Source organism: Hibiscus syriacus, unplaced genomic scaffold, assembly GCF_006381635.1.
Source record: "Hibiscus syriacus cultivar Baekdansim isolate YM2019G1 unplaced genomic scaffold, ASM638163v2 tig00111635_pilon, whole genome shotgun sequence".
In the NCBI taxonomy this organism is placed as follows: Eukaryota; Viridiplantae; Streptophyta; class Magnoliopsida; order Malvales; family Malvaceae; genus Hibiscus; species Hibiscus syriacus.
In genome coordinates this window covers 205,358-277,446 of record NW_024063141.1, presented here as the reverse complement: position 1 = coordinate 277,446, position 72,089 = coordinate 205,358, and the positions used below count along the sequence as shown (strand labels likewise).

The 72,089-nt window shown below is 34.3% G+C and overlaps 1 long non-coding RNA gene and 1 pseudogene across 1 annotated transcript; both read left to right on the top strand.

Moving 5' to 3' along the window:
• Nucleotides 1–21,403: 21,403 nt before the first annotated feature.
• On the top strand, nt 21,404–24,005 carry LOC120166340. The gene is made up of 3 exons (XR_005519922.1): nt 21,404–22,843; nt 23,173–23,278; nt 23,370–24,005. It is a non-coding gene; the product is annotated as an uncharacterized LOC120166340 (long non-coding RNA).
• Nucleotides 24,006–25,051: 1,046 nt separating this feature from the next.
• On the top strand, nt 25,052–65,280 carry LOC120166349 (annotated as a pseudogene).
• Nucleotides 65,281–72,089: the final 6,809 nt, after the last annotated feature.

Genomic DNA, 72,089 nt, shown 5'->3' with positions numbered 1-72,089 from the left:
ACCTTAATTAGGCCTTTGACAAGTCAACTATGTCTTTAGAATCTAATTACTAACCAAATTTCATTTATTCACTTAAAAACTCATTTTACGAATTCACCAATAATTTCTTAATCACTTAGTTTCATCATCATTTATAAGCTTCCTTAATCTTCTACACCAATCATTAACCAAAAACCAACTCTCTAAAAGAACTCACTTTGGCAATCGAGTTTTATTGTGGAAGAGAAGAAGAAGAGAAGTTAACCAAACCTTCCAGATTTTTCTTTCCCTTTCTCTAATCCTCACATGTTAAATATCCTTAAAATGAGTTTTAAATTCATTTCATGGTAAAAGAACTCTTTGCCCTTTCATTCTTTAATATTTGATAACAAGCCCTAGACAAAATTCCCTGAATCAATCCTTGAACTTTTCAATTTATTCAAATTAAACCACTAAATTTTAAATTCTCACACTTTAGTCATTAACCCGACATTTAGGGTATTACAATTCTTCCCCTTAAATATTTCGTCCTTTAATTTTCACTGTACAAAGAGAATAGGAAGCTATCTTCTCATGTCCTCTTCACGTTCCCATGTTGCCTCTTCCACTTTGTGATTTCTCCAAAGAACTTTAACTAACGAAATCGTCTTGTTTCTTAATTGTTTGACTTCATATGTTAAAATATGCACTGGTTCTTCCTCATAAGTCAGATCAGATTGAACTTCCATTTATTTCAGTGCTAAGATGTGCGAAGGATCTGATCGATATCTTATGAGCATTGAAACGTGAAAGACATTGTGGATCTTTTCCATTTCTGGTGGCAATGCTAACTGATATGCCATTGGTTCAACTCTTTTTAAGATCTCATAGGGTCTAATGAATCTATGACTAAGTTTTCCTTTGCGTCCAAAACGGAGAATCTTCTTCCAAGGCGATACTTTGAGAAACACTTTATCACCCACTTGGAATTCAATTTCCTTTCTCTTTAAATCAGTGTAGGACTTTTTTCGATCAGAAAACATCTTAAAGTTATCTTGAATAATCTTCACTTTTTCTTCAACTTCTTTGATCAGATCTGGCCCCACTAAGTCTCGATCTTTTAATTAAAACCAATTTAATGGTGTTCGACACTTTATTCTATATAAAGTTCATAGGGTGCCATCTTGATACTCGTTTGATAATTATAATTATAAGCAATCTCTGCAAGCGGCAAATACTTTTCCCACGATCCATAGAAATCAATCACACATGCCCTTAACATATCTTCCAGAACCTGAATTATCCGCTCCGATTAACCATCTATTTGTGGGTGAAAAGTCATGCTAAAATTCAATCGAGTACCCAAATCTCCATGTAAATATTTCCAAAACCTCAAAATGAACTTTGGATCTCTAACAGATACTATTGAAACTAGTACTCCATGAAGTCGAAATATCTCCTTGAGGTATAATTCCACATACTTATCCATTAAAAAATTAGTTCGAACAGGAATGAAGTGTTCGATCTTTTCCAATCTATCGACAATTACCCAGATTGAATCATTTTTATTTGATGTCAAAGGTAAACCATTACGAAATCATCATAACTCTTTCCCATTTCCATTGAGGAATAGAGATAAGTTGTAAAAGTCTCAATGGCACTTGATGTTCAACTTTCACTTGTTAGCAGGTTGGACACTTTGCAACAAAATCTGTAATAGCTCTTTTCATGTATGGCCACCAGTATCGACCTTTTAAATCTTGATACATCTTATTTCCTTATGTCAACAAACTAGATTGCGCTTCAAAAAGTATATCTCTCTCAAACTCTTCATCTTTTAAAATACAAACTCGGTCTCTGTAGTATAAACATCCATTTGATTTTACTCCAAAGTCTTTGATTTCACTTTTTTCTACTTGTTCTATTCTTGCTAAGCATTTATCATCATTTCTTTGTGACTTATTTATTCGCTCCAATAATAGCGGTTTTAGCTTTAATTCAACCATCAGAGCACCATTGTCCTTTAACACAAGTCAAGCATCTAACATACGTAAAGCTGGAAAAGTATTTCGGTTGAGTGCATCAGCTACCCCATTAGCCTTCCTAAGGTAATAGTCTATGATTACATCGTAGTCTTTAAGAAGCTCAATCCATCTCCTTTGTCTCAAATTTAGATCTTTTAGAGTCAGAAAATACTCAAACTTTTGATCTATGAAAATGTAACAATGCTCACCATATAAATAGTGGCGCCAAATCTTTAGTGCAAACACCACCGCTGCTAACTCAAGATCACGAGTAGGATAATTCTTCTCATGTGGCTTAAGTTTCCTTGAAGCATAGGCTACTACTTTTCCATCTTACATTAAAACACATCCCAAACCATTATGGGAAGTGTCACTATAAATTGTATAGTCATTGCCCGATTCTGGTTGCACTAGCACTAGAGCTTCCGTTAGCACATTCTTTAAAGATTCAAAACTCTCTTGACATTTATCCATCCAATTTAATGACACATATTTCTTTAACAACTTTGTTAATGGTGAGGAAATCATCGAAAAGTCCTTAACAAACCTTCGATAATATCGAGCCAATCCTAAGACACTCCGTACTTCAGAAATATTTCTTGGAACTTCCCAATCTAATATAACTTTAATTTTCTGAGGATCTATCTGAACCCCTCTGTAAAAACCACATGTCCAAGGAATGTCACTTCAGGTAACCAAAATTTACACTTAGACAATTTAGCATAAAGCTTTCTGTCTCGAAGTGTTTAAAGAATCACTCGAAGATGAGTGTAATGTTCCTCATTTGTCTTTGAATACACCAAGATATCATCAATGAAGACAACAATAAATTGATCGATATATGGTTGAAATATCCTATTCAATAGGTCCATAAATGTTGCAGGTGCATTGGTTAATCCAAACGATATTACTACAAACTCATAATGGCCATACCGAGTCCTAAAAGTTTTTTTTGGAATATCTTTTTCTTGTATCTTCAACTGATGATAGCAAGAGCGAAAATCAATTTTGGAAAACACCGCAATTCCCTTGAGTTTATCAAATAAATCATCGATTATGGGGAGAGGATACTTATTATTTATTGTCACCTTGTTAAGCTGTCGATAATAAAAATAGGGACGCATCGAACCATCTTTCTTCTTTACAAAAAGCACTAGTGCACCCCAAAGTGACACACTAGGTCTGATGAATCCTTTAATCAAAAGCTCTTGTAACTGAGCCTTTAACTCGCTTAATTTTTTTGGGGCCATTCTATAACGAGCCATCGAAATTAGTGACGTTCAGTCATAACTTTAATTTGAAACTCAACCTCTCTATCTGGAGGTAATCCTGGTAACTCAGCTAAAAATATGTCTGGAAATTCTCAGACTGTTGGAATGTCCTCTATTCTTCTCTTATTGGGTCGAGTATTGATCACATTGGCGATGAAAGCTTGACATCCTTGTAATATTAGCTTCTTGGTCAACATTACCGATATCACATTAGTTAATGGATTAAATCTTTCACTGATTACAGTTACTTCTGATCCATTAGAACTTCTCAATATTACTCGCTTCAATCGACAGTTTACAATGGCATGGTAACGATACAACAAATCTATTCCCAAAATAACCTCGAACTCGTCAAAGGGTAATTCCATCAGATTAGTATGAAATTCAATTTCCTGAATCCTTATGAAACACCCTCGATATAATTCATTCACCCAAGCACTATGCCCTAACGGGTTAGTCACGATCACATCATTACTTATAGTTTCTAACTGGATTTTCAATTCTCTCACCAATTTACTACTAATATAAGAATAAGTTGATCCCGGGTCAATCAAAACCAAAACAAGTTTATCTACTAACTGGAAAGTACCTTCAATGATTTTCGGATCTTCACGATGTTCATTAGTCTTACGGTTATAGACCCAAGTAGTCGAGTGCACTTCAGGTTGAGTGGCCGACTTAGATTGATTTCTTCCTATACCTTGTCCTCTATCTCTCCGAGGTACAATAGTAGATCTCTCAGACTGTGCAGGCTCTCCAGTCATCAATGGGTAATCCCGGATAAAATGTCTAGTGTCCTCACATCTGAAACATGCTCCAAAGACCATTCGATATACACCACTATGATTTTTTCCACAATGCTGACATTGACTTGGTATTCTAGCTCATGATTCAGTAGATTGAGTATTCTTAACTTTCAACAGGTTTGATCCTCTACTTGAAGATGCATCTGTTTCAAATCTAGACTTGAAAACCCTGAATCCTTATAGGACACCCTCGACATAATTCATTCACCCGAGCACTATGCCCTAACGACTTAGTCACGATCACATCACTGCTTATAGCTTCTAATTGGAGTTTTAATTCTTTCACCAATTTACTACTAATATAAGAATAAGTTGATCCGGGGTCGATCAAAACCAAAACAAATTTATCTACTAACTGTAAAGTACATGCAATGATTTCCGGATCATCATAATGTTCATTAGTCTTACAATTGTAGACCCAAGTAGTCGAGCGCACTTTAGGTTGAGTGGACGACTCAGATTAATTTCTTCATCTGCCTTGTCCTCTACCTCTCTAAGGTACATTAGCAGATCTCTCGGACTGTGCAGGCTCTCCAGTCATCAATGGGTAATCCCGGATAAAATGTCCAGTGTCCTTACATCTGAAACAAGCTTCAAAGACCATTCGACATATGCCACTATGATTTTTGCCACAATGTTGACATTCACTTGGTATTTTAGCTCTTGATTCAATAGATTAAATCTGCTTAACTTTCAATGGGTTTGATCCTCTACTTGAGGACGTATCTGTTTCAGATCTAGACTGAGGTCGAAAACCTAAATCTCGACTTTCTTCGATTGTGATGCACTCGATGAGGCACCCACTCTTTTAGTTAATTAGGTCTTGTGCTCCCCATATCTTTCATTTTGAGCTCACTCTAAGGCTTTAGCTCGATTTACCACCTATTGGAATGTAAAAGGTTCAGCGCTAACAACATCTCCCTCAATCTGGGGTGTAAACCCTCTACGAACCAATCGTATGAGTTTTTTTTTCTATCGGGACCAATTCTGTAACATTCCAAGTATCGAGTTAGTGACTAAATTATAAAATTTTTGAATTCAGTGATTAGATTAGATAAATTAAAAAGTTTAAGGACTTAAGTGAAATATATTATGTAAGATTAGATAACAAAGAAGGATGAATGAAAGGGCAAAATGGTCATTTGACCAATAAAAGAAATGTTTTTGTTATGGTGATATTTTGGACCACGTGGAGAATGAGGAAAAGGGAAAAAGAGATATTCCAGAGATATCTTCATTCTTATTCCTTCTCTCAGCGTGAAAACTATAAGCTAAGGTGAGTTTGATTTTCAATTGGTTAATTCTTGAAATTCATGAGTGGTTTTGATGGATGAAGCATTAGGAAAGATTTTGGAAACTTAAAGGGATGTAGAAACTCAAAGAATTGTAAGTTATGAATGATTAAATATAAGGGGGTTATAAGTGAAATTGTGAATAAGAGGAAATAAATGAATTTGGAAGTTGGAATTGACTTGTCATTAGTGAGAATAAGAAGTAATAAGTGTTAGAAATGAGTTTGGAAAATGTTGAAAAGTTAGTAAGATTCTTAGTTTAAAGAATTATGGTGAGAAATTGAAGTTGGTGAGGTGTTAGAATGATAAACGATAGTTAAAGTGAATATAGTTAAGTTTGATGATAAGAGAGGAACTCTAAAAGTATAATTTAGGTGAAGTGGTGATAATTTTCGGGTGAAAAGAGTATGTTCTGGGTTGATGGTATCAGTACTGGATGAGTAAGTACCGATACTATCAAGCTTTAGTAGGTGATATTAGTGTGTATGTATTGATACTGCATGAACAATATCGATACCGTAAGGCCAACATTGACAACTTCTTCATGAGGTATCGATACTGAAAGAGAAGTATCGATACCAAGGGTATCGTTACCATAAGGTAGGTATCGATACCATTTTGGAAATAGAATTCTAGAATTGAGAAAAGGAATCGATACTCAAGCATAGTATAGATACCATCATAAAGGAAGTATCGGTACTATACCTTGGGTACAGATACTACTTAAAAGGAAAATGTGAATTATGTCCTTCAGATAGCTTAAGTTATTAAAAATCGAATCATAATGTTTAGGATTCTGATTATTGTCTTGAAATTACATTTATGTAGATACTGAGCTTAAACAAGTTCTGGAACAGTTGAAGAGTAAGATCGATTGAGGGAATAAAAAGAGATATAGGTGTGTTGCTTGGATTAGTGAGACCAAGGTGAGTGTATACTTGTAGAATATATATATAGTGCAATATGGAAATTAGACTTGTGACAAGTTTATTTACAACATATTTAATACACGATTGCATAAGTATAAGCATAATCATGAATAGTATGGTGTAATATATCTTAATTGCATTACATGATATTATATGTGACATGAACTCATATGATATGCATTATAAGACAACGATCTAAGTTAATATATGGGAATGTTACAGGAACTATGTGATAAAAGTTACGAACGTATCTATCTATATGATATAAATTATGTGAATTGTGATAAAGCCCATGTTATGTAGAATGAGAGTTATAGGTATCATTGACATGCCAAGAGTTGATGGTTCTACGTGGTCCTTCGGGACATATATGTGATCCTTTGGAACATATATGAGGTCATTCTTGGACATATATTTGGTCATTTGGAACATATATGTGGTCATACGAGACAATTCTATGTAGTCCTAAGGGACATATATGTGGTCATTTGCGACAATTTATATGGCACTTCGGTGCATTTCTACGCTGTACTTCGGTGCATTTTATACGAGCTATGGTGATAACATTTGTGCACAACCTCAATTCATTCACATACCTTAAGTTCTTGGTACTGTACCATAAGCTAATGAAAAATATAATATGAAATAACATCGAATTCTGTGATAGGTTACTATGTGTGAAATGCATGTCTATGTATGTTGCATTATAGGAATATATGATTATATGTTATAAAATTTCATTATAGTATCATTATATATTATGCCTCACTAAGTCGATGACTGATCAAGTTATATGATTCTGTTTTTTTAGATGTCTGATCGAAAGAGCTCCTGAAGTGAAGCGGGAGATGATATGCGTGAGGGTAGTAGCAGTTCACCTGCACTGGCTAGGCAAGGTGAAGAACATGCACCTCAAGGAGTGCCTGTGCAAGACCAGGATATGTTCTTCAGGACGTTGGACGTTATTTTGACGTATTTCCAACCTCCTGCTCCATCAACTCAAATAATGAATGTGGTGAGGAGTTGAAAGGATTGGGAGCTCCCGAATTTAAAGGTGAAGTCGAGGAAGGTCCTGTTATAGTGAACTTCTGACTTAATGATTAGAAGATTATGTTAGATAGTCTCTACTGCTCAGAAGTGGAGAAGTTAGATGGAGCAATTTCTTTGCTAAGGAGGCAAGCTAGGATATGGTGGACGAATGTCACCATGAGGTTAACAAGTGATCAAGTGACATGGTCTTTGTTTTCGGAAGAGTTTAAGAACAAGTATATTGGAGATCAATTTATCAGGCAAATGAAGTAGGAGTTTATGAATTTAAAGTAATTGAATCTCACTATATATGAATATGAGTGCGAGTTTAATAAGTTGAGTCGATTTGCTACTGAGCTTATTCTAACGGAAAAAGATGCTTGTGAATGATTTATGGAGGACTTGCGCTCTAGATTGAAGGAGATGTTGATTGTATTAAATTTGTCCTCATTCTAGTAGGTGGTTAATCGTGCAAAAGCTCTTGAGAGAGCTCAAAATAAAAGGTTTGGGGAATAAAGAGTTCAAACATCTAAGAGAGTTGATGCTTCTTCAAGCTTAGCACCATCAAAAAGATGTAGAGATTTTGGATTTCGATCTCAGGTGAGGTCTGAGTTAGTTGCATTATCTACTTAAGGATCAAGTCAGATGAGAACCAGACAGACGCAATCAATGGGATCTGGTGTTGGGAGATTAAATCAGGGTCAATCAAGATAGCGTCAACATTATGGGAAGAATCATTCTGGAGTGTGTCGAATAGTCTCCGAAGCATGTTTCCGATGTGGGGACACTGGACATTTCATCCGGGATTGTCTATTAATGGCTGGTGAACCTACACAATCCGAGAGAATCGTTTCTGCATCTCAAAGAGGACGAGGAAGAGGTAGAGGGAGAAACCAGTCTTAATCCTCTACACAACAAGAAGTGTGTTTGATTGCACGAGTGTATAATATAAAGACAAATGAAGACCGTGATGATCCAAAGATTATAGCAGGTATTTTTCAGTTATATGATAAGTTGGTGTTAGTATTGATTGACCCGGGTTCCACTTATTCGTATATTAGTAGTAATTTAGTGAATGAGTTTAGAATTTTATTATAAGCAACAAGTAGTGAGGTGATAGTAACTATTCCTTTAGGACATAGTGATCGGGGAATTGAATTCCCTGCTAATCTGATGGAATTACCCTTTGATGGGTTTAAAGTAACTTTGGGGATGGATTGGTTGTACCATTATCATGCAAATGTCGATTGTAGACTGAAAAGGTTTACCCTGATTAGTTAAGAGGGAATAGAAGTTAATGTGATCATTGAAAATTGAATCCATTAGCAAATGTAGTATCAGTGATGTCGGCAAAGAAGTTATTGCTATAAGGATGTTAGGGTTTCCTTGCGAATGTGATAGATACAAGAGCTAAGGATGAATGATTAGAAGAGATTCCTATAGTCAGAGAGTTCCCCAATGTTTTTCCTGCAGAGTTACTAGGACTACCTCCAGATAGAGAGGTGGAATTTCAAATTGAAGTGATGCCTGGAACAACGCCTATTGCAATGACACCTTATAGAATGACTCAAAAAGAATTGCAAGAGTTAAAGATGCAGTTGCAAGAATTATTAGATAAGGGATTTATAAGACCAATTGTATCACCTTGGGGAGCTCCAGTATTGTTTGTTAAGAAAAAAGCTGGCTCGATGCGTCTTTGCATTGATTATTGGCAGCTCAACAATGTGACCATAAAGAACAAGTATCCATTCCCAAGAATTGATGACTTGTTTGATCAGTTAAAGGGAGCTTCGGGTATTCTCGAAGATCAACTTATGTTATGGTTATCATCAAGTGAAGATTCAGGAGAAATATATTTCGAAGACAACTTTCAAAACGAGATATGATCACTATGAGTTCATTGTGATGCCATTCGGGGTAACAAATGCACCTACTGCTTTTATGGATCTCATGAATAGAATATTTTAACCTTATCTGGACCAGTTTGTAAATGTTTTTATTGATGATATATTGGTGTACTCGAAGTCTAATGAAGAGCATAGTGCACATATGAGGGTAGTTTTACAAATTCTATGAGATAAGAAGCTTTATGCCAAATTGTCTAAATGTGAGGTTTAGCTAAATGAAGTGGTTTTCCTTGGGCATATGATTTCTGTAGAAGGGATTTGGGTGGATCCTCAAAAGATAAAAGCCATTTTAGAATGGGAAGTTACAAAAAATGTGTCTAAAGTTCAGAGTTTTCTTGGGTTTGCTGGTTATTATTGAAGATTTGTTAATTTTTTGAAGATAGTTATACCCTTGACCAAATTGATGAGGAAAAATGTACCCTTTGGTTGGACTCCCGAGTGTTAAGAAATTTTTGAAGTATTAAAGAGAATTTTGATAGAAGCTCCAGTGTTTGTCCAACCCGAATATGACAAGAATTATGTGATTTACAGTGACGCGTCACATAATGGATTGGGATGTGTACTGATGCAAGAAGGGAAAGTGGTAGCATATGCGTCTAGACAATTAAAACCACAAGAGAAGAACTATCCAACGCATGATTTGGAATTGGCTACAGTAGTGTTTGCTCTCTAGATTTGACGTAACTTTTTATATGGAGAATGTTGTTATCTTTATACATATCATAAGAGCTTGACGTATCTGATGAATCAGAAAGAATTAAACTTGAGGCAGAGAATATGAGTTAAGTTTCTAAAGGACTATGATATAATAATCGATTTCCATCCTAGAAAAGCGAATGCCTTAAGTCGAAAAATGTTTGCAGCCTTACGAGCTTTAGATGTCAGGTTATCATTAAATGAAGATGGTGGCTTATATGTTGAATTAAAGCTTAAACCAACATGGTTGGATCAAATTATGGAATTTCAAAACAAAGATGAAAAGTGTTTGAAGAGATTGGAACAAGTAAAGAATGAAGAGAATAAAGATTTCGAGATTAAGTCTGATAGGAATTTGTATTATTGAGGAAGAGTAGTGATTCTAGATGACGAGGAATTAAAGAATGATCTATTGATAAAGGCTCAATGTAGTCCTTTGATGATGCACCGGGGTGGAAACAAGATATATATGGTTCTTAAGAGTCAGTATTGGTGGCCAGGAATGAAAAGAAGTATCATCGAATTTGCGTCTAAATGTTTGACATGTCAATAAGTCAAAGCCGAGCATCAAGTTCCTTCAAGTTTGTTGCAACCACTCTACATTCCTCAGTGGAAATGGGAGAATATGACAATGGACTTTGTTACGAGGTTACCTCTAACTCTAAATAAAAGAGATTCGATTTGGGTAATCGTTAATCGTTAATCGTTTGACCAAGGTAGGTATCGATTCCATTTTGGAAATAGAATTCCAGAATCGAGAAAAGGTATCGATACTCAAACATAATATCAATACCATCATAAAGGAAGTATCAATACTATACCTTGGGTACCGATACTACTTAAAAGGAAAATGTGAATTATGTCCTTTAGATAGCTTAAGTTATTGAAAATCGATTCATAATGTTTAGGATTCTGATTATTGTCTTGAAATTACATTTATGTAGATACTGAGCTTAAACAAGTTCTGGAACAGTTGAAGAGTAAGATCGATCAAGGGAATAAAAAGAGATATAGGTATGTTGCTTGAATTAGTGATGCTAAGGTGAGTGCATACTTGTAGAATATATATATAGTGCAATATGGAAATTAGACTTGTGGCAAGTCTATTTCCAACATATTTAATACATGACTGCATAAGTAGAATCATAATCATGAATGGTATGGTGTAAATATATCTTGATTGTATTACATGATATTATATGTGACATGAACTCATATGATATGTATTATAAGACAATGATCTAAGTGAATATATGAGAATGTTACAGGAACTATGTGATAAAAGTTATGAACGTATATGTCTATGTGATATAAATTATGTGAATTGTGATAAAGCCCATGTTATGTAGAATGAGAGCTATAGGTATAATTGACATGCCAAGAGTCGAGGGTTCTACGTGGTTCTTTGGGACATATATGTGATCCTTTGGAATATATATGAGGTCATTCTTGGACATATATTTGGTCCTTTGTAGCATATATGTGGTCCTACGTGACAATTCTATGTAGTCCTAAGGGACATATATGTGGTTATTCGGGACAATTTATATGACACTTCGGTGCCTTTCTACGTGGCACTTCGGTGTATTTTATATGATCTGTGGTGATAGTATTTGTGTACAACCTCAATGCACTCACATACCTTAAGTTCTTGGTACTGTACCATGGGCTAATGAAAGATATAATATGAAATAACATCAAATACTGTGATAGATTACTATGTGTGAAATGCATGTCTATGTATGTTGCATTGTAGGAATATATGATTGTATGTTACAAAATTTCATTATAGTATCATTATATATTATGCCTCACTAAGTCGATGACTTAGAGTGTGAATGTTTCACACGTAGGATCAAGGAAGTCAAACGAGCAAGGATAGGTAGCTGAGATAGCATCATTCTTTCAGATATCATATCCGAAGCAACTTAAACAGTAGGTTCTTTTGTTATAGTAATCAGTGTTGACATGTAAGTAAAGGATTAAGTTGTATATGCTCTGATCCGTTTTTAAACTTTTGTATTGAATTTATGTAAATTATTCAGTTTATTTAATATAAGTTTAAATTTCCACTATTTTATATAAGTGCGTTGATTTGAAAAGTCAATGTGACACCTCGGACTTATATCCGGGTCGGGTACGGGTTAGGGGTGTTACAAATTCAGTTGCAAATCTGCTCAACTTATTAAACTCGCACTCGTACTCATATACAGTGTGATTCATTTTCTTCAAATTAATGAATTCTTTTTTCACTTGTCTAATGAACTGATCACCAATATACTTGTTCTTGAACTCTTCAAGAAAGAACAACCATGTCACTTAGTCCTTAGGAGCTCTCACTGTCACGTTAGTCCACCATATATGTGCTTGTCCTCGTAGCAATGAGACTACTCCATCCAACTTCTCCATTTCAGAATAATAGAGACCATCTAGCATAATCTTCACGTTGTTTAACCATAGATCCACAGCAACGGGACCTTCCTCAGCCTCTCCTCTAAACTCCAGTGCTCCTAGACTTTTAAGCTCATTTTTCACATTCATCATAGGAGCTGAGGGAGCAGACGGTTGGAAACGCGTCAGAATCGCATCCAACATCCTGAAAAAGACTCCCTGATCTTGTACAGGCACTCTTTGAGGCGCCTGTTCTTCACCTTGCCTAACTGGGGCAAGTGAATTACTACTTCCCTCGTGTTCATCTCCCGCTTCACTACGGGAGCCCTCGTAGTCTGACATTTATTAAGATATAATCACTAACTCTACTAGCAATGATAACATACTAATTACCCTATCATATCAAATTTTTTTAACATTTCGTTGGCATGTACGCTTTTTAAAACACAATTTGCTTTACTTTGAACTTAAAATCAGTTAAACCATAGCTCTGATACCAATAAATGTAACACCCCCAACCTCTACCCAAATCGTATACGAATCACATTGACTTTTCAAAACTTTGACTCTCTGAAAATTCATTGTAATATAAATTTTTTATTTTTCTTTTATTGATAAACCCTTATACAAAAAATAATAATGAAAATTCATATTTCAAAATGAAAATAAATACTTGATAATTTACATAAATATAAAATAATATGATTACAAACTGATCAGAGCTTTACAACTTAAAACTTTATAATACATGCCAACAAAATCACAAAATAATAAGAAACCTACAGTTCAAATTGTTCTGATACGATATTCTTCAGGTGTATGATGTCATCTCCTAGCTTTAACCCTCAGATCTCTTTGAAGCTACGTGTGAAACACTCACACACTAAGTCTTTGACTTAGTGAGACAATAATGAGTATAATAAAACATTTAGAAACATTTGCTTATTTATTTCATAGAAAACATTGCATACTGAAACCAAGATACACTTCTAGAAATAACATATAGTGTTACGCATTATTCAATTTATATCACTTTGTTATAATAACCCAATGCATATTAATGAGAACTCAAGGTATCTGAGTACATTAAGGTTGTCCACTATAATTGTAGTCACCACTGCTCATATAATTTGCACCATAGTGCCACGTAGAATTATGCACCAAAGTGCCACATAGATTTGTCCCGAAGGACCATATAGAATTTGTTCCGAAGGACCATGAAGAAATTTGTCCCGAAACACCGCGTACAACCCTCGACTCTTGGCATGTCAACTATACCTCTAATTCTCATACATATACTTTGGGCTTTAGCTTTATAATTAATTTTCATTACTTTATTCAAGTGTCTTTTATCCACATAGAATACTTTCACATAGAGCATTTTCACGTAGAATACATTCACGTAAATCACTTTCACATAGAACACATTCATATGTTGATAAAATCAAACAATATTTTGGAAATTCAATTTATATAAAATATCATAAAAATACTGCATAAAATAAAATAAATAAAAATGTTTTCGATCGAAAACCTTTGAGGTTGGATTATCGCAAGTCGTCCTCATATCTACTATAAAATAATAAATTGTACTCACCTTTCCCTCACGTAAGTCATAAACGAAATCTTTTTCTTTCGTTCAATCTCGTACAATATCGATTCTTTCGGTACGCTTTTGACCAAAATCTACACATAGACATGTCCAATATCAATACTAAATTTCCATTAACGGGTAACCAATTATCACTTACATAAACAAAACTAAAACTACTAATTTAAATTTCAGACTGAATAGTATCGATACCCCTCCTATATTACCGATACTTCTTTTCTTTGGTACCGATACCCACTTCAGTATCGATACTATTTTGGCATATGGAATTTCATTTTTACTTACAGTATCGATACCTTACCTTGGTTCGATACCTTCACATCAGTACTGATACTATTTCAATCAGTATCGATAATGTTCATATAATTCAAATAATTTATTTCAATTTAACCTTATAGTATCGGTATTGTTCTTCCAGTACCAATACCCTTACCCATATTTCACTTATTTCATTTTGAATTTTACTCCAAACTCACATAAATCTCATACCTCTAACTCCATTCAAGCCCTTAAACTCAATAACATTTATCCCACATAACTTATATTCATTAATCCCCTTTTAACATCCAAAATTCTCCATGGAACACTTAAACTAAAAATCATACCAAATATTAAAACATGTTCTCAATCATTTCTAAGACTTCAAATACCTTAATTAGGCATTTGACAAGTCAAATATGCCTATAGAATCTAATTACTAACCAAATTTTATCCATTTACTTAAAAACACATTTTACTAATTCTCTAATAATTCCTTAATTACTTAGTTTCATCATCATTTATAAGCTTCCTTAATCTTCTATACCAACCATGAAACAAAAACCAACTCAAAATGAAAGGAGTAACAAACTCTAAAAGAACTCACATTGGCAATGGAGTTTTACAGTGGAAGAGAAGAAGAGAAGTTAACTAAAGCTTCCAGATTTTTCTTTCCCTTTCTATAATCCTCACATATTAAATATCCTTAAAATGAGTTTTAAATTCATTTCATGCTAAAAGACTTCTTTGCCCTTCCATTCTTCAATCTTTTATACCAAGTCCTAGACAAAATTCCCAAAATCTCCTTGAACTTTTCAATTTATTCAAATTAAACCACCAAATTTTAAATTCTTACACTTTAGTCACTGACTCGACGTTTGGGGTATTACAAGAATCTTCATTGATGGCCATAAGGCATAGGTTGGCTACTTTGTTTTCATCTTTGGAGTCATATTCATCACTTCAATCTACCACAAATATCTTCTTCTTACTTGATCATTTATTCTTTAGGAGGGGGCAATCATACTTGACATGCCCCGTTCTTTGACATTTCAAGCACACTGGGGGATCCTTCTTTTTGCTTGATTCATACTTCACTTCTTTGGAAGTCATGAACCTCTTTAATCTTTTAAAGAGCTTGGACATCTCTTCTTCTTTATCATCTTCTTCATCGAAATATTCGTTGTATATTGATTGCTCTCATTGGTGGATTTGAAGGCAATGCCTACCTCATTCTTCTTGATCCTTTCTTCATCATCTTCTTATTCCTTTACCATCAACTCATGAGTGAGAAGAGAACCGATGAGCTCATCAAGAGTGAGTGACTTGAGGTTTTTAGCTTCGATAATCACCGTCTTCTTTGATTGCCAAGACTTTGGAAGAAAGTAGATTATCTTCCTCACAAGCTTCTCATTAGGGATTACTTCTCCAAATCCCTTGAGACCATTGACAATCACAAAAAATCTATCATTCATAAATTTGATGTCTTCATCCAATTTCATCTTGAAATTCTCATAGCTATGATTGAGAAGACTAATCTTAGTTTTCCTCACTTCATTGGCTCTTTCATGAATTACTTGGAGCTTGTCCCAAATCTCCTTGGCAATTGAACAAGAGGATACTCTTCCATATTCATCCAGGCCTAATGCACAAAATAGAATATGCATTACCTTTGCATTGAGTTGGAACTTCTTATTCTCTCCATCACTCCAATCGTCCATCTCGCCAGTTGGAATGGAGTATCATTTCATGATTGAGTTCCAAGCTTCTAGATTGTTGGCTTTAATGAAGAGCATCATCATATTCTTCCAATAGGATAATTTGCTCCATTAAAATAGGGTGGCTCGTTGACCGGTTGAGAATCTTTAATATAGTAAGAGCTGGAGGTCGAAGCTATCTACTTGATTGCGTCAGGAATTAGTAGAACTTCTTCTAGGATCGTCTCAAGGTTGTTAAACCTTCCAATGAGTCAAACTCTGATTCCAATTGTTAGCATTTATGAAGCTCAAATTGGACAATCGAAGATATTGTCAAGAGAAGGTGAATTGGCTTTTTGATAATTTTAGGGGTAAGAAGTAAAACAAGGATAAAAGATCGTTGCACAATGATTTATAGTGGTTTGACTTTCTCAACCAAAGTCTACATCCACTACCTAAGCTCCTCACTTAGGATTTTCCAACAAATCCACTAATTCGTTCTTTCTTTTTCAAGGACAAAGAGATAACTTTTACAACTCCATATCTTTTCAGTTGGCTAAGATAGAACCAAAACCCTATACAAAGGAAAATAGAAGTAAACGAAGAAACCTCTACAAGGTAAGGTGTTTATAAAGATTAAGCACAAAAACACAAATATTTACAAGAGAAAGGAAATAAAGAGTGAAAAGTTTTTCTCTTGTGTTTGATTGCTTGGATAAGTGTTTTAACCCCTCCTCAAGTGTCCCCAACTTGTATTTATATATTAGAATGTGTTTGTGGCCGTTTCTAGCCGTTGGGATGAAATTTTGTACAAAATAAAATTGCCCAGAACAGAGGGTATCGATAATCCTATAGGGAGTATCAATAATATCTTTGTAATATTTAAATAAAAATAGTCATTACTAGTCGTTGGGCCTGACGATATCGATATTAAGCCCATGGTATCGATACTACAATGTAAAGTAGTATCGGTACCCCTTCGGGTATTAGTACATATTTTGCATTATGGAATTTGAGCAAACTGATAGTATCAATACTACCTAGAGAGTATTGATACTTCTCTTACCTTTGGTATTGGTACTACATGAACAATATCGGTATTGTTCATATAGTATCGATACTGTAAGAACAATATCGATACTACGTACGTGAAAAACTGTTTTTGCTCAAATTCTAGTTTATTAGACTTTGAATTATTTTTGAAAACTTTGAATAAATTCAATCAAGTCCAAAAACATTTTGTCTTAATTTGTTATATCAAAATATTATAAAACATGGTTCAACAAAAAATCAATGCCCCCTTAACAAATGCATTTCAAAAACAAATTTTGGTTAAAAAATTTTGACACTTCAAAGAATACTGAATTTCAATAAAATAAGAGAGAAGCACATTAGTAGCACATGAAATTCACTAAATTCAAGTCTAAACTACTTTATGTAGTATTAATATCAGACATTAAAGTTCATATGCATAAAGCTATCCAAAAGTGTTACGCGTTTGAAAAAATTGATATCAATTGTTAGAGAGATGTCATTTACAATAAAATCACATGCATAAACATTCAAATTTAAGGTCAAAAACAAGAAAAAAATATTTTAAAACAACATGAAAAACAAATTTGACCAAGAATCATTATGATGAACAAGAAATTTATGAAAAATCATAAAAAGATTTAAGATGTTCACCATAACACATTTTAACATACATGAGATTGAAAAAATAACAAATGATCATTTATGTTCAAAAACTCATACATAGATAAAACAAATTGGCAACCAATAATGTAAAATCAAAAACATTAAGTTTAAAGGTTACCGATTCCTCATCTTGTGTGGCTAGAACATTTAAATTTCTTCACTTTTGTCACCATTGCTCCCACAAACCTACAAGAGATATTTATTTGGATTTTGGTATCCAAATTACTTTTGATCCTTGATTGTTAGTGCTAATGTCCTTTGTTCCCTTAGGAAACCATATTTGCCTAATTTTAAAATGTTTTCCAAGTTTTAAAGGACATGTAAGTTCTATGTGACCATGAAAATGACAATGTGAGCATTTTGCCATTTTTAAGCGTGATGAATTGTTTTGAGAAATTAATTCTTTTTCTTTTGTTAAGCTTTCAAGTTTAACTTTCAAATCAAAGTTTTTTTTAAATCATTGATTTTGATTTTTGAAAGCTCAAAATCATTTTTCAAAATTTCATTTTGTTTTTCAAAGTCAAATCATTTTCAACTTTAAATTTTGAAATTAATTTCTTATATTTGGAATTCATGGTCTCAAATTCCAAATACAAGTAATCATAGGCATCTTGTAACTCTTTAAATGAATAAAAATTTAAATCACAAGAGTTAGAAGTTACCATGAAATATTTTTCGATGGCCATGAGGTATATATTGACTACTTCATCATCATTAGAGTTGTCTTTATCGTTAAAGCCGCCACAAATGCATTCCTTTTACTAGATCCCTTCTTCTTTAAGAGATGACATTCATACTTGACATGTTCATCCTTTGGCACTAAAAGCACACCGGGGGCATTTCTTCTTACTTGATTCATGTTTCACTTCTTTTCCTTTGGAAGACATGAATTTTGTGAATCTTTTGAAGAGATTGTCTATCTTTTCTTCTTCATCCTTTTCTTCACTTGAGGTGCTTTCATTTTGAGTAGAGGATTTCAAGGTAACGCCTTTTTCTTTATTTTATTCTTTCTTCTCTTCTTCTTGTTCTTCCTCATTTTCCATCATTTCATGAGTGAGAAGGGAGCCAATAAGTTCATCAAGCGATAGAGACTTTAAGTTCTTCACTTCAATGATCGTCTTCTTCTTCGATTGCCAAAATTTTGGAAGATAATATATCATCTTCCTAACAAGCTTCTCAATAGGGATGATATCTCCATATCCCTTGAGACCATTGACAATAAAAAAATCTATTCGTCATAGTTTTGATGTCTTCATCCGGTTTCATCATAAAATTCTCATAGCTATGGTTGAGAAGACCGATTTTTGTCTCCTTCACTTTATTGGTTCCTTCATGAGTGACTTAGAGCTTGTCCCAAATCTCCTTCGCATTTGAACAAGATGAGACTCCTTCATATTTATCCGGGCCTAATGTACAAAACAAAATATGCATGGCCTTAGCATTGAGTTTGAACTCTTTCTTCTCTATTTCACTCAATTCCGCCATATCTCTAGTTGGAGTAGAATGACCCATTAGAAAAGATTTCCAAGCATCTAGATTGGTGGCTTGAATGAAGAACATCATCCTATTCTTCCAATATGCATAATTTGCTCTATTGAAATAGGTGACTTGTTGATCGGTTGAGAATCTTCGATGTAGTAAGCACCGAAGGAAAAAACCATCTTCTCGGTTGAGTCAGAAATTGATAGATATTTTCTAGGATCTTCACAATGTTGTTAAACCATCAATTGTGACCCGATCTGATACCAATTGTTGGGCTCGATCGATCAACTGAAAATCGCCAAGAGGGGGTGAATTGTCATTTAAAAATCTTTGGTATGGAAACAATAAACGACAAGGATTTGATACAAGATTTATAGTGGCTAGACTTTCTCAATCAAAGTCTACATCCACCACCTTAGCTCCACACTAAGGATTTCAACAAATTCTTTCTTTTTCTAGGCTCAAGAGTAACCTTTACAACTCTCTAGTTTTTCAAGGTTAATCTATAACCACTCATCTTTTACAAATGATAAGAAATGTAAACAAAAAATATCACAAGGTAGGTGTTTACAAAGATTTAAGCTCACACGAATAAAAACAAAAGATATTCAATTAAGCTCTATACACTTATGTACAAGAGAAAAATGAAGGAAATAGGAATAAAAACTCTTTTCTCTTGATGTCTAAGTTTGGATAGGTGTAGTAACCTTCCTCAAGTGTTCTTGGAGTGTTTTTATTATGTGGAATGAGTTACTAGCCGTTTATGACCGTTGGAGATGAGTTATAGCCGTTGAGAAGCTTTAAAAGCATGCAATAAATGCCACCTGCACATGCATTTTCGAAACTTTATGAAAGTATCAAAACTTTTAAACACATTGTTCTTGAAAGTTTCGAAACTTTTATGAAAGTTTCGTTGAAAAAAATCAAACCGTTAAAACAATTTATGGGTGAAAAGTTTCGAAACAAAATGCATTTAAAATGTTGTTTTATATATATATATATATATATATATATCATAAACATAAGCATTTGATTAAAATAAATTGGTTGCATTACGCATTTAATATCTAAATTATCAGTTTTGATCTATTTAGTATATATTTTTTTTAATTTTTTTCAAAATCATACATAAAGTTTAGTTTTTGTTTCATTTTAATACCTTCACTGTTAAAAACTTTAGTTTTTGATTCATTTTAGTACTCAGTTCAAAATTTAACGTTAAGTTTTGAAAAATGAAAGTTTAGGTGCTAAAACGGATCAAAACTAATAGTTTATGTATTAAACGCGTTAAGTTTTTAACGGTTTGGTACTAAAATGAAATAAAAACTAAACATTATGTATGGTTTTGAAAAAATTGAAAGTTTAAGTATTAAAACGGACCAAAACTGATATGTTAAGTACTAAATGAATAGTTTACCCAAATAAATTAACATATTCTTAATAATTTTTTTACAATCTTTTTGTTACTAAGAATGAGTTGATATTCCTCAAAGAATAAGAAGAATTAGTTGATTTTGAGATTATTATAAGATTAATAATTGATAATCTTAAATTTTCCATTTTTTTAAATCTCATTAGAATATGTCAAAATCAATTAGTGGTTTGTTCGTAAAATTCTGAAGGCTTTTAATTTGTCAGTGACTCTTTCGGAACTATGCACCGTCAGGCAAGCAAATCCCATTAACAAAACAATTTATGCTGAAGAAAATAGGGATGTCAAATGGGTATAATTTTGTGGATTTCGTACCGTACTTGCTTCAATTGGGACGGAGATAGGTATAATTTTAGTGGATAGTGGGCTGGTGTGGATTTAGAAAATGGTACCCGTCGCGGGTAGTTGGCGGGTGATGGGTTTGAGACCTTACCTTTCCCGCATCTGCCCGCACACTAAATACCTATTAAATTTTGGAATATTATAAATTTATGTTTCTAGGCTTTAATTATGTCTTTTATTATGGTGTTTTATGTACTTTAAAATCTATGTTAACACTTAACTCAGATAATCATTGGTTTATTTTATTATATTTCTTAATTGACATATTTATTTTATATTTATTGTTTATGTATAACTTAAGGTTACAGTCAAACGAATCTAATCGAATATGTCTTCAATTGATTAGTAGATGTGAAGATGAATTTAAAAATATAACGCGTAGATAAATGTGAATTTAAATTTTTTTACCTATTATAGATGATGAGCGAGGAATAAATTTAAAAATATTAAATGCGTAGGAAGATAGAGAGGAATTATCCTCACCGCCCGTTTGCCACCCCTCGAAACAAACCTATTCCTTTTATTTTCGAAAGTTGAAAATCCTTTTTATGCGATCTCAGGTTATTCATCTGAATTACGAAATCCTTCACTTTTTTTTAATTATATTTTCATCGTAAGGCCAATAGGCTTCCATGGATGTTGCTTGTACGGATTTCTATCTTCTTCCCTTGTTAGACTACCGTCTTTGATATCTCTTCCTTTTTTCGCTCCTATCCCGTGAAGCGATTACGTTCTTATATAGCTTTATCCTATAGTGCCGGAGTTGGTGACGATGAAGACGACTGTGATAGGTGTCCAACTCTAGAAGAATCGATTTTGATGGGCGTACTTGTAAAAGGGATTTCATGGGGTTACAGTTAAATCAGATTCTCCTGTTCCCATTTACAAAATTTAGGAGGAAGAAACGAACAAAAACCAGAGCAAACCCGCCTTCTTCTTCTTCTTCTTCTTCTTCTTCTTCTTCAGGTAAAAGGGTTGTTTCCAGTGGTGGCTTTTGCGGCGGCTTTTGTTGCACGCGACCGCGTACTTTGGAATCAGCTGATGAGTCCAAACCCAACGACCCCAATGATCCAGCCTTCACTCATCAGATGGTTAGAACCTTGATTGAGAAGAATCATTTCTACTCCGAAGAATGCAATCCCCATTCAGATTAGTATCCGATACATCATTGATTTGAGATTCTTTCTGTTTTTGTCACTTGCTGTGTGATTTTGGTTATGGGCATGATTTCCGCAAGGGTACTCATGTTTCTGATTAATTGCAAGTTTTCCTTGGATTCGATCATTATGTTCTTGCAATTGCAAATAATAATCAGCCGATAATTTGGCACTTTGATCGCATTTTAATTTCTGGAAATACAACAAATTTAGCTTCCCTTCTCTTGCTAGTTATGTCTGAGTACACGAGTCGCTTAAATTTTGAGCCATTGCATATGTGACAAATTAACCTAGCTGCATTTTGAGTCACCTTACTGCCTTTACCAATTAAGCATTGCGAACAGGTTTAGGATATTTGAAATGATTTGTTTCACATTGTTCTATTGGTAAAGTGACGATGAACAGAAATAGAAAGGGTGCCCGAGTAATCGATGATGCAAGGTTTATGACAGAGACCTTTATGGTGATAGGTTAGACTTCAGCAGGTTCTTAGCTATTTTCTTGTTGATACCATGTGGTTTTACCTCAAGAATGTGGAGAATATACTCACAGCAATTTAAGAATATCGTTTCACATTTTTTATCGAGTTCATCGGTAATGAACTAGTATATGCACATATATATGTTTGTATTGTATCCATTCCTTTGTTTAAGGCGCAAGTGAACTCTTATGAAGCTAAAAGTAAGGGTCATTTCTTACATATCTGGGATCAGGATAAGGCTTGAAGGTGGTGGGGTACCTGAGGCATTGCTGAACTAAATGTTTGGAAATGATTTAGATGTATAAGAGGATGTATCAACTTTCATCATGGTTGTTGCACTTGCTGCACAAATACGCCCGTTCTTCCATGGCTGCGATTGAGGTATTTCAATAAGTTTCTCGAACTAATTGATGACTCTTGCATTCAGAAGTTTAGCATTTGTTTTCACTTATATATAGTAAGGGATTCAATGTGCAGATACTGTGAAGTTTAGATATGTGAAATTGTAAAATGTGATTGTTTATATATTTGATAGTTTGGTATTCCTTGTTGGTGAACAAGGAAACTAGTCACGGATTGAATATGTTTTTCGGATGGATTTCTTATTTCTCAAGCTATTGAAAAAAAACACAAAATCAAAAGTATGCAAACAACACAAAGAATACAAGTAGGCTGCCCCTCTTCAGCTGAAGTGGATCTTTCTAGTGCAGCTGAACTTTGGTCATGAACAAGTGCTTATCTTCACATATGGCCTCTATAAAGCATCACTAAGAGCTGATGGGTGGTAACGCATATTTGCACAATATGTCATGCGAGGTAATGCTGAAAGAAAGGATGGATGACATTGAATCAAAATTTAGGAATAACAGTGTGAGGAGAATTTTAAAGTTTTTCTTTTCTTTTGAAGGACTTTATTGTATTAGCCAAAAATGCATTGACCGTGCGGCTGACATAATGGATTCGGATGTGGGTGTTGTCATCCAGCAGCCGTTTTGCTTCTACCAGGTAGATCAAGGCGACGATGCACTAAGTAGTGCACAAGATTAATAGAATCAATTCTGACAATTACTCGAGGAGCTCATTCGATTCGACTGCTAATTGAATACCTGCTGTAAGAGCTTGTGCCTCAGTGATACTTGCATCACCCCACCCAGCAAGTGGCAGCCGTTTTTGGCTCTGAGAGGGTCTCACAATGCTGCCTTCATGGGAAGTTAGGCATGGAACCCACAATGCTGCCTTCATGGGAAGTTAGGCATGGAACCCAAAACAACCTCTTGATGGATCAAATATGATATGGGGGAATGCAGAAGGTACAGTTTATGAGTTTAGTCAAATTGAATGTGGTCTATATGCTTTCTTGTAAGCGGAAGCTGCTCTAGTTTTGTGCAAAATGTCGAGGTCGATGATTCATGAATGAGATCATCGCTATTTTCCAACTGTTCAAGGGATCGACTCGGGAGTAGGTTCAGAACTAGATATTTAGTTGGGGTTGATTATCGAAAGTATTTTAATAATAATTATATGTTATGTAATTTCATGAAATAAATGTGCATCTATGACATGTGTTTTTTTTCAAAAAATCTTTTACTTAAATTTTCATGGGATGAAGTTATAGTAAAAAATAGGGTAAATTATACACTTAGTACCTGAACTATCAATTTTGGCCTATTTTAATACATAAATTTTCATTTTTTTTAAATCATACCTAAAATTTAATTTTTGTTTCATTTTAGTACATTGCTGTTAAAAATTTATTTTTACGTTTTATTTTGAAACCCATTCAAAATTTAACATTAAGTTTTGAATTTTTTTTGAAAGTTTAGGTACTAAAATATACCAAAACTTGTAGTTTAGTCACTAATTTTAATGGCGAGTACTAAAATTAGATGAAAATTAAATATTATGTATGATTTTAATTTTTTTTGAAAGTTTAGGTGTTAGAACAAACTAAAATCGATAATTTAGGTACTAAATACATAATTTATCCTAAAAATTAATGACAATTAGTTTGTCGGAAAAAATTTAAAATGTTTAATAAATTAAAAGAAAATTATTTTTTATTTTAGAATTAAATAAGGATTTAGAAGTGTTTAAAATATTAGTTGATATTATTAAAAATCTTCAAATTTTCAATCTAAAATATTTAGTTTATACTAAAAATTTGATTTTTTTTAATAAAAATATACTTCAAATTAAAATATTTTACTTTAAACAATAAAGTTCAAATCCTTTTATATATATATATATATATATATATATAAATCTATGTTAAGATATTCACTTATTAAAATTAGATATATAATTTGAGTCAATCCGCATTACTAAAACGAAATTTGAGGACAGGAAGGACAATTAAAAAAGACATTTTGTTTTAGAAATTTAATACAATACAAAAAATCCAAATTTGGCAGTCTCGTAAATCCGTCATATCATAGGGTACTGCTTTTCCCATTTCATTGTTTCTCCCCTTTTCTAAATTACTTTTCCCGCCCAAATTTTAATTTTCCCCTTTCTTTATTCCCCTATCATAAAAATCCAGGGTTTTCATTTTCTTGAACTTTTTTTTTAAAATATTCTTTTTACTGAAAGATGCCGGACCTTGGATATCTTTCTCAGTCTTCATCTCTCTCTCTCTATCTCATTGCCCTAACTTGAGGCCTCTTTCTGTTGACTCTACCGATTCTCTCGATGCTTTTGACGCTGCCACTCTCAAAACCGTAGCTGTAAACGGCAAGTGGGACCAGAGTTTGGTCCAAAAACGCGTGGCCTGCAATTGTAATGGAATTAAAGTTTTGAAGAAAGTGAAGAAGGGGCCTAATGGTAAGGTACTGGAGGATTATTTGAGAGATTGGGTTCAGAGGAAGATGGAATCTGGTCTCCCCCAGTCTTGTTATTTTCTTCCATTTCTTCTAGGGGCTAAGAGATTGGTACGGATCTTTCTTCTTTGTTGATTCTTTATTTTCCTTGACAATCAATCAGCTGGTGTATTGGAATTGGCAGTTCAAATGTATTAAGGTACATGAATCAATTAATAAAAAAATTTGCTCATCCTACTCTCGGGGGTAAGGGAGGTAGGGTAGTAGGCCCGTGGAAGACTTCCACAATTATGAATAGCCCACCGTGGGATTCGATCCACGAGCTCTATCAACTGAGCTGGATCGACAATAAGTTGTTCTTGTATTTACATTTTATTGCTTGGAGAAATCGGCAGTTCAATTACACAGGTCACGTTCATTTCTTAAAAAATTGTGTAGTGTGGGATTTGTTTGTTTATGTTTTTTTTAATTTAATTAGATAATTGTTATATAAAATCTAGTTTAAGATATCGCTACAATTCTAAGTGTCTGTCTTAACCATTCACCCCCACATTTTCACAAATGATGATTGTGCTTTAATGTGTACATATGTTTTCATATTGTGAATCTAATATCCTCAAGATTATAAGCTTGTTGATATTTGACTATTTGTTTACTTTTTTTTCATTTTGAAATTTAATCTCAGGTTGAATGTCTCGATTGCCATAAGCATATCTATCCAGGGGAGGAGGTCCTATGTACAGTTCGTGTTTGTCAAGGAGTTTATCACAAAACATGTGCTGAAGAAAGTCTTAGGATGTCCAATAAAAAAAAAAACAGTGTCCACAGCATGTAATATCTGAATCTACTAATTTACTTTTTGCATTCTTGCTCTTGTTCTTTGGTTGGTCATTTGCATAGTAGAGAGGGGAAAAGGGTGGTGGGTAGATATTCCTAGATATGCACATGCATAGGTTTGCGCATTTGCAAATTATAGTTTTTTTTTTGCCAGGATGGGAGTACTGGTACAACTTTTTTTTTTCATGGTTTAGGTTTTGGTTCTGTGCATTTACCTTTACATCTGTCTTAGTACTTAATCTATGTTATTGTTGTTTGATAAAAGTCCGCCTGTTTCTTTTTCCCCTAGTGATGATTACCAAGATGTGTCGATTTCTTTTGAATGAGTACTTTCCTTCCTAAAATCTAGATTTTATGATGTTAAAATCAATATTTTCAAAAATTGGGCTGGAGGTCAAATCAATGAACTGATCTAACTAAAATGTTTATTCAAATTTTACATATGCAATTTTAATAATAAGTATTAAATAACAGATATTTAATAAAAATCTGTATTTACTAAAATGGTATCAATTTTAATATAGGTTAAAGGATTAAATGTCCAAATCTCATCAGATACAACAATCTTTTCACTAAAAGAAATTTAAAAAATAAGTTAAAAAGTGATTTTCCGGTTTTTACTTAAATTTTGCCAGTTGAACTGGTTCTTAGCCGGTTTGAAGGTTTTTGGTTGGATGGTATATTCTGGACCAGATGGTCTACTTGTTCTCATTTCAACTGGCTGGTCTAGTTCTGTTCTTACAACACTGGTTAAAATAATCTTATGCTATAATAAGTTGGGCTTATTGCTCAAATGTCTTGGTAAAGATATAATTTGAGATGTCCTTTGCAGAAATTTAAGTCACCTTGTATTAGGTTTGACTTGGTATCCAAAAAGTTTCAAGTTCTGACCCCTCATTTTTGTTATTATTTCTTGGTAATGATTGTGATATATGTGATGATTGTGATATATGTGAAGATTGCAGATGTCTTTTCTGAAACATGCTCATGATTATTACTTTCAGTTTGCTTATCTACTTGGCTTTTTCAATGGATAGGTATGCTTCGTTTGCAGACAGAGATTACAATGGCGATGTTTATGTTGTAGATGGCATCCCATGATAAATGCTCCCCATGGTCGGATGCAGTGATTCATTTGAAGGACAAACCAGGGAAAGCAATTTGTTGGAGGCACCCAACTAACTGGCGACTAGATAAGAAGGTCAATTTATTCTTTCCTTCATCAGATATGTCCTATTTCTGGCTTTTAGCATTAGATTTTCTTTTTCCTACCTATGGTAATGTTGCCTACAAGTACCTTTGATAAGGCCTTTAGCCCTTTAGCAGGTGGATTAGCATGCTGGTGGTTGATATCTCAACATATTTGTTTTAATTGCATTCTGTTTATTTTCTTTTACGAGGTGAATGGTAGGACCTGTTGAATTTCTTTTGCAAGTGTACTACTTTTTTAATATGTACTATGCAATCTCTAAGTCTGATGGGTCGTTCTGCGGTGCGGCGCCTAAAAAACGGTTAATATACGGCGTGACCGGTTAAACAAGTGACCGGTTAAAATTTAGACCGGTTATGTTATATTATTTAACCGGAAATATTATAAAGTACAATAACATACTAGGTAGCGCTTATATAATGTAATAGGTAGCGCTTATATTTACCTATTTTATAAGTAAACCGGTATATTTATACCGATAGCATTGCAAATTTACCTATTACATTATATTATATTGAAAGTGTCCATACTTTTTATAAAAAGGATCGATACTTTAACAGTGTTTCATGTTTTCCACCTACAATATTGATTTAATAATTTCATTTGCACAAAAAATTATTTGATTGTTTTGATATTTTATAAAATATTATTTAGAATTTTTAATTTAATAATAATATATACCGTAACGTAAAAAATAAATCATTAGACGCCTATAATTACTAAATTAATATCTTAAAACTCACTCAAAAGATAACCTTAAATTAATGTTTTCCACAGTGAAAAAAGTATGGACACTTTTATAAAAAGGATAGACACTTTACAATATAACCACTACCTATTGCTTGGCATCATATGAGATTTGGATTTTGATTTCCTTTTGCTTGGCACCATATGAGCTTTGGATTTTGATGAGCATCGGAAGTATTTCAGACTTATGATTTGGGTGGTACTCAACTTATGATTTTAGTTGCTATTTGTTACATTTCTTGTATACCACCCAGATCATACGCCCGAAACGTTTCTGACGCTTTAAAGTTGACCAAAAAATAAAATGGTCGGGATTTCCCTCGCGTTTATACGTTGGAAAAAAAATAATGGAAATTAGGAATAATCAATGATAACATGCATATTGGCTTGGGCTAATATTTATAGTGGAGCCGAAATATATATTGAAATTCAAACTCAAATTGAAATTTAAATTCAAACTCCAATTACATATGAAATGAATTTGAAATGCAGTGTTAAATTGAACATGAAAATTGCATAATTGATTCATACTGTTCAAGTAACATGCTTTATGAACCATCAAGCTAAAAGACAATATTGATTGAGTTCAAAGCTGAGTTGTGAGTTGATGGAGTTGTCACACTTGTCACATGGTTGGAATAAAGTACTCACATGCGAGATAGATACCTATTACATTATATAAACGATACCTATTACATTATATAAGGGCTACCTATTACATCATATGTTTACCTATTATATTGAAAGTGTCCATACTTTTTATAAAAAGGATCGATACTTTTTTTAAACTTATGTAATTTATGTTTCAATTTTTTAACAGTGTTTCATGTTTTCCACCTACAATATTGATTTAATAATTTCATTTGCACAAAAAATTATTTGATTGTTTTTATATTTTATAAAATATTATTTAGAATTTTTAATTTAATAATAATATATACCGTAACGTAAAAATAAATCATTAGACGCCTATAATTACTAAATTAATATCTTAAAACTCACTCAAAAGATAACCTTAAATTAATGTTTTACACAGTGAAAAAAGTATGGACACTTTTATAAAAAGGATAGACACTTTACAATATAACCATTACCTATTACATTATATAAACGATACCTATTACATTATATAAGGGCTACCTATTACATCATATGTTTACCTATTATATTGAAAGTGTCCATACTTTTTATAAAAAGGATCGATACTTTTTTTAAAACTTATGTAATTTATGTTTCAATTTTTTTAACAGTGTTTCATGTTTTCCACCTACAATATTGATTTAATAATTTCATTTGCACAAAAAATTATTTGATTGTTTTTATATTTTATAAAATATTATTTAGAATTTTTAATTTAATAATATATACCGTAACGTAAAAAATAAATCATTAGACGCCTATAATTACTAAATTAATATCTTAAAACTCACTCAAAAGATAACCTTAAATTAATGTTTTCCACAGTGAAAAAAGTATGGACACTTTTATAAAAAGGATAGACACTTTACAATATAACCACTACCTATTACATTATATAAACGATACCTATTACATTATATAAGGGCTACCTATTACATCATATGTTTACCTATTTTATTGAAAGTGTCCATACTTTTTATAAAAAGGATCGATACTTTTTTTAAAACTTATGTAATTTATGTTTCAATTTTTTTAACAGTGTACTGCGAATTTAAAATGATAATATACTTGTAGTTATTGTACATACCTAAATATGTACTGCGAATTTAATGTTGTACCCACCCTTTAACTACAGAAACATGTTCAAAATGAACCTTCGTTTACATATCCATCAACTCCTGGAGCACTGAACTTGCACAACAAAATTTTTGCCATGGATAATACTGATGTAGACAATGTTAAGCCAACCGAGGAATGCCATGAAGTACATAATGTTGATGAATCTGACAGATTGGTTGGTCAGCTCTTCTGTTCACGTGATCAAGCTTGGCACTTTTACAAGGGATTCGCACGGGAACATGGGTTTAGTGCACGTAAGGGAACAACACGGCTTGACGTGGAAGGGAATGTGAAGACACAAGAATTTTGTTGTTCCAAAGAAGGGTTTCGAGTATCAAAAGTCAATACTGTTGATCGTCAACGTGCTCATACGCCAGTCACAAGAACAGGATGTAAGGCTAGAGTCGTAGTTACAGCAACAAATACAAACGATCAGTGGGTTATAAGTAAGTCTGATCAGAAACATAATCATGCATTGTGCACATCTGCTATGACACCATTTATGCGTTCTAATCGAGCTGTAAGTAAGGCTGATATCGATGAGGCAACAATATTGAAAGAGGTCGGTGTTGGCACGTCACAAGTAATGAACTATTTAACGCAGCAGGCAGGGGGCTATCATAATGTTGGATTTACACATAAAGACCTCTACAATGCACTTCAAAGAGGTAAAGCAAAGGAAATCGTCGATGGGGATGTGAATGCGCTTATTGCCTACTTTGATTATAAGAAACATGATGATCCCGGGTTTTTTATGACATACTCGGTAGACGAATCGGGGGCATTGTATAATCTTATTTGGTCGGATTCTACATCGAGATCGGATTACACATGCTTCGGTGATGTAATTGCGTTCGACACAACGTACAAAGATAATTTGTATGGTCGACCAATTATGCCTATTGTTGGTGTCAATCATCACCATAACACAATTGTGTTTGCCACTGCCATAATCGCTGACGAAACGTCTCAATCTTTCGAGTGGGTGCTACAGAATTTTTTAGAAGCCATGATGAATAAATCACCTATTTCTGTTGTAACCGATGGGGATAGGGCAATGCAGAGGGCTATCAAATCTGTTATCCCTTATGCTAAGCACAGATTATGTTCTTGGCATCTTTCTCGCAATGCACAAGCTAACATTGGTGACCCAAAGTTTACAGCAGCATTCTCAAAATGCATGGCTTCCTGGTGGACAACCAAGGAATTTGATATTCAATGGCGTTCGATTGTTTCAGAATTCAACGTCCAAAAGCATCCATGGGTGATTGAGAAGGGAAATACACGACACTTATGGGCACAAGCATATCTAACCGGTCATTTCTTTGCCAATATTCGCTCAACACAAAGGTGCGAGTCTATGAATGCTTCACTAGCTATTGCACTGAAACACAAGAAGACATATTTAGATGTTGTTCGTGCAATTGAAGATGGAATTAGTAGAATGCGTATGAACGAGTTGAAAGCGGATTACTTAAGTTCCCATACGAAGCCCTTCCAGATCACAAAACTGGTCGACCTTGAAAGCCATGCCGCTGCGATTTTTACCCGCGAATCTTTTCGTGTGTTCCAAGATGAACTTACACGGGAGACATTGTACCGGATTGAGGCAGAGATTAAGTCCTTATCAGATGAATGTCAACATTATATTTTGTCAAAGTACGCAGAAAAAAATAGGAAATTTGAAATTAGTTTTGATTCTCGTACGAAAACTCTAATTTGCTCCTGCAAAAAATTCGAGACCGTTGGACTTCCGTGTCGCCATCAACTTCACATTTTGAAGCAATTGGACTACACATATTTGCCCGGGACTTTGATTCAAAGTAGGTGGACTAATGATGCGAAGGCTTCTGCACCCAGCTATGTTGATTTGAATGTGTCTCCAGAAGTGATGCAAATGGCAAGGTTCGCTGCTCTACGTTCAACGTCAAGTAGGTTATGCTACATTGCATCAAAGACAGACGAGTCTTTCAAAACCGCAAGAGATGAGATGAAAAAACTAATAGAAGAATTAGAAAACTCGTTTGGTTTGAATCATTCAGTCAACCAGAGCATTGTAGTAAACAATGTTCGTGACCCTCAACGAAAACAACGCAAGCGAAAAGAAGTGCCGAAGAACAAGGTCGAGAAGCAAATTAGGCGATGTGGGTACTGCAACGGTGAGGGGCATAACAAACTAACATGTCCTCAAGTCAAGCTTAGTTTGAGTACAAGCACACAGCCTACATCAACTGATTTTTTCGAAGACGGAATGGAATGACAACGATCTCCATATAATATATCGTAAGTATCAACATCACTCCTATTGTATGTACATATAAATATTTTGAATGAAGGAAGAAAAACCGCGTTACTTCAAATTACCGACACTTTTTTAAATGGTATGGACATAAAGTACCGACACAATATTATAAAGTGTCGATATAGGTTGTAGACCTATTCGCTCATAAAACCGGTATATTTATACCGGTTATATTACAAAATTATCTATTACATTATAATTATGGGTTCCGATGTGTAAAATGTCGACACTTTTTTAAATCGTATCGACACATTTTTCTTCCAATATGGACATAAAGTACCGACACAATATTAAAAAGTGTCGATATAGGTTGTAGACCTATTCGCGCATAAGACCGGTATATTTATACCGGTTATATTACAAAATTATCTATTACATTATAATTATGGGTTCCGATGTGTAAAATGTCGACACTTTTTTAAATTGTATCGACACATTTTTCTTCCAATATGGACATAAAGTACCGACACAATATTAAAAAGTGTCGATATAGGTTGTAGACCTATTGGCTCATAAAACCGGTATATTTATACCGGTTATATTACAAAATTATCTATTACATTATAATTATGGGTTCCGATGTGTAAAATGTCGACACTTTTTTAAATCGTATCGACACATTTTTCTTCCAATATGGACATAAAGTACCGACACAATATTAAAAAGTGTCGATATAGGTTGTAGACCTATTCGCGCATAAGACCGGTATATTTATACCGGTTATATTACAAAATTATCTATTTTATTATAATATGTTGAAAGTGTCCATACTTTTTATAAAAAGGATCGATACTTTTTTTAAAGATATGTAATTTATGTTTCAATATTTTTTAAGTATGTTTCATGTTTTCCACCTACAATATTAATTTAATAATTTCATTTGCACAAAAATTAGTTGATTGTGTTGATATTTTATAAAATAATATTAAGAATTTTTAATTTAACAATAATATATACCGTAACGTAAAAAATTAATCATTAGACGCCTATAATTACTAAATTAATATCTTAAACTCACTCAAAAGATAACCTTAAATTAATGTTTTCCACAGTGAAAAAAGTATAGACACTTTTATAAAAAGGATAGATACTTACAATATATTAAAAAAGTATAGACACTCAAATGTATATGTACACATAGAAGCAAATATGGAATAATTAATGAAAATATACATACAATATAATCACACCAAAATTTAAATACACAAGAATGTTCAAATAATGTACCGACAAACAAAATTAATCCGATGAAAAAGGGTTGTTTCTAACGAAGTCCGGAACATTAGAGGCCTTCAACAAATTTTCCAAATACTCTCGTATGTTTCCGCCTTTTTCTGAGGACATACATAAATAATTTCAATTATCAAACTAATGAGGTGCAATTTTACTAACAATAAATTAAATTCGCATAAGCATGAATAAATTTGTGTCATACCTAGAGCTTTGTCGTTCGAATGGGAAGCAGCGTCAAAGGTATGTGGACATATGTAATTGTATTTCTATATAAACACATAAGTTGTTAAAATAATCAATGTCTGAACACCTGTTCAACTGATCAGAAACATATTGCATAAATGCAACCTACCGGATTATAAATCATTTTTTCCGCTGAATCATCGACCAAAAGTGTATTTAGCTCGTTAAAATCTGGACACGCGTTTCAAACATCATTGAGATCTTTACAGTAGGTAACAGAATCGTATGTTTTGCATTTTTTTTGATCCTGTTCACAAACAGTCGAACATAAATATGTAGGAATCATAGACAAGGAAAAGTCAGCAAACTGTAATGACATTAATCTTACCCACACGAATAGAAAATGCTCGGAAAATACAGGTAGTTTCTCAAGTACACGGTCGACGTTATGCCTGAGATTGTAATCAAGTTTGAATGTTAACATTCAAATGTATATTAACGATTTTGACTACAGTAATTCAATTGCCTCAAACATGTTCTAACCTCATCTTTGAAGACCAAAGGGCAACAACAAAATTGTCGACACAAAATTGCATAAATTCAAATAATCCTCTTCTGAGGACAACATCTACAACATGAAGAAAATGAGATTAAAGTTCTACGCTTATATGTTAAAATAATGGATACAAAAGAATAGAATTAAAACCTGCCGGCAGTCTTGGGATGTAGGCAAGGACACCATTGAGATCAAAAATTAAAAGTTTTCTTGAAGGCGGCGTTGCAGACACGATATACTTGTTTGGATCATCATCTTCATCATCATCATCATCATCGTCATCATCTTCATCGCCAGCTTCATCGTCATCATCATCATCATCGTCATCTTCATCGTCAGCTTCATCTTCTGCGACCGATTGGTTGTCCACATCTGTTAAAAGAAAATAAAATAAAGTTCAGAACGTGTAAATGTTAAGAAACATAGATAATGAATTACCTAACTCGTTTGATGTCGTTGACGTAATTCGTTACGCAACATGGAGACTTCACGTTGCAATGATGAAATATCGGATCGCATTCCACTCACAAGGGAATCAATATGCTCCCGAAAATTGACCATGTATTCCATCACGGTCTTAATTGTGACATCCTCTGCAACTGTTGCTTCTTCCATCATTGCGTCTCCACTTGGTTGCTCTTCTTCATGGCCAACGGGGTCCATTTCCTCCCTCTCTTGATCTAATCCGACCTCCTTGACACGCTTCCAACCGAGTTTTTCAACAAAATCATATCCCGCTTTTTTAATAAATACCATGTCAATCTTGCGGGTTAATCGAACAGGGGCGTCATGCGAAAAATCAACTTCCTTCTTCTTCAACAGATGGGTGATGACACATCCATATGGTAGTGTAGTTGAAATTGTTGCTCCCTTTGTGACCATATATACAATTGTATTAAATATGAGTTTTGCAATGTTTGGAGCCGTTTTGGATTTATACTTTGCTATCCACCAATAATCGCTGTCTCGAAGCGTTGAATGTTTTCCCCCACTAGGCCGGATATACCATGTGAGCATTTTGTGAAACACTCTCGACTCTACATCGAGGTGAATTGGGCTATTTCTAGTAACCCGTTTAATTGTAGACCAATCTACACCATTTTCATCTGAATCCCCTGTTTTCGCTACACCTAAACCCTCCGCAATAGTTTCTGGAGATATATATATCCTTCCCCATGACATGTGTATTAATTCCTATTATATTAGTCTTATTAGGCTCGTGCTGTAAGGAAGCATTGTTGTAGAAGACTCTAACTAGGTTGGGATAATATCTTGGTTCTACACCAAGGAATTCAAGCCAACCCCAAGATGTAAATGTGGATTTAAAACTAAATGCATATTTATCATCAAACAAGAAACCCAGGTCAATGACACGTTCGGGACGAATCTTCCTTACTTTAAAACTCGTCTGCCATCTTTGTTTCTCCATGTCGGATCTAAAGTTCAGAGTTTCGAAGGACCTGATTTCCTCAGAAGAATCGTTTGTTACAGAAGGAGGTGGTTGAGAAGAACTGGGTTGAGAAGAGCTTTGAGAAAGACCTCGCTTCTGACGCTGACGTTTTGGAGCCATTTTGGTTGGATGCTACCCCTATTACAATGGAACACAAACACATTCAGGATAAAAACTCCAATATAGAAATCAATCAAACCCATAAAATATCGATAAATTTACCTGAATATCTGATCGTCACTTATGATAACGGTAGAAGGAAGAAAGAGGAAGATCTGCCTGCTTGCATTTATGTTTAGGGTTTCTCGATTAAGAGTACTATATAAACGGTGGAAAACACTTGATATTTAAATTAGTATCGACACAAAATATATTAGTGTCGACACATTATTTAGACATATTCTCTCATAAAACCGGTATAATTGTACCGGTTAGATTGAAAAATTACATATTACATTATACTTTTGGGTTCGATGATTTTGGGATCGACACTTTTTATATATGGATCGACACTTTATTGGTGCACCTTGTTTTTAATTCATTCTGGGAAAAAAATATCGAAACAAACTATATTAGTGTCGACACATTATTTAGACATATTCTCTCATAAAACCGGTATTATTATACCGGTTAGATTGAAAAATTACATATTACATTATACTTTTGGGTTCGATGATTTTGGGATCGACACTTTTTATATATGGATCGACACTTTATTGGTGCACCTTGTTTTTAATTCATTCTGGGAAAAAAATATCGACACAAACTATATTAGTGTCGACACATTATTTAGACATATTCTCTCATAAAACCGGTATAATTGTACCGGTTAGATTGAAAAATTACATATTACATTATACTTTTGGGTTCGATGATTTTGGGATCGACACTTTATTGGTGCACCTTGTTTTTAATTCATTCTGGAAAAAAAATATCGACACAAACTATATTAGTGTCGACACATTATTTAGACTTATTCTCTCATAAAACCGGTATAATTGTACCGGTTAGATTAAAAAATTACATATTACATTATACTTTTGGGTTCGATGATTTTGGGATCGACACTTTTTTATATATGGATCGACACTTTATGGGTGCACCTTGTTTTTAATTCATTCTGGGAAAAAAATATCGACACAAACTATATTAGTGTCGACACATTATTTAGACTTATTCTCTCATAAAACCGGTATAATTGTACCGGTTAGATTGAAAAATTACAGATTACATTATACTTTTGGGTTCGATGATTTTGGGATCGACACTTTTTATATATGGATCGACACTTTATTGATGCACCTTGTTTTTAATTCATTCTGGAAAAAAAATATCGACACAAACTATATTAGTGTCGACACATTATTTAGACTTATTCTCTCATAAAACCGGTATAATTGTACCGGTTAGATTGAAAATTACAGATTACATTATACTTTTGGGTTCGATGATTTTGGGATCGACACTTTTTATATATGGATCGAGACTTTATTGATGCACCTTGTTTTTAATTCATTCTGGAAAAAAAAATATCGACACAAACTATATTAGTGTCGACACATTATTAGACTTATTCTCTCATAAAACCGGTATAATTGTACCGGTTAGATTAAAAAATTACATATTACATTATACTTTTGGGTTCGATGATTTTGGGATCGACACTTTTTTATATATGGATCGACACTTTATGGGTGCACCTTGTTTTTAATTCATTCTGGAAAAAAAATATCGACACAAACTATATTAGTGTCGACACATTATTTAGACTTATTCTCTCATAAAACCGGTATAATTGTACCGGTTAGATTGAAAAATTACAGATTACATTATACTTTTGGGTTCGATGATTTTGGGATCGACACTTTTTATATATGGATCGACACTTTATTGATGCACCTTGTTTTTAATTCATTCTGGAAAAAAATATCGACACAAACTATATTAGTGTCGACACATTATTTAGACTTATTCTCTCATAAAACCGGTATAATTGTACCGGTTAGATTAAAAATTACATATTACATTATACTTTTGGGTTCGATGATTTTGGGATCGACACTTTTTTATATATGGATCGACACTTTATGGGTGCACCTTGTTTTTAATTCATTCTGGAAAAAAAATATCGACACAAACTATATTAGTATCGACATGACCCTTAATGTGTATAAGAAACATGTACAACAACATATTGCTAACTTTTCTCATCTCATTCATAATTATATTCACATAAAAAAATATAAATCGTATACAAAATTATAAATCTTATACAAAATTAACTCGACATTTACATCATTGCATCCTTTTGTTATTCCTATGTAATATTGCAGCTTTTGTTATCTCCTGTCTTCGTTCATTTTGATTGTGGCTTACGAGATCGTTTAATACTCGCGATCGATCCCAGTCTCCAACAACCTATATTCAAATTGTCAGAACGTTAAGTATTGTCAACTACAGCATTCAATCTACGACTTTTAACAATTTTACCACAAACAATTTTTTCTATCCACTTACAAAATCACCAGTTGCCCCTGTAGAACCGATCGATTCCATCCACATCATCACATACATGCCGCAATCATATCTGTTACAAAATTTGAAAACCACACATGTCAATATGATGAATACTGCATAAATTAAGCTTTCTATTTGTGATAACATCTCATACCCATTCAATTGCTTATTCTTCTTATGCTCCACAAATTTGAAATTTTTCAAGGGATACTTTCCTAGAGATCCACATGACTCAACCCAAATGCGTTTCTTATTATAAGAATCTAATATTTTAATCTGCATTAAAATAGAAGAAGTTATGCACCAAAAAATTATGCATTATAATTTACATAATGTCCTTTCATACATACATACATACCAATCTCTTAGCATCCTTCACTCTCTGTTTAGCTGCTTCAGTTGTAAACATACTATCATATATTGTTACAACATGATCTACCATATCCAACACCAACAGATACCAATGTGAATTATGGTAGTTTATTGTGATCATTATCTGCAACAAATTTCACACCCAATTTGACAAAATTCAACATTCTATATCCGAAAACATCATTTGCAATTGGTATGGTGTCTTACCTTCTCACAGTCGGTCAATTTCACATAGTTATCCAATATGACACCCCAGAAGGTAGAAATACCCTCAACACTTTCTTTGTTGTTGCCTTCCAACGCCTGTTGCTGTAATTACGCAACAAACATTATTAATTTACCGTCTATAACACTACTTTTCAATATTTATTAATTTAACTCACCACTAAGAGGTATGGAAGGTAGCCAATCCTCCGGTGTGACTTTTGAGAATCGTAGCATATGGTCCAGGCGAGCAAATCGATAACCTAACAAAATTAATTACACAATCAGAACATATTCAATAAGTTTTATTTATTTTCTACTTTCTACTTACCACACCGCCAACCCATTCCGTAGGCTTCAACGTTGCAACGTTGTATACAGTAGCGAATTGATTTCCCATTGATATTACAGAATATCTGTATGAATCATTAGGATTAATATCTTGTCATGAAATATTTAAATATCACTCACAAAACAATATATTTCACTTACCCCGATTCTAACTCGCTATTCCATAAATAATCACAAATTGCAGCTTCGATGTCATCAATTCCGGTTGGAATGTCCGCTTTTTCAACCTACAATTTTGCATACAAATTTTTGTCACAACAACATAATAAAAATCAAATTAAGTATTCTTTTATTAAACTTACCTTCTGCTTCTTCTTCTGGGGTGCAGGACATTCCGAATCCAAAACTGCTGCTATAACACTCTCCGGTGTATAAATGACATCGACTTCCTTCCTCCTCATTTCTTCCATCTCTTCTTCTTCCTCCTCCCTCTTTTCTTCTTCATATTTTTTTAGTTCATCGTACTTTTTTTCTACATAGCTCTTCATATCTTTTATTTCACCCTTCAATTGAGCTCCTTCATCCGAGTATTTATCAACCACCCCCTTCACCCCGTAAGTTCACTCCTCAAATCAACAACCTCCTTCACCACTCCCTCAAATTTTTCTCCCGTCACCATCTTAATATCACCCCTTAACACCAAAACTTCTTTCACCACTTCACCCCTCAACACCTCTACTTCTTTCACCACTCCATCTATTTTTCCTTCCACTACCCCCTTATGCCTCTCGAGTTTCTCTACGACTTGATCAAGTTTCTCTTCGACTCTTGATTGTCTTTGCATGATTTCAAATTGGATTTTTTGATATCAGCCAATTCAGACATCAAAATGTCGAAGTTACTCTGTTTTGCTTCACCGTCGTCCCACTCACCTTCATCCCCCAATACAACCATCCCTCCTTTCTTCTCCTCTGCCTCCACTGCCTCCTCTACATCCTTGCCAATAACCTTCAAAAAATTAAATTACAATATTAAGACATTGATTATATTCTTAATATTATTTAATTACATTTATTACCATTTCTTGCTTCTTCCCTCTATCCAACTTCAACTTCACCATCACTCTAACCACCTCTTCCTTCCCCCATGCACGGATGCGTGCCACTCCGGTTCTTTCATAAGCCGGCACTGCCTCACAGCCCGACCAAAAATCGAACAGTGCAACCTGCATTTATAATAAAATTAGAATTTTTATATAAAAACACAAAAAAGTGATTCAACTCATTTACCTCTAAGATTGCTATGCACCCTTTGAGGTATCTCTGGCTGCCCTTTTTAAAGGTGATAATTGATTCAATCAATCTCGAATGGATATATTCAGCCCAATTGAATTCACCCTTCAAGCCTTCATCGCAAATGAGCTTCATATATTCCTTGTTCGTTGACGTATCACCCGTTGGACAAAGAAATATACCGACAAGGTACAATAGAACTCGGGCCTTCAGCTCATCCCCCAAGTAAGATCCACTTTTGATATCCTCTTCAACTTCAGTATATGTCACCTTATGATTCAAACCATATTTGGAGGCAAGTGCTTTCCAGTTCTTACTCCTACAGACTTCTATAACACTTTTGCCTTTGTTTTGTACCCCCAATACGGCTGCAGCAGTCGATACCCCCAGAGGGAATGAATAATCACCATACTTAGCCATACATTGACTGACGTCAAATTGTGCCATCAAGGATCGACACAATTCCCTCCGAATAGGTCGATCCCTTACTCCGATCAACGATCCAAAACCTATTTCTCCCAGCACATTCAACTGACCCTTCTCCTTAAGGTGTTTAATTAATAAATTCACCCTTTTAATGCTGCATCTTGTCGACACTTCCTACATTTTTTAACAATATAATGTTATAGTTCTTATATATTTTGTATCAACGTATTTACAAGTTTAATGAATACCTTATTTTCATGTGCTTTCCTCCGTTCTTTGTATTCTTTACTATCATTCCTTGACTGTGTGATGTAAGGTTCCTTTTCAGCATCACTCATTGAATTCCATTTGGACCTCACATCTTTTTTCACCTAATATTAAACATAAACGTTTCTTAATCAATACATTAACACTAAATACTAATACTACTCAATGTCAATTCCATTTTACATACCGAACCGCTCTGTGTGCCATCTCCCTTCATCCTTTTGCATTCGGCCATACTGTTACCATTTAAAATTTGTAATCAATTTAAAGTTTATCGATACTTTAATCCAATTACCATTTCAACAATAATAACAAAAAGACATTGATACTTACTAGAAGTACATATATCCACCCTTTGGTTGCTTTCGAGTCTCGGCCTCAATTTCAAAGTCATCTGCTCCACCAACAATTTTCCAACCCATTGACTCCATTTTTCCTTCATATATCAGTTTACGCAAATCAAATTATTTTGTTACATACACTTTTCAATATACAAATATAGATAACTACTCTTGTGGTAAAACGGTTTTCTTCAAAAGAATTTGAATGGCCACACCAAAATGTGTCGGCACATTTATACAACCTATAATATCATTTTCTACCTATAATATTTAATAAAAGTATCGACATTTATATTTTTCCTTGAATATCTATTTCTACCTGCAATCGGTCCCAAATGCTTCCTTACTCCAAAACCCCAAACAACACATAAAAAACCCTATCGCGATTACTGTAATAATAAAAAATTAGGGTTTCGACAACATACTTTTCGATTCGACTGCAGCAACAAACAAACAAACTTCGCTTTAGAAACGCCTTCTGAAATGCAGCAACAATTACTCTTCGATTTCAAAAACTCGTCCGTTCTATCTATTTTCAGAGGATATTTAGCTTATATTTTCATCGGATATGTTATTTATATTTAATCGATACAAATACAAAAGTGTCGATACTTTTATGTCAGGTGTCGATACTTTCGAAAGGATAATTACCTATTTCTTTGAAAGTGTCGATAATTTATTACACGTACTTACGAAAGTATCGACACTTTCAATATATCCGGTATCATTTTACCGTTTTTATCATTTTGATACCGGTTTTATCATATTTTTACCTGTTATATCGTTGTGGATCGATATTTTTTTTAAAGTATCGACACATTATAGGCGCTATAACTGCTTCTCTTTTAAATTCACAAAGTGTCGATCCTTATATAACGTATCGACACTTTTAAATTTACCGGTTTTATCATTTTGTTACCGGTTTTATCATTTTTACCTGGTATATCGTTTTGGATCGATATATTTTTTAAAAGTATCGACACTTTTTAGGATTTAAAACTGCTTTTAAAGTTATGTAATTTATGTTTCAATTTATTTAATAGTGTTTCATGTTTTCCACCTACAATATTAATTTAATAATTTAATTTACACAAAATTTTATTTGATTGTTTTGATATTTTATAAAATATTATTTAGCATTTAAATTTAACAATATTAACCAAATATAATAATAAATATGTTTTCAACAGTGAAATAAGTATGGACACTTTTATAAAAATGATATATACTTTTTTGAAAGTTATGTAATTTATGTTTCAAATTTTTTAATAGTGTTTCATGTTTTCCACCTACAATATTAATTTAATAATTTCATTTACACAAAAAATTATTTGATTGTTTTGATATTTTATAAAATATTATTTAGATTTTAAATTTAACAATATTAACTAAAGATAATAATAAATATATTTTCACAGTGAAATAAGTATGGACACTTTTATAAAAAGGATAGATAATTTACAATATAACAAGTAAAAATATGACAAAACCAGATTCATTATGACAAAACCGGTAAAATTTACTTGATATGTTAAACGTATGGACACTTTTATAAAAAGGATAGATACTTACCGATAACCAAAGTTTACCGGTTACCAAATTTTTTAATAGTTTTTCATATTTTCTACCTAAAACATTATTAGTTGTCAACATAATAGGTACCGCTAAACCGAATTTATTAAATACATTTTAATGTATCCGGTAATGCTGTATATTAGCCGTATATTAACCCGCCTTTCCTGAGACATTCCCAAGTCTGATTAGGTTTTTTTAGACACGTAAACCTATTCCATTTCTGAAGTACCACTTTGATATTTGTTCCAATGAACCTTTTATTAATTGACATGGAATCTGGTTAGTCATATATGTGGAAATTGGAATATTTCATAAATCTATTTGGTTTATATTCTTTTGAAACTTATGGTTGTATTTTGGAAACTGAACTTGAAAGGTGGGATTCAATTTAATATTAGTAAAAGTTATGTACTTGAGATTTTCTTATGCATGCCCCGCAAGATTGAGTTTGAGCTTGCTCTTTTTAGCTCACATGTTATAATTGTGGTTTGAAATCTATTACCTGACCATATTCATCTATAGTACCAAGTTTGTGAGTTGTACGATTGTATAGGCTTACCTAATAGTTTAAATTAATTCTAATTTTAATTCTACCTATTACCATGTTGTATTAGAATAAATACTATAAGGTAGTCTAGTTTTAGTAGGAAACTTACTCCATAAATTGTATATAAATAGGCTTGTACTCATCAAATTTATTATGCAATCAAGAGAAGAATTCTCTCTTTTGTATCTCTCGAGTCTCTCGGTTATCTACATGGTATCAATTGCCAGCGGCCATTCTCGTTTGTTTGCTTCCGTCGCTGATTGTTAGTCCTCCTCGTAGTCCTGTTTGTCGACGATGCTTCTCCAATCACGATTTTGTCGCAATTGCTTCCTCTGTCGCTGTTTATTACGATTGCTGCTGGGGTTTGACTGAAACCAATTCTTACCCTAGCTATCGTTTCGAGAAGTTTTCCATCCTGCCAACATCAACCATGATTGCCACTTCTTCCTTAGATGTCATCTCGGAGGTCCTCTCTCCTTTGCCTCATCTGGTTCTCGTTGAGACCACCTCTGTATCTATAACTTTTTACCTGTTAAATGGTGACAATTACATCCCTTGGTCCCGGTTGGGATCTTCTCTACATCATCAGTCAGCGTAAGCAATACTTCCTCTTGACGTCAACTCTAATACATGCTATCGATGATCTCGAATGTTTGAATTAGCTTAGTGAAAATACCATGGTTATGTCATGGCTCATCAACTCCATGACTTCAGAAGTAGGCGAAAACTTTCTGCTTTACAAGATACTTGTTGAAATTTGGAGTGTTGTTAAGGCTACTTATTCAAATTTGAAAAATTCAACTGCAGTGTTCGGGATTTAATACAGTATGAATGTCACCTAATACTTTTCTTTCATATCACGGTTGTGGCAACAACTGAATCTGTTCGAATCCAATGAACGGAGATGCGTGGATGATGCTTGATTGTTTAAACAAATCGTAGAAAGCATTGGATATTCCAATTCTTATCGGAGTTGCATTGAGATCTTGATGAAGTTTGGGGAAGAATTTTAGGGTTATGGAGGTTTTTTTTGAAGTTAGATAGGAAAAAAGTCGGTGCACCATTATGCTTTTTGATTCTGTGTCCACTAAAGGATTTGTGCTACTCACTCACTCCCTAACAATCCTCGACCTAAAAAGGGGTGACCTTAGTGTGATTACTGTAAGAAGGTCGGCTATGTGAGGGCCATTTGTTGGAAACTACACGACAAGCTGAATGATGAAAAATCTTCAAAGCAACATCAACAACGAGATGCTCAAGGAAATTGTGCTTTGTCTACTAGATTGCAAGCTCGTTTAGTACAAAACAAATAGAAGAATTGCAAAAGTTCTTTGGTTAACTACATCCTCCTCTCCTGCAAAACAAACAAAAAACGTGTATCCACCTATCTCGGACAAATCATCCAAACCATTTGCAATGATTCATTGTGATATTTGGGGATCGTCTTGAGTAGAAATTTAAATGGATTTTGATGGTTTCTCTTTCATTGTTGATCACACTCGAACCATTTGGACATACCTCATGAAAACTAAGTCCTAAGTTAGTGATATTTTTAAACAGTTCCATAAGATGGTTGAAAATCAATTTCAGAGTTTTATCCAAATATTTCATTCTGACAATGACAGTGAGTACTTTACCAAAATTTTGGTTTCTTTCTTTTAGGGTAAAATGATTGGTCATATAACTTTGAGTGTTAACTCTCTTCAACAAACTGGGATAGTTGAGCGTAAACAACATGAATCTTCTTGAGGTCACTTGATCTCTTTTGTTCTCTACAAACGTTCTTTGTTATTTTTTGAGATGCTCTTTTAACTGCCACGTATTTGATTAATCGACTACCCATCAAACCTTTGCGTTTTCAGTGTCCATGAGAGGTATTTCTTCAATATTTTCTTAATTTTAAACCTGTGGCTTCCACTTTACCATTTCGAGTCTTTGATTGTATTGTCTTTGTACATTACAATGCTCCTTCTTGGTCCAAGTTAGATCCTTGAGTGTTTTAGTGTGTGTTTCTTGGTTACTTTTCCATTCAAAAGGGTTTTCGATGTTATTGATTTCAAACTGATATATTTTTTGTTACAATAGATGTTACTTTTGAGAAAATTTCTTTTTTCATAAAATTATAATTCAGGGAATTGTATAGTGAATTTCAGTTGCTTCAACCATCTTATGTGAATCGACTAGCTTTAAACCAGTCACATTTAGACTAACCAGAAGGCTATTTTGATAGTCTATGTAGATATCATCATAACTGATGATGATTCTGTGGAGATAGAAAGATTGAAGAAGCTATTGGAAAGGGAATTTGAGACGAAAGACTTGGGAAATTTGCTATGTTTCTTAGGCATGGAGGTTACAAGGTCGAAAAAAGGGATAGTGATCAATTATAGTAAGTACGCTCTAAATCTACTATCAGAGACATGCATGAAGGGATGCAAGCCAGTCGAAACTCCTATGGAAGCTAACATGAAGTTAAGAAGAGAGGAATTGGGAAGCCCGGTAAATAAAGAACAATACCAAAGGCTAGTAGGTAAACTCATCTACTTATCTCTTATCAGATCTGATATAACCTTTTCTGTCAGTATTGTGAGTCAATACATGAACAATCCAAGATAAGAACATTTGGAAGAGTAAAGATAGAATAGTGAAAATCTTCTTTGATTCGAGTTGGGCAGGAGAATTAATTGATAAAAGATTTACAATTGATTATTGTTTGTTTGTTGGGGAAATCTTGTCATTCGGAAAAGTAAAAAAGCAAGTTGTGGTCTCTCTATGTAGTGCGGAAGCAGAGTATAGAGCAATGACACTTGACATTTGTGAGGGAATTTGGCTACAAAGATTGTTTTCTGAGTTGGGTTCATGTGAAAACAAGTGTTTTGAGCTTCAAAGTGACAATAAATCGACAATAAGCATTGCAAATAATCTAGTTCATCATGATCAAACGAAACATGTGGAGATTGATAGGCATTTCATCTCGGAAAAGGTGAATGGTAAACTAGTAAGATTCAACTATGTTCCTACAAAAAATCAATGGGTGAATATCTTTACCAAGGTGTTTCCCAAAACGACCTTTGATGAGATTGTATCCAAATTGGGTCTTTTCATCATTTACTCTCCAGCTTGAGGGGAGTGTAAGTTGTACGATTGTATAGGCTTACCTAGTAGTTTAAATTAATTCTAATTCTAATCCAACTATTAGCATGTTGTATTAGAATAAAATACTACAAGGTAGTCTAGTTCTAGTAGGAAACTTCATAAATTGTATATAAATAGGCTTGTACTCATCAAATTTATTATGCAATCAAGAGAAGAATTATCTATTTCACATCTCTCAATTCTCTTGGTTACTACAGAGTTGCACGCAAGATCCCCTGTTCCTTTTTTGAGTTTGAACCTTTTCTCTGCTGTTGGGGTTTGAGCTTTTTGTGCTTGTGTGCGTGCTTACATTTTATATGATTAATGCACCATAAAAGCTTTCACAATTTAGTCTAATTAGTTTATTATAAAGGTTGTCTAGATTTTTCCATGATTTAGTTATTCTGACTTGCTAATTTAGTTTTAACTGTTTGATTGTGTTTTACCTTGAGGTTTATCTCTCCATTTTTTATTTTTTATTGATTAGGCTGGTTGACAGAACTTATTTATTGAATGAGCAGCATGCAGTTCCAGCAACTGAAATAGAGGTTATTTTTTTTGCACAGTTTATCGGTGAAATTTCAATTTTATATCACACTATATAGAATTTATCGGTGAAATTTAGTATAGAAAAAACTATTTACCTAATTCATTTTCTTGGAAGTATATCAATTCAGAAGTATGTCAGTTGGTTTTGAAGATGACAGTTAATGATCGATACCATGCCAAGTTCATATGCTCTTTTTATCGAAACCTGTTTGGTAACACTATTCTGTCAAATATGCTTGGTGGCTCCTGATTTAAGTGGCTAACTTTTTCCTCTTTTATATTTTAGGAAGTTTTTTGTCAATTGCCTTTACCTTACATGGATGAGGAGTTCAAGCTTGGCATGACATGAAGAGATTAACTGGAGAATAAATTTGATCCACCTCCTTATGTCCACATCAAGCGCAGTATCCTATGCGTGTCATACTTTATCAAACCGAATTACAAGTTTATATTTTGAATGATTGCATGGCATGTTTGTATAGTTTATTCCCTTATTCTAGTACTAGTTTATAGATGGAAATGTTTTGAGAAATTTCTTATTAACATGAATCTTTACATTTGATTTTGCATGCAAGGGTAGTCTCATACATAAATATCCTTCATCTTGTATGTTAGGAGAATAGTTCACATTATGTTGAAACCACAACATAAAAAGAACTAAAAGAATCTAAGACTAAGATTTTGCAAGTTATGTAATAAACTTTGGTCTCCTAAAATCTATCAAAAGTACGGTTGCCTATGTTGCTGTGCTGGTAGAACTTGTTCACAGTGGGGGCAGGTACATATGGGGTGCTGAAATGTCCCATCGGAGACAACAAATTTATCGTAGAAACAACAACTGTAGTGATATAGGCGTTGGCAGGCTGCAAGGCAAAAATTGGGGAAATGGAAATTTGCATAAAAGAGGAAGTTATGGTACGAAGATGTGTAGTGTCCGTTGGACAAAGAAAGAATGCAAGTCTCGTCAGAGTTATGGGAAACCGATGGGACCTTACTCGCGCTGGCGCACTACGACCCAACACTCAATTTGGAGGAATTCGACTTCGCGCCATTAGCCGTTTGGGTAAGGTTCCATGAGTTCCTGTTAGGGCTCATGCGCAAGGTCATGGCTATAAAGATCGGTAACAAAATCGGTCAAACTATAGCTATCGACATGAGGTCGGGTGAGGGCCGAATGAGAGATTTCCTTAGAGTTTGAGTTGAGATAGACTGTACCAAGCCGCTTAGATGTTTTTCCAAGATGGGGAAGTTGGCGAATGGCCAACCAAGAATGTGCCTCCTCAAATATGAACGCCTCTCTTCTTTTTGTCATCGGTGTGGCATCATAGGTCACGTTCTCATCGAGTGCCTCAGATTTTCAGAGCAGCTCCAGCAGCCACTTCAATACGGGGAGTGGATACGTGTGGCGCCAAATAAACCGACGGAGGAGAGCAGTCGCACAAGGAGGGAAGGAGTGGTGTATTTTGATAGCGAAACTTCTAACAAATCTATTGCTAGAACAAAAAAAACCCAACTTCAGGTAGACTTCCAAAGACAGCTCGAGGCTGTTCGTGAGTACCGAGAAGAGACCTCCATTCGGCCAGCACTAACCCAGATTATGAGACTAACTCTACTAATCCAGACAGTTTGCCACCGCATATATATCTTGTTCGAGACTCATCGAGAAAAGAGGAAAACCCCCATAATCCGAATCCAAGCGTTCGGGCAGAGGTGGGTTCGTTAAGTTCAGGCAAACAGAAAGGATAAGACACTAGCAAAGGAAAGAAGAAGTACAAGAAAATGCTAAAACAGGATTTGAACACTACCATGACCACGATGAATTCGCGCGCAGAAACCAGTGAGGAAGAGGATTCGAGTGAGTCGATTAGTGAGCAGCCCGGGGACTTGTATCTTACGACGGTGGCTGAGGTGTAGCTCCGCCAGTCCCCATGATCGCATTATGTTGTAACTGTTGAGGGTTTGGGAATTTATCGACAGTTCAGGAGCTACGGAGACTCATCTCCGAAAAGGACCCTTTGATCACTTTAAGAACGACAGTTCTAAAATAATTTTGAAAGGAAACTAAAATTAGGAAGAATAAAGCGAAGTCGATCATTCTTCCTAATTTTGATGGTCCTTTTCCGAGATGAGTCTTATTAGCTCTCGAACTGTCGATGGGTTCCCAAGCCCTCGATAGTTTCAGCGTAATGCGATCATGGGGACTGGCGGGGCTGCACCTCAACCACCGTCGTAAGATACACGTCCCCCGCCTGCTCACTAACCGGCTCACTCGGATCCTCTTCCTTACTGGTTTCTGCGCGCGAATTCATCGTGGTCATGGTAGTGTTCAAATCCTGTCTTAGTGTTTTCTTGTACTTCTTCTTTCCTTTGCTAGTGTCTCCTCCTTTTCGTTTGCCCGAGCTCGACGAACCCACCTTTGCTTGAATGCTTGGATTCGGATTATGGGAGTTTTCCTCTTCTCTCGATGAGTCTCGAACAAGATAGATATGCGGTGGCAAACTGTCTGGATCAGTAGAGTTAGTCTCATCATCTGGGTTAGTGTTGGCCGAATGAAGGTCTCTTCCCGATACTCACGAACTGTCCTTGGAAGTCTACCCGAAGCTGAGTTATTTTCCGTGCTAACAATAGATTTGTTAGAAGTTTCACTATCAAGATACACCACTTTTTCCCTCCTTGTGCGACTGTTCTGTTCCGTCGGTTTATTTGGCGCCACTCCCAGTATTGAAGTGGTTGCTGGAGCTGCTCTAAAAATCCGGGGCACTCGGTGAGAACGTGGCCTATGATGCCACACCGATGACAAAAAGAAGGGAGGCATTCATATTTGAGGAGGCACCTCCTTGGCTGGCCATTCACCAACTTCCCCATCTTGGCACAGCGGCTTGGTACAGTCTATCTCAACTCGAACTCTGAGGAAATCTCCCATTCGGCCCTCACCCGACAGCTATAGTTTGACCGATTTTGTTACTGATCTTTATAGTCGTGGCCTTGCACATGAGCCCTAACGGGAGCTCATGGATCCTTACCCAAATTACTAATGGCGCGAAGTTGAATTCCTCCAAACTGAGCGTTGGGTCGTAGTGGGCCAGTGTGAGTAAGGTCCCATCGAAACTCCACGGGGTTCTTCTCATGATTGCCAACTTATCGTTCAAAGATTTAAACTTGAAGAAGAACGTATTTTCTCGTAAGATGCTTGAGTCCTCCAATCTGCCACTGCCCCAAATGGAGCGAAACACTCTCAAGACAACTTCACAATCAACTTTCTTGTAGCCGATAATCTTAGCGACCACCCATCAATCCATTTCCACAAGGTCATCTTCACTAATCACTCTTGGAGGGGAAATATCCTCGGATTTCTCCTCGGTGAAATTGAGTTGTTGCATAAGGTAAACCACCACTTTTGACATCTTGATTCCGGGAACAACGGTTGTGAAGGAATTTTGACTATTAGAAAATTAATAGTGTAATATCTCGAAAAGAAGGTAAAGAGAGCAAATAGCCAAGGGTGGATGAGAAGAGTTATTTTTCTTCAACTTTGATACGAGATAAATCCTTTTGTGACCCGATTTTTAATCAATTTGATTTGTTCTATCAAGTCTTGACCTTATCGGTTTTCCATAACTCTGACGAGACTTGCATCCTTTATTTATCTAGCGGATACTGCATATCCTCGTACCATAACTTTCTCTTTTATTCAAATTTTCATTGCCTCGATTGCTACCTTGCAGACTGCCAATGCTTATATCACTGCAATTGATGTTTCTGTGATAAATCTGTTGTCTCCGATGGGACTGCCCTGCACCCCATTTGTACCCGCCCTTGCTGTGAACAGGTTCTGCCAGCACAGTACATTTGAAAACATTGAATACTCATACAGGGTTAGACACCATTACAAAAAACTAGAATCACCTAAAACTCTCACCTCCTCAACTACAAAGCCCTAGAGACAATCACCCTATTCCTAAGTTACACCTCCAATAAAAGAAAAGCAACCCAACACCTAAGGACATAACAGAACAGTAAAACAACTCCTGCAACCATTAAAATGAATTCATCTCCTCTGATACATCACGTTTTCTAAATCACAGCCATGATCCCAACTGTGTTTTGGAGAATTGGTTGGTATTAATATATTACCTTTTTATTTGTTGTTTAATTCTGTAAAAGATACTGGTTTTTAAAGATTGAATAACATTTTGTTAGCTGTCAAACCTTTTATTGCAAATATGGTATGGCCATCTTCAACAAAACTGTGTTTTTGCAGTTGACTAGTTGGTTTATTTTTACAATCCCATTTACTTCTCATTCCTTTTAAACTTATGGAGTGGCCTTTATCATGCCACTGAGATCCCTGTACTCAAAATACTCTGGTTCAGTATTTGTGAGAATATTCTTTATGTGTTAAAGCTAGTAATGGAACTATTTTGATAATATTTGGTTGAGAAAATCGCCTCAGTGACCAAAAATGCCTTATAATATACGATTTTAACCAACTTTTTTTAGATTTGCCAAAATGACCAACAAAATCGCAATGCGAAATAAAAATCGCAACGCGATCTCCAGAATCGCAAATCAGTTCCCAAAATCGCAACGCGATCTCCAGAATCGCAAATCAGTTCCCAGAATCGTAACGCGATTATGAAGAATCGCAATGCGATAGTACAAATTCGCATTGCGATGAAAAATCGCAACGCAAATATGAAAATCGCAACGCGTATCTGTAAATCGCAACGAGAATACGTAAAATCGCAACGCGTATCCGTAAATCGCAATGCGTATCCGTAAATTGCAACGACAATACGTAAACTCGCAACGCGTATCCGTAAATCATAACGTGATTTTTAAAGCGCCATTAGAATCACTATGAGTATTTTATTTTCAAATTCCAAACACGAATATTAATTATCGGAACACTGAATCATCCACAGTATATCCCGTAATCGCAACTCATAACCTAAAATCACAACTCAGTCCCATCTCCATCTCTCACTCTCTACGGCGAAATCCGTCCCCATCTCCGACGAAATCCCTCACAACCATTCACGGTCAGAAATCCCTCACAATCATTCAGAAATGGAAAATCAACCTCCGAGGGTTAGTTTTTTTAATTATTTTTATTTTGAAATTTTTGCATTATTTTAAGTTTTTCATATTGAAATTGATGATAAGTTTACTGGTAATTTCAATAATAGATTAACCATTTCACTTAGATTTCTTATTAAATTCATTCGATTGCTGCAAATACTGCTAAATTATTTAGTCTTTAACCCTGTGAAGTTAGTATTTGTCTTTGTTTTGTCTTTTGGTTGAAGTAATGAAATCCATTAAAGTTTCAATTTGCAGAAGAAGAATAGTTTCTAAACTTAAAAGCGCAACATGAAAATGAAAATCGCAACACGAAAATGACTATCGCAACGAGAGAAATGAAAATCGCAACGAGAAACCAAAATCGCATTGCGATTTTCGTTTTGCGTTGCGATTTTAATTTCGCATTGCGATAGTCATTTCCGCATTGTGATAGTCATTCTCTCGTTGCGATTTTCATTTCAACCAAAAGACAAAACAGTGTTGCAAATTTTAGTTTCAAGAATAAACTACTACTCTTTATGTTTATTGTTTTTGGTATATCTTCACAGTGTAGTTTTTGGTATATCTAACTTGGTATGTTTATTGTTTTTGTAGAAATTTTTTTCGGCTTCATTGACATTAAGGAATAAAGTTAGCCTAGCCACTACAATTGCTTCGAAGCTTTCACCTGCACAAAGAAAATTGTTTGAGGAAACCTGCTTCGGGCCATGGCTGAGAGTACAGTATCCAGGTGGAGATGCTAATTTGACCTATTTGTGGCTTCAGACCATGACTAGCGATCTACCCGACAGTATACAACGTGGTGAGGAAGAGATATGGTTTCATTTTCCACCGCCGTATACTTGTTTTGGGCGGAAGGAGTTATGCTTAATCACTGGTCTACGATTCGGACACGATGATGTAGGCCGGTACACTCGTCATATCACCCGCCCATCATGGTTATCCCGGGTTTTTCCTGATGAGTAATTAGAGAAGTCGAACTTACACGTCGACGACCTGAAGAAATTGTTTAATAAGAAAGATGGTTTTACTTGGATGAATGACGTCGATGTTGTCCGAGTATGCCTTCTAGTACTTTTGTATGCCGGCTTTTTAGGCAGAGAGGCCAGACAACCTATTCCTCAGGAGCTAATATTATTAGTAGAGGACCTAAATGCATGGAATCTGTTTCCGTGGGGTTCGTATATATGGAAAGCTACCTGGACTAAGTTGTCGTCTGCCTTTGATGACCGCAAAAGTTTGCGTGGCTATGGGTCGAAATACACTTTGTCAGGTTTTGTTTGGGCCTTTAAGGTAAGAATTTCTATATAATGTTTTCAAAATTATAATTAATTATTTAACAATTACTAATTTTGTTATTATATTGTTTGTAGATTTGGATATTCGAGGCTTTCCCCAGCATGCGGACATATGTATTAAAAAATTCAAATGATATTCATAGGGCTATTTCCTGGAAGAGGAAACGTCTGTTGGATTGGGAAGACTTAATATCATATGCGACAATAAATAATGTAAGTTAACACAAATACTATCATATATATACAAGTTATTAATAGTAGACATTTAACTTTGTTTGAGTTTTTATATTTTTAGGAGGCCAACACTCCATTACAGAGGCTGAGCTTGCCACTGATTGGTGGCAAGCTAGTCAGCATTTTTTTGATGGCACGAATGATGAGCACCTTCCACTTCCTCCACTTCGAGAGCCATCACCTCACCCAGAGCCATCACCTGATCGACCCGACTATACACCTCTACAACGAGAGCCATCACCTATCCCGTCACATCATCGAGCCTCTTCTCCACCATCACCTCATGATAGGCGACCGAAAAAGATGCCACGACTTCTATCTCCCTGTTCTCCACCTCCACGGGATGAGTCAAGGGAGTTACGTGATGAGGTCAATGCCTTGCGTGAGGAGATCGGTACTCTACGCGATAACGATGGTGCATGGTGTGTGGAGGTGTCTACTTTACGTGGTGAGGTTGCCGCTCTACGTGAGATGGTAGTATCGTTGCAGAATGAGGTTCATACTCTACGCAACGAGGTAAGTTTAAGATTTTCCATATTTAACTTGATGATAAATTTACTCGTAATTTCACTTAGTTTAACCATTTCACTTAGATTGCTTAGTAAATTTATTCGGTTGCTGACAATACTGCTAAACTGTTTATTCTTTAACACTGTGAAGTTAGTATTTGTCTTTTGTTTTGTCTTTTGGTTGAAGTAAATTTATTTGTTTGCTGCCAATTCTGCTAAACTGTGTATTCTTTAACACTGTAAAGTTAATATTTGTCTTTGTTTTGTCTTTTGGTTGAAAGTAAATTTGTTCGGTTGCTGCCAATTCTGCTAAAATGTGTATTCTTTAACACTATGAAGTTAGTATTTGTCTTTGTTTTTTCTTTTGGTTGAAAGTAAATTTGTTCGGTTGCTGCCAATTCTGCTAAACTGTGTATTCTTTAACACTGTGAAGTTAGTATTTGTCTTTGTTTTATCTTTTGGTTGAAAGTAAATTTGTTCGGTTGCTGCCAATTCTGCTAAACTGTGTATTCTTTAATACTCTAAAGTTAGTATTTGTCTTTGTTTTATCTTTTGGTTGAAGTAATGCAATCCATTCAAATTTCAATTTGCAGAAGAAGAAATAGTTTACTTTCGCAATACAAAACTGAAAATCGCAACGTGAAAAATGACTATCGCAACGCGAAATGAATCACAACGAGAGAATCGCAACGAGAAATGAAAATCGTAACGTGAAACCAAAATCGCAAAGTGAAACAAAAATTGCAACGTGAAACTATAATCGCGTTGCGATTTTCATTTCGCATTGCGATTATCTCGTTGCGATAGTCAAATTCGCATTGCGATAGTCATTTTCGCATTGTGATATTCATTTTCGCGTTGCGATTTTAAGTTTCAGATTCTATTCTTCTTCTGCAAATTGAAACTTGAATGAATTGCATTACTTCAACCAAAAGACAAATACTAACTTTACAGTGTTGAAAATTTAAGTTTCTAGAATAAACTACTACTCTTTATGTTGTCATTGAACCTGCACTAAACCTATATGTTGTCCTTTTAAATGTTATCTGATGCATTTTGTGAACAATGATATAATAATGACTTGGGTGAATACCGTGCAAGTTTGAAATATATTTGTCTTTGTTCTCACTGTTTAATATCATGTCTGTTTATTTACTGATTTATGTATTAATTTATTTTTAACGGCTCGCTAAGGTGGATGCTCTACGTCGGGTTTTTCTTGCAAGAAGGAGTTCACGCATCAGACGGCGTGCACGTGCCATTACGTCTCCGTTCACCCCAATAGTGCGAAGAATCCGTAAGAAAAAGTTCGACTCACCTGTCATCGTTCAAGAGGCCTCCCCTATCATTCAAGAGGCCCTTATCATCCCTCAAGAATCCCCTCTCACCGTTCAAGAGGCCACTGTCATCGTTGAAGAGGTCCCTCCCAACATTCTAGAGCCCGATTCACACGGCGTAATATATCGAATTATTGAGAAGCCCCCTCACGTGCCGGACATGATGAATGACTGTTGGCTTTCGTATAAGTTACCAGCCAGTACCATTCTGGCAGATGAAGTGGAGAGGAAACAACTACTGGAAACAATTCTGGATAATACCCTTTGGGCTAAGACTGCAATTGATTTTTATCTACATAAGCGGAGCCAAGGGTGTTACGCTGACATATACAAACTCAACGATGATATGCATTTGTTGATTGAACGGTCTTGGTGGGGTGTATTATTAGGGGTTGAAGACAACGACTATTTCAATGGGGGGTAAGTCTTATATTTCTTATATTTCAGTTTGATTAATTTTTTTTAAAATTTATGTAATTCACTAATATATGTCTTTTTTTGTAAAACATCATATTGATGCATGGGTGACACATCTTCTAATTGTAAGGAAATTGAAGAAAAATATTAAAAAAATGCGATATACAATTATGCCGACGTCTTTTCACGTAGTTCACTTGAAGAATCAGCGACATGAATCATATGTGTTGGCTAATGGACAAGCTAAACTTTATCCTGCATGGTGGGAGGTCGGTAAGGTTAGTATATTTGTTTAAATATTTTAAAGGTGTTCATAAATAAGTGCGCAATTTGAATTATTACATTTCGATGCAGGTGTTTATCCCTATTTTGGACCGTACTCATTGGCTTCTCGTCGAGCTTCAGCTCTCATCCCTAAAGACAATAGTATATGACAGCATGATAAATTACATATCATTGTCTGATTTGAGAGATATGATTAAGGGATGGAGCTCTCATTTGGCTAAATTCTTAGATGCAATTGATTATTGGACTAAGTCTGGAAACAAGAAGCCAAAGAAGTTCAATGTTACAGTTATCAGAGACGAGACCGCGCCACAATAAACGAAGGAAGCCAGAGGGGATTGTGGTCCTCTCGTATGCATGTGCTTGGAGCGTTTGACGATAGGAAGTAAATATTTTCTACCTCCCACCGATAGAGATAGATGTGTAGTAGGCTTGTGGTTTCGGTATTTTATGGCTAGAGCGATATATACGAGACGCTGCCTACCTGCATCCGCGTTATGAAAGTGTCCATAAACAATTTGTAAGTCAAATGCAAGTGTTGTTAAACATATTTACTCTTTTTGGTTTGAAAATGTTTGGTTAAGTAGCTAGAATTCAATAATTTGCTGTTTGTAGGTTTTAGATGTGTAGAAAGTGTTGTTGATTCAATGTTTGGTTCCTGCAGGTTAATCCTGAAGTGAGCTGTGTGAAATGGATGTATGGGTGCAAAAGTTGATTTCATTATTATTTTTTGATTGTTTAATTGATTGAAATGTAATAGTTAATTTGTTGATTTCAATCTGCATTATGTTGAATGCAAAACAAACTATCGCAACGCGGAAATGACTATCGCAACGAGAGAATCGCAATGCGATTCACTCGTTGCGATTTTCATTTCGCATTGCGATTTTCATTTCGCATTGCGATTTTCATTTCGCATTGCGATTTTCATTTCGCATTGCGATTTTCATTTCGCATTGCGATTTTCATTTCGCATTGCGATTTTCATTTCGCATTGCGATTCTGTCGTTGCGATAGTCATTTCCACGTTGCGATAGTCAATTCCGCATTGCGATAGTCATTTCCGTGTTGATATAGTCATATTCGCGTTGCGATAGTCAAATGAATGTCTAATAAGTGATAACAACTGAACTTATCATAGCAATGTTCAAACTCAAGTTACTAATACATGCCTAACTGAAAATGTTAAAAGTTGATTTGTTGATTTCATTATTATTTTTTGATTGTTTAATTGATTGAAATGTAATAGTTGATTTGTTGATTTCAATCTGCATTATGTTGAATGCAAAACAAACTATCGCAACGCGGAAATGACTATCGCAACGAGAGAATCGCAATGCGATTCACTCGTTGCGATTTTCATTTCGCATTGCGATTTTCATTTCGCATTGCGATTTTCATTTCGCATTGCGATTTTCATTTCGCATTGCGATTCTGTCGTTGCGATAGTCATTTCCATGTTGCGATAGTCAATTCCGCATTGCGATAGTCATTTCCGTGTTGCGATAGTCATATTCGCGTTGCGATAGTCAAATGAATGTCTAATAAGTGATAACAACTGAACTTATCATAGCAATGTTCAAACTCAAGTTACTAATACATGCCTAACTGAAAATGTTAAAAGTTCACACATAATATACACATAATACAATGTTTGCATTTAAAAATCACCTAAGTTAACAGTCCCAAAAGGTGAAGCCGGTTGTGATTGGGATTTTGATGAGGATCCATATTTTGGTAGAGGAAAAGATGATTGTGATGGCACTGGTGATCCACATGTCAACCTTGTATGACCATTTTCCTTGCACCGACTACATGTCGATCTCTTCTTTTCTTCACCCTTAGACGGTATACGATCGTGACTTTTTGGTCGGCCAGGTAGCCTTCTGTCCATGGCTGGTGGCAAAACTGTTTGTAAGTCATCTGGTATGTCTCACTCAGAATGATGTGGAATAGGGTTGACAATCTCGCCATAAGTGTGTCGATATACTTCTGTAGTGTAGCAATCCATAGCGTATGCGCTTGAATCATCTTGGTTTAGATGAAGAGAAACTTTTATAACATGGCCACACGGATAACCAGATGTTTGCCATTTCATATAACTACACTTCTTTGCATTTAGATCGACAAGCCCATTTAAGTTATTATCCAGTACTTCAAACAAAGTGTTTAAACATGGTTCAACTCTCCATGACGTTGACTTCACAACACGTTTCGTTATCTTTTTTTCTGTCCATGGTGTAACACGATGTTCCAATGTTCCTGTAAATTTAAATAAATAATACTTAGTAAAATATATGATAAGTTACGAATTTAAAGAAATAATACCTGCATGGTTTCTTTTCTTGTAGTACCACTGTTGAATAGAGGCTCGAAAAAACTCCATTAACATAGTAATGGGTAATTTCCGGGAATGACGACTTAGAGCGTTGATTGATTATGCACTATTAGACGTCGTGAAACCATATCTTGCTCCAAGTTGATGTACTCTTAACCATCTTTCAAACCCGACATCTTCTAGTGTTTGAGCACACTGAGGCAAAACACGTCTTAAACAGTTTATATGCTTATAAAAATCCACTTCCCGATAAGCTTTTACAGCCTTCCAGTATGTCCATTTGTGATTTTTTATACCAGCAGACCTTGATTTTAGATTTCTATACAAATGAACACCACAAAGTCCATGAAAAGCATCTGGGAAACACCTTCTAACAGCATTGTCAATTGAGTTTGCCCTATCGGATATGATTGTCAGATTGCTAATAGGACCTATGCAATCCCTAAGATGCCCCATAAACCATGTCCATGAATCAGAGGTTTCAGATTTGCCAACCCCGTAAGCTATTGGCAGTATCCCATTATTAGCATCCATGGCTACTACTAATAAGTTTACTCTAAGGTATCGACCTTTTAAATGTGCTCCGTCAACTATAATAACTGGGCGCATGTAATTAATAAACGAACGAATCTACAAAATCATATACACAAGAAATATAATCATTTAAATGTGAAATGCATGTAACTAACAAAAATGAGTCAACAAAATTATATTGATTTACTAACCGCAGCACCAATGGCGATAAACAGCAACTCAAAGCGTCCATCTCTATCTGTTTTGATATGAGTTACCGACCCAGGATTTTTCAGCTTTAAATTGTGACAATAAGCCGGCAGTTGGGCAAACGATGCTTCTGGCGACCCCTTAACAATTCCAAGGCATGACATTTGGCTCTCCAAGCTTGAGAATATGAGATACTAATCTTGAACCGAGCATTCGTGTCAGTCATAATTTCATGTCCCCGATATACCCTACCATTCAAAAACATTAACTCAGCCAGAAAACCACCCAACACCTTTTTGTTTGCCTGTCTATGGTGAGGAAAAACTTGGGTTCTTGAACATGTATGTTTATCAATAAAAGTCCTAACTTGAAACATTTCGCAATCTTTTATCCTCTTTGCAATCATACGCCACATACAGTTTTTGTCAATCATACACCTTGTTTCGAAACGATCTTTGCTTGATTTGTTAACTTTTAGTTGATAGTCATCTTCCACACATTTCGTATACAAAGCTATCTTCAAGTCTTCCTTTGTATCAAAACAATCATCTTTCTTGATACGAATAATTTTTGTGTAACAATCAACTGCTATCTTTACCAACTCTTCTTCCGGTATTTGAAGTAATTCTGGCATATTCTAGTTATACTCCCGTGGCATTTTCTTCGGGGACTTTTCTTTGGGGATTTTTTCTTCTTCTTTTTCTTCTTCAGTGTTATATGAATTACAGAATGGATGTTCAACATGTTCATTTACAGTCGTAACTTCCTCCTCATTATCATCAACAACATCTTCCTCGGCAACGGCTGTTTCATCATCAAAATTCGTGTATTGACCAATATCAAAATCATTACACGCAGGGTCTGTTTCTTCTTCTGAAAAATCATCAAAATCCGAGTATTGACCAAGATCAAAGTCTGGGTATTGACCAAGATAAAATTTCGAATACTGACTAGTACTCACAATTTTTTCTGTTGGCTCATCATCGTCTAACTGGTCAATACGAAAATCAGAATTTGGTGCTGAAAGTTGATTGGGATTTGGATTAGGGAAAGGTTGTGGGTTTTGAGATTGTGTTTGGTATTGGAAATGTGGTGAAAAAATATTTGCTTGGTGATGAAATTGTGGTGGAACCATTAAATTTTGAGCACCATAAACTGGGGTTGAGAAACTTAGTTGATTACTACCCGCTACTACCAACTTCACTACTTCTAGGTTCAACAACATACAATGTAACATCATCACTTGAAACACTAATGTAAGCAATGAATCGTTCAATATCTTCATTGTCGGTTAACAAATAAACTTTACCATTTCTCTGATAAGATAGCCTAAATCCACTTAGGGGCTCTAAATTCAATTTATTTGCAACACGTAACATTAGAGTTTCATAAGTTAACTTTTTTTAATGACAGTTTTAGTTGAAGATTCATGGGTAAAGGCATATATTGTAAAACACCATGAACATTCTCCCATGACCCTCCAAAACACAAATCTATCCAAACATGATCAACATTAGATGATTTCATTATTGTAAATTAATTTACTAAACAAACGAGCTACGAAACTAAAACCTGTTGCCGGATGGGGAAGGATGTCGTTGGATATAGAAACGGATGTCGCCGGAGAGAGTGATAGATGGAGATGGAATGAGTTGCGATTTAGGGATTTAGGTTATGAGTTGTTGCTGCTGCGTAGTTATATACCCAAAACATTTGTGTTGCGAAATTAAAACCTGTTGCGAATTCAGAAATTGAGTTGCGAATTTGGAAACTGATTTGCGATACCGGAGATCGCGTTGCGAATTATCGATCGCGTTGCGATTTACGGATACGCGTTGCGATTTTACGTATTGTCGTTGCGATTTACGGATACGCATTGCGATTTATGTATTCTCGTTGCGATTTACAGATACGCGTTGCGATTTACGTATTCTCGTTGCGATTTACGGATACGCGTTGCGATTTTACGTATTGTCGTTGCGATTTACTGATACGCGTTGCGATTTTACGGATACTCGTTGCGATAGTCAGAATCGCGTTGCGATTCTGGAAAATCGCAATGCGAATTTGTACTATCGCATTGCGATTCTGGGAACTGATTTGCGATTCTGGAGATCGCGTTGCGATTTTTATTTCGCATTGCGATTTTTATTTCGCATTGCGATTTTGTTGGTTATTTTGGCAAATTCAAAAAAAGTTGGTTAAAATCGTATATTATAAGGCATTTTTTGTCACTGAGGCGATTTTCTCCATTTTAACCATATAAAACTGCCATTTTGTTAGGCAAGTTGAAGGGGAGACACGTGTTGGGGTGTTTGCTACTCGATCAATCGAAGTTGGCGAGCCACTGACATGACTACAGGTATGCGTGGTTGCAAACTTGCAATAATGCTTAAAACAACAATATTGCTGCAATTTATGTGTTTTTAGTATATTGCAGTTAATAGCTATGAATAAGCATGGATAAACTTATTATTTGTTGTCACGTTACCTGAAATTGACAAGTTGCCTATTGCTCAAAGGTCTATAGGAGCTGGTGAAATGTTTGCATGTGTATATATGTATGAGGTTGCATAGTTCGCAAATACAACATGCCAGTGCATTCCCGAATATGGAGTGAATCCCTCGATCATGATGATAGATATACCAAGTGTTTTCGCGTTTGCAAATTATTTTGATTTTCGTTCGGCTCTTCGTGTTTGTAGGTTTGTGCAGTTTGGACCACAAGTGAAGTGCCATTGCGGTTCTTCCGATTGTCAAGGTTATCTGGGGACCAAAAGAAAATTCGTTAAAATGGATGATCTATGCTGGGGCTTGAAACGCAGGAGAACTTCCACTGCTTGCTTAGCCATCATAACCATATATAGTTTGTGTACCAACTTGGCTTCTTTGTTGTATATTAATCAACCATGGCAGAGGGAAGATGAAACAACCAAGATAAGTGAGTCAGCTTTAACATTCTTGAAAAAAAATGAAAATTATAGCTTTTTTGTGTTTCAACAAGCTGATTTGATTGTACTACTAAAGCCTAGTTCGCAAAGGCATTGTTGTAATTTGTGGATCTTGTACACGGGATTAGCTGAGAAAAATGAAAATGACTGTACGAGGCATTCAACATTTTGTTGTTCTGTTTCTCGTTTATATATATATATCATACTTTGAAAATATTAAACATGATATATTTTTTTAATAGTCTGGAGTTATTATAAGATAGTGTATTTTTTATAATATTAAGGGTAAATTATGCATTTAGTGCTTAAATTATCAGTTTTGGTTTGGTGTAGTATTTAAACTTTTAATTTTTTTAAAATCATACTTAACGTTTAGTTTTTGTTTCATTTTAGTACCTTATTGTTAAAAACTTGACGTAATTATAAGTTTTGGTCTGTTTTAGTATCTAAACTTTCAATTTTTTTAAAATTATACTTTACGTTTAGTTTTTATTTCATTTTAATATCTTACTGTTAAAAACTTAACGTGTTTAGTATCTAAACTATAAGTTTTGGTCTGTTTTAGTATTTAAACTTTTAATTTTTTTAAATTATACTTAACGTTTAGTTTTTGTTTTATTTTAGTACCTTATTATTAAAAACTTAATGTAATTATCAGTTTTGGTCTGTTTTAGTATCTAAACTTTCAATTTTTTTTAAATTATACTTAATGTTTAGTTTTTGTTTCATTTTAGTATCTCATTGTTAAAAACTTAATGTGTTTAATACCTAAACTATAAGTTTTGGTCCGTTTTAGTACTTAAACTTTCAAAAAAATCAAAAATTGAAATTAAATTTTAAACATGGATACTAAAATGAAACAAAAATTAAAGTTTAGGTATGATTTTTAAAAAAATTGAAAGTTAAGGTATTAAAACATACCAAAATTGATAGTTTATGTATTAAACTTGTAATTTACCGTAATATTAAACATGGCATGATATTTAATTATTATGTAAATATATAAAGGGTAAATTACAAGTTTGGTAATTGAATTTTACTCTCTCGCTTATTTTACTCATCGTACTTTCATTTTTTTTCAATTTACCCATTAATTTTTTATAGATTGAATTTTTTTGTCACTACACCGTTAAAAACTTAACGACATTATGATATGATTGTATTTTAATCAAGATGACATCGTTTTAGTCTAAATTTAGTTGTTTTAGGAATGCAAAACGACCTCATTTTGATGTAAGTTGTCATATTGTAGCGTCGTTGATTATTTTAACGGTGGAGTGACAAAAAAATTCAATCTAAAAAGCTCAATGAGTAAATTGAAAAAAAGTGAAAGTACGATGAGTAAAATAGGAGATGGAGTAAAGTTTAGTTACCAAACTTGATTCTTATCTTACCAAAATTTATATAAAAATGACATGGCATTTGATTAATACGTAACATATGAAAATTGTCTATTCTCATCACTATAATATTTGACTTGTACTCAAAAAGCATAATCCTAGCTATGAAGTGGATAGCCTCCTTTTTAATGGCGAAACGTGGTCAAATCACAACTGTATAATTATCACTATAACAACAAAAAGGAGGGGAAGAAGAAAACTAAAGGTGAATAGATTCAAAGGTGGCCTCATTTTTGACATACAATGTGGTCTCATCATCACAAATCATCTTCTTTTTCTTTTTAAGACTTAGCTGTACAAGTTGGAACCGTGAAGAAAAGAAAGCTACTTTTTGTAAAAGAAAATTTCTCAGAATTTGCTTTTTCTTCTTAATTCACACACTCAACATTTGCTTTTTTTCCCTTTTTAATTTTGTATCATTTTCTTTTATTTGGTTTAATGGCTATAATGAAATTGTCTTTGATAAAAGTTGTGAGTTGTCTCCTTGATATAAATCCATCCAAGCTCTTGTAATGACATGGAGATTTGAGTGTTTTTTCCCCTTTTAGGGAGATAAGTTTGACAAATTTCTTATTAAAATAGTTATAAAAATGGGTAAATTTCGCATTTAGTGTCTAAATTATCAGTTTTAATACTTAAAATTTCAAATTTTCAAAACCATACCTAAACTTTAGTTTTTTGTTTTATTATAATACCCCGTTGTTAAAAACTTTAGTTTTTATTTCATTTTAGTACCCATTCAAAATTTATCGTTAAGTTTTTAAAAGATTGAAAGTTTAGGTACTAAAATGGACCAAAACTAATAGTTTAAGAATTTTTTAACCGCGGTTACTAAGATGAAATAAAAACTAAACGTTAGATATGATTTAAAAAATTTGGAAGTTTAGATACTAAAACAGATCAAAACTGATAGTTTAGGTACTAAATGTACAATTTATCCTAAAAAATCGATTATTTTCATTTTTTTTTCAATAAAAAAATATCTTTGAACTTCACATAATTTCCGAGAGAGATGAATTGCACTGCCTCATAGTCATTTAGTGGCTACCACTTGTAGAATTCAACATGGTCGGCGCCGGAGTTGGGGTTATAGCGGCCTCCGCTTGGTTGCTAGTTTTAACTTTTGTATTAACCAAAGTTCTAATGAAGAGTTGTGCCATAAACTAAAAGATGTTGACAGAGCCACAATTCACTGACCATGCACTGTCATTAAGCAAAATAACCCGTAAATCTGTACCCTCTTTATGATTTTATTATCCACCTTTATGGTTATATATATATATATATAATATAATGAAGCTTTCGATGAAGTTTACTGAAACTGGATTGCGACTGTACAGATGAGAAAATGCTGCTTTGTTTTATATGGAAAAATAAAGAACCCTAGCTGATTAAAGAAGCTTTTAAACTGGTAAAAGAAAGCAAGTTTGTTCTTTGTGCATGCCATGAACAACATGGTTTCACTCAATACACACACACACATATATATTGATTCGCCAAAATCATTGTGGCCTTATCCTGTTGTTTGTTTTTGAGGATGTTCTTTTTTTATTTTTGTTTTGTAGTGATAAAAGAAGAAGGCTTTAGCGAGAAGCGTCTGATAAGAGAATCGTCGTCCTTGGGTTGGGTTTAAGGGCTGCCTGCCCTTCCCCCCACTTTTCTTTTTTCCATTGAATAACAATAAAGAAGAGAAAAATCAATTATCTTTTGTCTCAGGCTCAGGCTCAGGCTCAGCATCTGATTCTGAGAAAAATATCTGACCTTTTCCTCGGACATTCCGTCGCTTGCTTCTTGTTCTCTCCATTATCATCTTCTCCCACTCTTTCATCGACAGTCCTATAACACATAACCATACTGTACAAACAAATAGTACCTCTGTTATGGAAATGCAGGTTGATATTAAAAATGTAACGTGAAGTATAATATAAAAATAAATAATACGACTATAATATATAGCAAATGCAGCCTCTTTTAATTTAATTGATGAGTAATAGTAATGCATGCAAAACATATGGAAATCAAGCAAAGATAGACAGAGACACAAAAGTGATAAAAGAAATTGGATAAATTACACGTTTAGTACCTAAATCATCAGTTTTAATCCGTTTTAGTACTTAAACTTTCATGTTTTTTATAATCTTGCCTAAAATTTAGTTTTTTGTTTTATTTTAGTGCCACTGCTCAAAATTCAACGTTAAGATTAGGTATTAAAACAAACACAAACTGATAGTTTATGTACTAAACACATTAAGTAAACTCTATGTTTTTTAAAAAATTAAAAGTTTAGGTAATAAAACGGATCAAAACTGATAGTTTAGGTATTAAATACGCTAAATTTTTAACAGTGTGATACTAAAATAAAAAAAACTAAATATTAAAAGTGTTTTGACAAAATTAAAAGTTTAAATATTAAAACAGAACAAAATTAATAATTTAAGTACTAAAAGTTTACCCAAAGAAATTCACATCACTGGCCACTTTGTATTAACATGGATACGTGAAATCCGGGCTGCTTTTTCTTATCCCCATCCATGGTAGATCCGAATGGTCACCAACCCTGTTTGAGTGCTATTTTTATATTTATTTTACTGTGATTCATATTTAAGAATGATGATGTTTAATAAACTGCATCAGGCAATAGATTAATAAAATAATTTAAAAATCAAGGGATTAAACAATTAGTGGACATGAATCCTAAACCCCATCCACATTGAGCAAAGAGGTCTCGATGAAAGAAAACAAACGAATGTTAGGCCGATAACCCAATCTGTAAGGTTTGTTTTTGGTGTTCGTCTCGATAAATCAGGCCTCGGTTCTGCTGCTGCTGCTTTAGTCAGACTCCTCAGACAAAGAAAATAAAATAAATAAAAGGAACCGCCACATGATTTTTCTTCCCAGTTTGAACGTTAGAAAGGAAAATAAAACTACAAGATAAAAGAAACACACACTCACATGCATGCATACTTAAAAAGATAAATACATGCATGCAGGTAGAGCTGGGTATATAGACTAAGGCCCGCGGGTTATCCGTTTAATCCGTGATCTGTGCGGGTTTCGGGACTCAAAAATTAAAGTTCGTTTAAATTGCAGGTTTTTTAGCCCGGACTGTTAAATTCGCGGGTTTAATGGGTATAACCGCGGGTAGTCCGTGAAGCCCACAATAACCTGCTTAATTTAAAATTTATAAAATTTTAGAGAAAATAAGCTTAAAAACTTTTATAGAAAAATAAAATAAATTATCTATAAATATGATGTTACTTATAATTATTGTAGTTCTTAAATTTATTAGGGCGTTTTGTCATAATTCTACCGTTTGATATTTTTTTTCATTTACAATGTATCAAATTATTTTTCATTTTAAAAAATAAAAATTAAAAGATTTATATAGTATTTTAGTTTTATAAAATTTATATCATTATCGCTTTGGTATTTAAAGATTTTTTATTTAATTTTGACCTTTAATTTTTTCATGAAATATGTTATTCATTTCGTTCTTTAATTATAAAAAGTGAACATACTTTTCAACTTTTAAAGGTTTTTACTAAATAAATATATTTTAACAAATTATTGACTTATATTTTATCAATTTTAATATAAACATATCTTTCAAATTTACTTTTATACTGTAAATATTTTATTTTATATTTTCATATTATGTTTTAGTCTTTCTCTAAAGTATCTATAAAATACAATTATTAGGATCACTTGACAACTTTCTTGTCAGATTTGAATAATGTTTAACTTTGTTGAATTTTTATGTTTGAATTTCTCCTTGCAGACACTTCTGTGTCTTCATATTATAACTTTGAATAATCGTGTTTTATAAAAGTATAATGGGTTATTGTTTTATTTTTTTTTTAATTTGATAATATAAGTGAATATTGTTTTTTTAATTTGAGTTTAAATAATTATATTGTTATATATTTATATTAATGATTAAAAAATAAAAAAAATATTATTTTATAATCATTTCCAGCTATTTAAAATAAAATTTAAATATTATTTATTATTTTGACGGTGCTACCTTCTTTTTCAAGTTATTGGATCATTTTTAAAGGTGTAACAAGTTAGAACATTATTTTTTATTACATTTAAAGCATTTAAAATTGTTGTTATTTAACGGGCCGCGGATAAATCCGTTTAGCCCGCGGATTAAATGGACGGGCCGCTGACCTTAAAATGCAAAACCGTTTATAAATACAAACTTTTTAAATCGTTCTATTTAAACCCACACCGTCAAAACCCACATACTAAACGGACGGGTAATCCGTATACCCAACTCTACATGCAGGTATGTTATCATGTATGTATGTATGGGACAAGGGAGGTATTTTGAAGAATAATGAAGGGCAAGCAAGGAAATAAGACAATGGCAGAGATTGTTCGCGCAAATCTAGCAAATCTTTGGCTTCTAAAAGCGAAAGGTGGGGTTTTTAAAGCTTTGAAAGCGAAACCCCCCAACCCAAATCCCCTTATTTATTCACTTCTTCTTCTCCCCCTCCTTGCTATTTCATGTTATTTTTATTCACGAACTTGTATTCTTCACCATGTTTTCTTTTTCTTCTTTCCTTTTGTTGTTTTCTGGGAAGTAGGGTTAAACAAAAGCTGAATCCTTTCGTTTTTTTTTAATTTCAAATGATGATGATGATGATAGGTATGTGGTGGGGGCAAAATGGGAAGCCAAGCATAAAGAACGGTGGAATGGTTTTTTCTGGAGGCTCGTATAGAAGGAACCAGCAGCCACCTCTCTTCAGTTTCCGGTGACGGTAGCGGCGGTGGTGGTGATATTGGCGGGTTCGGCTCAATCTATTTATTGTTTCATTATGATACATTTAAAAATACCTCTTTTGGGTCCCATGATGTTGGTAAAAGCAGCAGCTGGGTTGGTCTATTTGCTGATATCTTTTTCTCTTATTCGAGTCTTAGTGAATTTTCCTCCTCTTGCTTGGTTCATGAAGGAAAACAAATATTTTCTCGGGGAAAAAAAGAGTTCCCTTGAAAGCAAAGAAGAAAGTTGTAGGAGGTTTTGCAAAATAGAGCAGTAGATATTTATGTAGGAAGAAATGCAGCCTTCAATGCTCTATACACTGTTTCATTGTCCTACGAGCCTGTAACTTTCTTTACTCTATCTTCTGGGAAAACGTGTAGCTTATTATTATTATTATTATTATTATTAATATGTCGCACCTCGTTTATTGTATAGCCAGTTGATTTAGATTTTTATTGCTGGATCTCTATCATCTTCAATTGATTGTTAATTTATTAATCTGATTTGTTGGTCGAGAACTAGGCTAGGCTGGATTTTTCTTAATGTAGTTTTTTTTTTATGATTTATGTTTGAGATCTTTGGTGTTATTCTTTTTAATAATATAATTTATTTCTATCTCTATTTTATATATCTTTATCTCTACTCTAAAGATTAAACGACATTTTATCTCCAGCACTATCTTTATATTACCACCAACTCTACTTTATTTATAATATTTAACTATTAATATGTTTATTTATTTAATTTCAATGTATTTTTTATATATCCTGTAATTTAATTTACTTAAATTTATTATATTATGTTTAATTATTATTTTATTATGTAAAAATTATAATAAAAAATATAAAAAAATAGAATAAGAGAAAATAATGTAATAAAAAAGAAAAAGAAAATAAAAAAGATCAAAAATCATAAAAATAATAAAAAAATTAATAATATATAAAGCAATTACAATATAACTCTAGATGTAGGGTATTATTGTAGTTTTTTTTATTCTAGTGTTGAAAATAGAGATAGATTGAAGTTGAAATTCATCTCTAAAGTAAAAATTTTCTCTATTCTAACGATGCCTGGAGATGCTCAAAAGGGTGTTTTCTTCACATATAATTCTAATTTTTTTAGTGATTTTATTCATTCAATGTGTTTGTTTAGTCGATTATTATTTTTAAAAGAAATTAATAGAAAAAAAACTGTTACTTAAGTTTGTAAATGCTGAGACTTTGAATTCGAAAATATTGTCGTTCTACTTTTATTTTGGTTAAATCATACATAGATTTGCTTTAAGCCTTATTTTAGTGTAAATTTAATATGTTTAAGTATTTTATGAATATATAATGATAAAATTTGATATTAACTTGAACAAATTAACTTTGGTAATTATAATATTCAACCTTATGGAGTGGTTTTAATAATAAAAAATGCTTTTGTTGAGTTATTGAATTTAAATAGATATTATTTTATAATTATTTTAAATTAATAATAAAAAAAATATAATATTTTAAAAATAATTTAGAGTTAAATAGTTTTGGAAGGAAAAAGAGAAAATTCGGTACAGACTTCGCCGAAATCAATTACCCTTATCCAACTCAACCCACACTAGACTGGACCTATACTCATCAAAAGTTTTTCTTATTGCAAATTTTAAATGCAATAGAAAATTAGTCCAACAAAGAATTTGGTTAATTTGAGTCGGTTTAAGACTGAATCAAATTAAAGATGAATTTAATTTCTAAAAGGTTCCGTGTCATTTTTTTTGGGATAAATGTTTTATTTAACCGAACAATAGCAAAACTACCAAAAGGATACATCAGTCTATGAAACAGACAAAAAGCACCATAATCAGCTTACACCAAGCAAGAACCTATTCCAACCCCAAGCTGTACAGAGATTAAAGTTTGTTCACTGGTTTTTCCAACAGCCTACTCTTCACAGTGTTCCTAACATAGAGCATAAATCTTGTTTAAAAGGTTGCCTACCCTGGAATATCCTTTGATTTTTTTCCCCTCCAAACAACGTATATAAAAGAATTCCAAACCAATTTTAGGATATCAGACAACAAAAAGTTATCCTTCAACATCCTAATGGCCTAAAGTAGCTCCACCTGCCAGCCTCGCACTTACCTATTCAACTCACACATCTCCAACACAGCCCTCCAAATTTCCATGGAACAATAACAGGCGAAAAATATGTGATCCCGAGTTTTAGCCTCCCTCCCACACATCACACAACTGTCATCCTCCACATTCAACCCAAAGTTGATTAGCTTAGTCCTAGGAGAAAGTCTATTCACCACCGCCATCCAAGCAATCATCGAATGCCTAAGAATATTGAAAGGGTGCCAGACCAATCTATGCCACTGAACTTTCTCCCCCCTCGGCCTAGTAGCATCCTAAACATCTCCCGAGGTCACCTTCGGCCCCATAATCCATGAAGCAGACACAACAAACCTTAACTTTAGAAGCCTTCTCCACAAATAGCTATGGGCGAGGCGGGGTTGCAAATGCCAAAAATCCACCCCTACAACACATAGACTTGACATCAGGCCACCCAAATGGACCTCTGACTCAGCAGGATTTCTCGAATGAACATGGTCAAACACACATCGTTGCAAGAGCACAGAGTCCCAATCCACCTTCATACTTAGGACGACAGATGACCTTCCATCATACCTTAGCCTCTTTAACAGCAATGTCTGCATTTTTCCAGAAGAACCTGGAACACAACTGCTCAATGCGAAGAACAACTTTGGGGATTACCAACTGTAACAACTTTGGGGATTACCAACTGTCTGTATCAATAATTTTGAATGTTGAAAATTACTGCCTGGACAAGTTGAGCTTTCCCATCATAAGAAAGATTCGAAGCCACCCAATTATTAAACCTAGCCTCCACCTTATGAATCAGAGGCTTATAGTCGGCAATTGATAGCTTCTTAGTAACCAGAAGAGCCCTTGGTACCTCATATGGAGTGCATCTCATCTCTCGAAACCCCAACCGAATGTCCATTCTTAGAAGGATTGAACTCAAGTCCTGAAAATACATAGAATTGTTGCAACACCACCCAGGTGCCCATCACCAAGCCATACTTCCCCTTGGATAATATTAGCAAATCGCCAACAAAACATAAGTGGGTAAGCTTGATCCTGTGACACTTGGGGTGAAATTGAAACAACTTGTAAACAACCGCCATATCCAACATACGAGATAACACGTTCTTCGTCAGGACAAATTGATAAGGAGAGAAGGGATCCCCCTGCCTGAGCCCCCTAGCCCCCTCAAAATAACCAAACAATCCCCCATTCAAGACAACTGAGAACTTAGGTCGGGTAACTCAAGTTCGAATCTAGCCAATAGTAATACTTGAAACCTCAAGAGCTTTCAAAGCCTCAAACAAAAATTCTCAATGAACTGAGTCGAAAGCCTTTTGTATGTCCACTTTTAAAGCACACCTAGGGGAAGAATGAGCTTGATTATAACCATAACCAACTCCTGAGCAATCAACGTATTGTCAACAATATTTTGACCCCTAATAAATGCACTTTGACCAGGGAAAATCACCTCAGCCAAGAACCCAGACAACCTATCAGCAATGATCTTTGTGACACACTTATAAGCTACACTGCAACAAGAAATGGGTCTGAACTCCATCATGCACCCAGGATTAGGAACCTTTG